At 47.8% G+C, this 71,012-nt stretch overlaps 3 protein-coding genes across 5 annotated transcripts; 1 reads left to right on the plus strand and 2 right to left on the minus strand.

The window, feature by feature from the left end:
- The first annotated feature begins 10,260 nt into the window (after window positions 1-10,260).
- LOC140913786 (macrophage-expressed gene 1 protein) lies at window positions 10,261-13,000 on the plus strand. Its single transcript, XM_073350581.2, has one exon. It carries the CDS (start codon window positions 10,423-10,425, stop codon window positions 12,583-12,585), a length of 2,163 nt encoding a protein of 720 aa, XP_073206682.2. The 5' UTR covers window positions 10,261-10,422; the 3' UTR covers window positions 12,586-13,000.
- Window positions 13,001-18,136: 5,136 nt separating this feature from the next.
- On the minus strand, window positions 18,137-24,906 carry CNTF (ciliary neurotrophic factor). The gene is given in 4 exon segments (XM_073348900.1): window positions 18,137-18,594; window positions 18,596-18,897; window positions 22,578-22,713; window positions 24,893-24,906. Coding segments are annotated over 4 exon segments (618 nt in total). The 3' UTR covers window positions 18,137-18,428.
- Window positions 24,907-25,045: 139 nt separating this feature from the next.
- Window positions 25,046-56,784, minus strand: ZFP91 (ZFP91 zinc finger protein, atypical E3 ubiquitin ligase). 3 transcript variants are annotated; one of them, XM_073346737.2, is made up of 11 exons: window positions 56,257-56,784; window positions 55,404-55,429; window positions 39,373-39,588; window positions 39,042-39,078; window positions 36,690-36,779; window positions 35,653-35,781; window positions 31,189-31,239; window positions 30,638-30,716; window positions 29,631-29,745; window positions 28,960-29,059; window positions 25,046-28,748 (listed from the first exon to the last, which is right to left on the minus strand). In XM_073346737.2, the coding sequence occupies exons 1-11, from the start codon at window positions 56,583-56,585 to the stop codon at window positions 28,238-28,240; spliced, it is 1,683 nt and encodes a 560-aa protein (XP_073202838.1). In that variant the 5' UTR covers window positions 56,586-56,784; the 3' UTR covers window positions 25,046-28,237. The 3 variants fall into 3 exon arrangements, with proteins under 3 accessions (XP_073202838.1, XP_073202837.1, XP_073202840.1); XM_073346736.1 differs by having other exon boundaries at window positions 36,690-36,782; XM_073346739.2 differs by lacking the exons at window positions 55,404-55,429; window positions 56,257-56,784 and adding an exon at window positions 42,238-42,439 and having other exon boundaries at window positions 36,690-36,782.
- Window positions 56,785-71,012: the final 14,228 nt, after the last annotated feature.

Here is a 71,012-nt window from a genome sequence, read left to right on the forward strand (position 1 = left end):
AAGTAGGGGCATTGCCAGCAGATTGAGGGATGTGATCGTTCCCCTCTATTCGACATTGGTGAGGCCTCATTTGGAGTACTGTGTCCAGTTTTGGGCCCCACACTACAAGAAGGATGTGGAAAAATTGGAAAATGTCCAGCGGAGGGCAACAAAAATGATTCGGGGACTGGAACACATGAGTTATGAGGAGAGGCTGAGGGAACTGGGATTGTTTAGTCTGCGGAAGAGAAGAATGAGGGGGGATTTGATAGCTGCTTTCAACTACCTGAAAGGGGGTTCCAAAGAGGATGGATCTAGACTGTTCTCAGTGGTAGCAGATGACAGAACAAGGAGTAATGGTCTCAAGTTTCAGTGGGGGAGGTTTAGGTTGGATATTAGGAAAAACTTTTTCACTAGGAGGGTGGTGAAACACTGGAATGCGTTATCTAGGGAGGTGGTGAAATCTCCTTCCTTAGAAGTTTTTAAGGTCAGGCTTGATAAAGCCCTGGCTGGGATGATTTAGTTGGGGATTGGTCCTGCTTTGTGCAGGGGGTTGGACTAGATGACCTCCTGAGGTCCCTTCCAACCCTGAAATTCTATGATTCTATGATTCTAAGTGGATGGGATCAGGAGCTTCACTGGCAGCAGAAGCCTGAGATATGTCCTATGCCGCAGCCACCACCATAGGACATAGGGTTTGAAGGCGACTCCATGCAATGAAGCTATCAGCTGGGATGTGGAGGGACTTCACTGCACCCAACTACAGCAGCTGCAAGTGCATTCCCTCCTGAGCTCCATGGACAGCAAGATGGCAAAGGGTGCAGGATCATCCCCTGTGCAACTGGCACTAGTGGAAGCATGTGCCAGGCTCCCTGTGACCCCACAACACCTGGCCTGGCTGGGGTCGTGGGGCTGATCTGGCTATGTGGATGCTGAGCCCTCACCACTCTGGAGAGAACAGCCCCAGTGCTGTGCATGATGGAGGGCAATAGGTCAGAATGTAGAAGGGCCAGTGGGGCAGGGGTTCAGATCAGAGAGAAATGAGGGGCAATACAGCAGGAAGGAGAAGGGGGACTGGGAAAATTGCAGACCTGGTGAGATCCAGCTGATAGAGAGAGATGACTACTTGTGAGCAGGCTGCACAGACCCAGAACCAGCCCGTAGAGGTCCCCTCGGGCATAGAGTTAAGGATGGGTGGCTCAGTCTGTGTGGCCTACCCTAGATCCCCAGATCTGCTCACTGGCTGTGATTCCGCCTTTGTGATCTGATCCCTCTTTCAAAACAGATGTTTAAATGCTCTCTGGTATAAAAAAATTGGTTCCAGCAACCCAACCCCACCCCCACACCCAGTGTTTTCAGCCCCAGTGCCAAAGAGAGAGACCCTACAATAACAAATCAGTGTTTACAGCCCCAGTGCTGAACAGACATCCAACAAAAAACAAACCAGCGTTTTCAGCCCCAGCACCAAAGAGAGATCCTACAATAACATACCAGTGTGCAGGGCCCCAGTACTCCTATCTAGATGAACCTGTACTACTAACCAACCAGTGTCTACAGCCCCAGTGCTCATGAAAAACCCTACAATAACATACCAGTTGTGGTAAGATGAGGCCCTGAAACACAAACTCTTGTATCAGAGGCCTGGAATGAGACCTAAGGCCTGAACTAAAATAACGGTCAAGACTTTGCTAACATAAAGCAAAGTTAAGCTGTGAGCCAGAGGCAGAAGCTGGCAAGAAGGCGGCTGATGTTGCAAATATACACATACCTAAAAGGTACTAAGCACTAGTAATATACACATGTGCCAGGATGGTACCAGAACATTCCGGTACTAGCACATTCCACATAGATAGCAAGGAACATGCTGACCCATCCTAAAGACAGGGGCAGGAGGGTAATATGATGGATAGAGTTGTTTCGTTTGAACCAACATGTACAAGGTGAGAGGCGGCACTCCAACATGTAGAGGGGTTGCACCTCTATACGTCGGGAGTGATGTGTAACTTGTTTGTACCTGTGTATAAAAGCGTACCCCTGAAGGGTTGTCTTTGTCTGGCCTAGGGGGCAATGGAGAATTCTGCCCCTGGCTGAGCCGGTCCATTGTCAGGGGGCACATATTCGTAGTATGTCCTGTCATAGGCGCCAACTTCTCCTGGCGCCAGTGGGTGCTCACGCCCCCTGCCCCTGGCCCTGCCCTGACTCCACCCCTTCCCTGCCCCCATTCCAACCCTTTCCCCAAATCTCCACCCCAACTCCGCCCCTTCCCTGCCCCACTGGACTCCTTCCCCAAATCCCCGCCCCGGCCCCGCCTCCTCCCCTGAGCATGCCACGTTCCTGCTCCTCCCACAGCTTGTTACACCGTTTCGCGGCAGCAAGTGCTGGGAGGAGAAGCGGGGAAGGCGCACTCAGAGGAGGAGGCGGAGGTGAGCTGGGGAGGGGTGGGGCGGGGAGCTGCCAGTGGGTGCAGCGCACCCACAGAGTCAGCTCCTATGTGCCCTGTAGAGTCTGCGGGAAACTATTACTGTGCTTTGTTTGACAATACACCTGGCCGGGTGCCTTCATACCTTATCAGAGTCTGTGATAATTGGGGGTTCTCTCGGGGTCTGCTGTGTCAGCTATCTGCAGAGCCGGGGCAGCACACAGAGGGAACACACACATGCAGCTGACTGTTACCATCATTGAACAGATCAGAGCACCACACCGGTGATGTGTGATGACAGACACCAGTGGCCCAAGAACAAGTGAGTGACCTTCACAAGCCACTACGTGCAACCCCAGCACTCACAATTGACAATGTGATAACAAACCAGTATAAATAACTCAGTGAACTGGGGAGCAGGGTGAAACCTGGACAAAGGCTCCCTCTGAAATGGGGAAGCCCTAGAGCAATGGGATTTGTGTGTAGAGACAGTACACCCCTGGAGCTCTGACAAAGATGGGGAGCAGCCTCGGGGGTGAAAAGTGGGGTTAGGATGTTACCCTGGGCTCTGATAGGTATGCGGAGGCCCCCACGCATCCTGGGAAAGGGGAAACTGTCAGATCAGGAAATGGAACTAACTCAACCACCACCGCAAAGGGACTAGGAACCTTGATTAAATAACCTAGCCCTGCCCGCTGCTGGGAGAACCTGAGGGCGGGACCAGGAGCAATGGGTGCTGGGAGACCCTGGGAAGGCTCAGGGGCCAGTTCTGTGGTGTTCAGTGAACACTTAGGTGCAGATCCTCAATGGAATTTAGGCCCCTAACTCCTGCTGAAATCAGTGGGAGTTAAGCACCTAAATACCTTTGAGGATCTGGGCCTCAGTGCTTAAGGGGCTTGCCAGAGCTCTGCTTCCCGCTGTGTCCCGTTCCAGCTGGCTGTGTAAGAAAAGCTTCCCAGCACCCTACCCAGGTTTTCTGTCTGAGAAGCTCAGTCCTTAAAGGCACAGTGCCCAATAACACAGGTTCCAAGTCTGTTTGGTCCACAAGGGATCACGGGGGTCACACCAGGGCCTCCCAAGGAAATTCCACACCCTCCAGCTGTAGTAGAGAGAGAGAGAGACTGGAGCACCGGGCCTAGTGCAAGACCTGAGATCTGAACCAAAGTCAGCAAAAGCCAGGCTATGAGTGTAACCCTTCTGCCCGTCAGAGTTGGCAGCAACAAGGGCCGGGTTCAATATCTAGGGGTTCCATTCCAATAACACAATGCAAACCGGCTCGAGCTCCCACCCAGTGACCTGGGACAAATATATACCACCCCCGCTGGGCGCCTCCAAGAGGCAATACTTCCCCTCTCGCAAGCACATAGTCTGAGTGTAGCAAAAGTCTTTTAATAACAGAGAGAAACAATATGGCATTATGTTAGGGAAACACCACCAACCGGATTCATAACACAACCCATGAGCAAAAAAAACCCACCCCAGGCAAATTGGGGCATGCCCTTTTCCCTTTGGTTCTTGAGTCCAGCAACCCCAAATCACCCAAAGTCCCAAAAGTCCAATGCCCCAAAAGTCTCTGTCCCTGGTCAGGGCAGCCCCAGAGTTCAAAAGTTTATCTGCAGAGCTTTACCTCCCAACCTGGGTGGAAATGGGACAGGGGTAAGAGGCACCTTACGTGATCTGAAGCTGACCGCCCCATAGCGGCGCTCCACTCCGCCAGCCGCCCCACAAACTCCTTCGCTCAGCTGCGCTCCGCTCCGCCAGCCGCCCCACGAACTCCTTCACTCAGCTCCACAGCCCACAAGCAGCTCCTGCCATCCACACACTGCGCCGCATCGAACTGCTCCACAATATATCTTCAGGCTCCCCCACTACTTAACACAACACTCAGTGATTTCAGCTCTTAGGTGAATTCAGCTTATAATAGGGGAGCCCCAGTGCTGGTGCACTGTCAGCCCAAAGTGAGCTCAGCAGCCTATAACTAGACTTCTAACGAAATCAAAATTAGCTCTGATGTTCCACAGTGGAGAGAGGAGGAAGTGCAATTAGCATGTAAGGCCCCCACCAAGGGGCCCATGCCACCAAGTATTAATACTTATCCCCAGCCTCTCTCCATTCACACAGTTTTGGAACCCATGACCCTTGCCTAGCGAGTGCTACTTAGTTGATGGTGAATCCCTCCATCATAACAAAAGGCCACATGCAGTTCCAAGCACAGTTCCCATAATCAGGGTAATAACAATTTATTCTTCCCTCCCCAATAACAGAGACACTGGGGATCCCACAGCAGCCAAAGTGACCATTTGGGCAGCTATGGTCTCATTCTAGGCGTGGTGGGTGTGCCTATGCAAATGAGATCGGCCCCTGAAGTTCTTTTCCACAACTTGCCACACCTCACCACCAGATGTCAGGGTGGAGCTCATCCTGACTCTGCTTACATGAGCAGAAGTCAGGCCCTGTCATCAAGCAGACTCTTGCTTACAAGTTTGCTGTCCATTACATGAACTTGGCAAAGGCATGGTGAGCATTACTAAAATACAGGCACTCCCAAGAAGTACCAGGCACTGGATAGGGTTGGTAACATGCCAGGAGTGTAATACATAATTTGTTTGTCTCAATGTATAAAAGAGAAATCACAGGGGAGCACCTTTGTCTGGCTTAGGGGGCAGCAGACAGTCCCGCTGCTGACTGAGCTGAGTCCATTGTACGGGGCATACATGTAGCACGCTTCATTGGCAATAAACCCAGCCAAGTGCCTTCGCCACCGAACGGAGTCTGTGGTTTTTCTGGGTAGTACTACTGAGGACTGCTAAGCCCGCTCTCTGTGGGGTTGGTACAGCATACGGAGAGAGCACACATGCACACCATCTGACAACAGCAGCCAAAGCAGGGAGCACCTTTCACAGCTGCATAAGTGGCTTTGTGGGGAACTCCTCACCAACCCTCCCCGCTCCATCCTTCCTCACTGAAGGCGAGAGGTCTATGATCTAGACTGTGCAGAAAAGCCATGGCGGGTGGCTGATGTGCTCTCTGCTCTGGGGACCACCCTCTTTGCAGACCAGCAATTCACACACGCACATGTCTCTGAATCAAAGCCAGGGGAGATTGTTTTCATCCAGCTGCATCACAGACAATAGCCTGGTTGTTCAGTGGGCCATGGGAAGCCCTTGAAATGTAGCAAGAAGGTCAGGGGCTGTGCTGGAGAGAATGAGTGAGGCCACCGGACAGGAGGGAGGGTGAGCAATTTCCTGTGGGGTAAGCCTTAGAGCAGATCTGAGTTAACGATGCCACCTTCCCAGCCTGACCGACCCTCGGCCACATTCAGGCTCTGGCTGCACTGGGATGCTTTCACCTGCCACCCTAAAACAAAACTGTTGTTGTTCTGGGGGAGCAATTGCACAGTCATAAAAGAGATCTCCAGCTGGTATCAATCGGCCATAGCTCCATTGGAGTCCATGGGCCAGATCCCAGCTGGAGTCAATCAGTGAAGTCTGTTGGATTCATTGCAGCTGAGCTGCAGTGGAACTATGTTGAATTACACCAGCTGAGGATCTGGTCCCCAGTTTTACTTTTCTGTTGGAAGCTTCATTTTAGATCCCCCCGCTTCACACCTATGCATGCGCACACATAAATCTCCAGATAAACCCCCTTTCACCTTCAAATGTTTTTTAACCAAAGCTGAGCAGGGTCGGGTCCAGTGATGTGGCTCAGACACACCATAGTTGCTCATCAGAGTTTGGACAATTCTTGTACCACAGCTGGGCCACATCTTATCCACAAAGCCACTCAGCCTGCAGAGGATGTTGCTGACACGAGGCTCTCAGAAGGACTTTTCCCTCTCAGGACTCAGTGCTGCACTCACAATCTTTCCTCGACTTTTTTCAGTTCCAGCCAATGAGACTCTATCGGCAGCAGGAGCCAGACCAGTGGTGACAAAGTGTAAGAACAAGGCTACGCTACCATGTTAGGATATAGCTATTCAGGCCTGTCTAGAAAGGCCTATACTTTAAGAATTTAGGTGTATTCTTATCACTTAGCTAGTTATAGAGGTACAAAACAAGAATTAAAATCACTGTCTGCCTGTGTAAGGACCTTTTCTCACTGTGACAGTCTGAGGCTCTGTTCTTAATGTAACCCTTCTGCCAGGCCAAGTTGATAGCAGCAAGGGCCGGGTTCAATACACAGGGGTTCCCTCTCATTAAAGCAAATGCAAAACTGGCTCGAGTCCCCACCCAGTGACCTGGGAAAATCTTACACACCCCCTGGGCGCCTCAAGGAGGCAATACTTCCCCTCTCGCAAGCACAGAGTCTTGGTGTAGTAGAGAATCTTTAATAACATGAGGCAAACAACATCAGCATTAAATTGGGGAAACACCACAACTAGTGTTCATTAACCAAACCATGAACACTGACCCACCCCAGAAAATTTGGGCCACATCCTTTCCCTCAGGCTCTTGAGTCCCAGAACCCAAACGTCTCTTGAGTCCAGCAATCCACTAATCGCCCAAAGTCCAAAAAAAGTCCAGCCCCGGAGTTCAAAAGTTCACCTGCAGAGTGTTACTCCCCAATCTGGCTAAAATGTGCCTGGGTGTGGGGGAAAGAGGTAAGGGGCACCTTACGTGTCCTGAAGCTGACTGCCCCACAGGGCTCTGCTCCGCTCCACCACGACCGGCTCCGCTCTGCACAGCTCACCGTCTCACGACCGGCTCCGCTCAGCTCGCTGTCTCACGAACACACCGCTGTCTCACGACCGGCTCCAGACAGCTCGCCGTCTCACGAACACACCGCTGTCTCACGACCGGCTCCGCTCAGCTCGCCGTCTCACGAACACACCGCTGTCTCACGACCGGCTCCGCTCAGCTCGCCGTCTCACAAACACACTGCTGTCTCACGACCGGCTCCACTGCACACTAGAACTTCCGGCTCCCCCCTACTTGACACAGTGCTCAGTGATTTCAGCTCTCAGTGATTTCAGCTCATAGTAGTGGGAGCCTTAGTGCTGGTGCACTATAAGGCTGAAGTGAATTCAGCACAATACCTGTAACAAAACTCTTAATAGACCCAAAATTAGCTCTGACATTCCACAGTGGAGAGAGACAGAGGTGCAATTGGTGCTTCAGGCCCTCACAAAAGGGGCCTACACCACCAGGCACTAATACCTGTCTCAAGTCTCTCTCAATTCACAGAGTTTTGGAACCCATGTCCCTTGCCTAGTGAGTGCTACTCAGTTGATGGTGAGTCCTCCATCATAACAAAAAGGCCAAGTACAGTTCCAAGCACAGTTCCCATAATCAGGGTACTAACAATTTATTCTTCCCGCCCCAATAACAGAGACACTGGGGATCCCACAGCAGCCAAAGTGACGATTTGGGCAGTTATGGCCTCATTCTAGGCAGGGTGGGTGTGCCTATGCAAATGAGATCAGCCCCTGAAGTTCTTTTCCACAACTTGCCACACCTCACCACCAGATGTCAGGGTGGAGCCCACCCTGTCTCTGCTTACATTAAACTAAGGCCTTTGGCTAAGCAGCAGGGGCAGCCATAAGCTGGGAAATTTATGGTCACATCCTCACATTTCAAACTAGTCACATGGAAATAAGGCAATCTGGGGCTGTTAGAAAGGTGATTCGATTTATCACCTTCAGAGAAAGGGGAGAGCCTAAAAGATTTAAAGAAAACTTAGTTTGATAGCATCCTGCTGGCAAGAACTTACTTATCGATAGCTAAGCTGTGAAATCCTTATTTCTTTGTTGTTCTACCACTGTAGTCCCCACTTCTTTAGCCCACAGAAGCTTATGCTCAAATAAATTTGTTAGTCTTTAAGGTGCCACAAGTTCTCCTCCTTTTCATTTCTCTATTGTTTGTCTGAATAATCTCTGCCTGGTTCTGTGATTGTTTCTGTCTGCTGTATAATTAATTTTGTTGGGTGTAAACCAATTAAGGTGGTGGGATATAATTGGTTAGATAATCATGTTACAATATGTTAGGATTGGTGAGTTAAATTTCAGGAAAATGATTGGTTAAGGTATAGCTAAGCAGAACTCAACGTTTTACTGTATAGTCTGCAGTCAATCAGGAAGTAAGGGGGGGAATTGGAATTACGTTTTGCTAAGGTGGTGGGAATGGGAAGAGGGCCACAGGTAAGGCTCTGTGGTGTCAGAGCTGGGAAGGGGGACACTAAGGAAGGAAACTGGATTCATACTTGCTGGAAGTTCACCCCAATAAACATTGAATTGTTTGCACCTTTGGACTTTGGGTATTGTTGTTCTCTGTTCATGTGAGAAGAACCAGGAAAGTGAGAGGGTGAAGGAATAAGCCCCCTAACATACCACCCTCTGGTGTCTCTGCTAAGCCACCTCCAGCCCCCAGGACTGGAGATGGGGGAGGTTTGCAGGATGTGACCCCATGTCTGTTCCAGTCACAGGTCGCTGTGGAAAATACACTGTGTTTTTAGCTTGAGACTTTACTGAAAACAGCAGGTTGGAAGCCCACACAGGAGTTACCATATTGATTATTTTAGGGCTCTCTCACTGGACTATTGAGGGGCACCAGCAGAGCTGGGGAAGGGAAGCCAAAGGTTGGGCTAGCAGGGAGCTGTGGGTTGGGATTGAGGGGCACCGTTAGAGCTGTGTGTGTGGAGAGGCCAGGGCTGGGATAGCAGGGGGCTGCGGATCAGAATTGAGAGGCACTGTTAGAGCTGTGGAGTAGATCAGCAAGGCCAGGAAATTCCCCGGCAATGGCTGTCCTAGGGTCAGGCTCGTGCACCAGTCTGCCCCTCAGTGCTCACCTCCCCAGCAATTGTTTGCACCGCGTACTCCCTCTCTTGCCCCGGACCCAGGGCCTCTCACCCGCGGCCCCATGCAGCCATGTGCAAGGAAACCCAACTGCTCTTTCACACTAAGGCACAGCCCATGACCTCTGGGCCAGGCCTTGATTGTCTGCCAGAAAGAGGCAGCTGAGGGGAGCAAGGAAAGGGTGTGTGGCCTGGGCCCCACTCTGGACAGCCATGGGAGATATTACTGAGCAGGAGGTCTGCTCCCCAGGACTCCTCTTCTACCATGCTCAGCGCAGGAGAAGGGTAGAATTTTGCTAGCTATCCACGTCCCTTTAGGGCGCAGGCACTCCCCCTTTGGGGCTTAACCCCTCCACAGGCAGAGCCCAGGGCGCACTGTGCTCAAGGTGGGCAGAGATCTGGGGCACTGCCCTAGTGGGTAGGGTCAGAGCAAGGCAGTGGACAACTGAGCCTGCAACATCACACCACTTTCCCATCTTCCTCCTCCCCCCTGCAGCCCTACAGGAGCCCCCCCATCCCCCTCAGCTGACATCAGCAAAGGGCTGCCAGATGCCTCCCCACCCTCTGCTTCCCAGCCCCACAGCTCTAGGTCTTCCTGCTCCAGGCGTGGCTGCTCCACACTGTGCAACTCTTTCAGTTTTGCTCTGGCATGGGGCCTCCTCAGCCTAGGGAAATTCCTCAGCTGGAAAAGCCAAGGCAGGCTGAGTTTGCAGCAGCCAGGGAATCCCCTTTTCTCTGTGTCCCAGCCACAGGCAGGTTCCGACTGGCCTATGATGGGGGCTGGAAATTCCAAGGACTGACACCAGTCTATTTTCATCTGCTCTTCAGGGGATGGTGCTGTGGGGAACTTTCTGAAAGCATCTGTGGCAGGGCTGGTGAGTGTGGATGGGCAGGGGAGTGTGTGGGCTGGGGATGCAGAGATCGTTGTGTTTTCGCTGGGGAACTTTTCAGGGGTAGGTTTCTCTTCCTCTTTTGTGGGGATGGTAAGTCAGATGATGACTCTGGTGACTTAGCTCTGGGCATGCCCAGAGGCCTTGCCTCCACGAAGGCCATTGGACAGTCTAACAGTTCCTTCTTTTTGGTGCACATTTAAAAATCAGAGACTTCCTGGAAAAGGAACCTCACTGGGGAAAGAGTCAAGCCAGCGTTTGGGAGAGAGAGGAGCCAGGAGAGAACACAAGAGGAGCAGGGGCCGCGTCCCACTGAAGGAAGCTCGGCTACAGGACGGCGCAGCCATGGTGCCTTGGCTCTGGGCTCTGCTGGTGGCAGCTGGGGTGGGCGCCTTGGAGGACGGCTTCCAAGCTTGCAAGAGGGCCCTGAACGTAAGTGTGCTGGAGGTGCTGCCAGGCGGGGGCTGGGACAACCTGCGCAACATGGAGGTGGGGCGAGTGATGAGCCTCAACTATTCGCAATGCCGCACCACAGAGGATGGCGAGTACCTGCTGCCGGATGAGGTGGAAGTGGTGCCGCTCCGGGAGAGCAGGGTGGAGGTGAATGCCGAGCTGATCGAGGACTGGCTCTCCTACACCGACGCTTTTGCCCACTCCATCAATGCTGAGGCCTCCTTCCTGGGCATCCTCAATGGAAAGTTCTCTTCTGGGTGCCAGGAGACCAAGACCCACAATGTCTATGACCAGACGGTCACCACCCGGGTGCAAGTGCGGCACCACATCTACTCGGTGAAGGCCCAGCCGGCCTTCACCCTCCACCCCAGCTTCCGGCACCAGCTCCTGGCCATCGGCAACCAGCTGGAGAACAACCACAGCCAGGCGGCCACGTACCTCGCTGAGCTGCTGGTGCTGAACTATGGCACCCATGTCCTGACCAGGCTGGAGGCTGGAGCCAGCCTGATCCAGGAGGACCAGGTCAAACTGACCTTCCTGCAGGACAAGGTAGCCGAGAAGGCGAGCATCACCGCCTCGGCCTCCGCTTCCTTTTTCGGTAAGGTCAACGTGGGGATCGGTGCCGCTGCGCAGGTCCAGGATGAGCTGACCAAGAGCTATCTAGAAAACACGGTGGACTCGCGCATCGAGAGCCGGGGCAGCATGCCCTTCTACCCGGGCATCACGCTCCAGAAGTGGCAGGAGGGGATCCCCAACCACCTAGTGGCCATCGGTAGGGCCGGCCTGCCCCTGCCCTTCTTCATCAGCCCGGAAGCCCTGCCGGAGCTGCCGGCACCCACAGCCAAGAGGGTGACAGCTGTGGTGGACAAGGCCATTCATCTTTATTACGCCATCAACACCCACCCAGGCTGTGTCAAGGCCGACGCCAGCAACTTCAACTTCCAGGCCAACGTGGATGATGGCTCGTGCCTGGGGGCCAGCACCAACTTCACCTTCGGGGGTGTCTTCCAAGAATGCCGCGGGGTGTCGGGCCTGGACGGGGAGGAGATGTGCCAGCCATATAGCACCCAGAACCCACTGACGGGGGGCTTCTCCTGCCCAGAAGGCTTCACACCCATCCCGCTGCACAGCGAGGAGCGCACGGCCAGTAAGCCCCAAGCTGAGTGCCACGAGCAGTGCCACTCCTGCTGGCTCTTCTTCTCCTGCTGCCATAAGGAGTGCGGCGTCCGCTACTACTCCACCACGGTGCGCTTCACAGCCTACTGGTGTGCTGCCACCGGCCCTGTGGCCCAAGACTCTGGCTTCCTCTTCGGGGGGCTGTACAGCGCCGGGGAGGAGAATCCACTCACCGGGGCCCATGCCTGCCCATCCTACTTCTACCCGCTCTCGCTCTTCGGTGGGCTGAAGGTGTGCGTGAGCGACGACTACGAGATGGGCGCCCGCTTCGGCCTGCCCTTCGGTGGCTTCTTCAGCTGCCAGGCCGGCAACCCCTTGGCTGGGCCCCTGAAGGGACAGAGCCCTGGGCTCCTCCAGGATTTCTTCTACCAGGATTCTGACACTGCCTACCCCATGAAGTGCCCCCAGGGGTACAGCCAGCACAAAGCCTATCTGAGTGACGGCTGCCAGATCCTCTACTGCCTTCAGGCTGGGAGCCTCTTTGCCCAGCAGCTGGCTCCCATCAAGCTCCCGCCCTTCCTCCGCCGGCCGTCCCGCAATGTCAGCGTGGCCGAGACCATCCTGGTTCTGGGAGAGGGCAGCCAGGCCTGGGTGAAGCTGCAGGGCAGTGGACGCTGGCGGCCAGCCAATGTCACCGATGAAAGGGAGATGGCCCAGCTCTTCCAGGCTCAGTCCAGCGCGGGGCCCACAGGGGGCGCTGTGGCTGGCATCTCAGTGGCTGTGACGCTTGTCCTGGCAGCGGCTATTGCGGGGGCTGTCTATGGCACCCGGAGGTACAAGAGCAGGGGGTACCAGGAGGTACAGCCCCCCAGCCATCTAGCAGAAGAGCAAGGGACCTACGGATCCACCACAATGTCTCTTGGGACTAGCTCAGCCTGAGACCCTGGGAACTGGGCCAAGGACTCTCCCTGGGGTGAGTTGTGAATGGCTCACACCTCCTGGGTGAGGGGTATGGGGCGTGGCAAGGCTGGGGGAGCAGTAGCTTTTAATCACATGAATGCATTAGTGTTGCAGGCTGCGCTCAGGCAGCTCTCTGATGCACCCAGGGACGGTAGCGGCATCTTTAAGAGAAGCCCCATCTGTCTAGAACAGCCCTAGGAACCCCCTATCAACTGGAAGGAAGTTCCTATGTTTAGCGGAAGGGGGGCACTGTTCCACCCACCAACAGGGACAAAGGAAAGTAAGTGTCTACCAGTGAGAAAATCTCTCTCTTAAAGGGGAAGGGGCCACATATGGATCCCAGGATTGCCAAATCCCCAGGTTCAAAAATCATGAGATTGATTAAAATACTGTTTTGAGGGATTTGTTTTTCTTTTGTCTTCCTGGGGGTTGCCAGCGTTGTGGGGTCACGGTTCTGAGCACTTCCCTGCCACCCTCAGGGCTGGAAACGTTATTAAAAAACGAAAGCTGAGAATCTCAGGGACTCTTGGGCCTCCAGGAGCTGGGCCTTGATAAATGTACTAAATAGCGTAATGAAACCAGTGAGCGTTGGCCATGTGGGGATCCCGCCCGCCCCCACCATCCCAGAACAGCCTCTAGGGGATTCTGAGCCTGGCCAGAGACCTTCACCCCAGCTCAGAACTTCACCCTCTCTCTTGGGGCTGCCATTCTGCACAACAGCTGCCCACAAGCCTCTGCTGTAGGGCAGGGCTGAGCCTGCAGACACTTACAGCAATGCTGAGGTTCCAGATGGAGGAAAACTGGGCGGATTTGGCAGCTGGGGGGAAATTGTGGGATGGTTGGGACGGGGGATCAGGGTTACTTGTCAGCAGTTTACAGGAAGATTGGGACAGTGCTGGGGAGAGGAGGGGGTTAGGGGCTGTGATGGAGGTTGCATTTTGTGGGGGAGGGGGAGGTGGTGGGGAACAGAAGGATTTTCAGTTGCTTGCTGATAACCGGAGGAGGTAATGGCGAGGCAGGGAGGGGGTGGGGGATATGAGCGGCCAGTAACAGAAGAGCCATCAGCTTGAGGTAGGTGGCAACCAGCTATGGGGGCTTGGTAGGGAAACAGGAAGGGGGGAGTTTGCAGCAGGGGATGTTGGGAGACATGGGCCCTGGTGGGATGGGGGTGGGGAGCAAGTTAGCAAGCCTGAGGAGGCCAAACTGCAGCAGTCTAATGGTTAATGTTCCAGGCTCACCCCACCAAGCAGTTTCAGGGCTTTCATTATAGTTCTCTCTCTTCCTTTTATGTTTGGTTGTTTTTTCTTGTGTGTGGGCAGCAGGGACAAATGGATGCTGTGGTGTAATTTGGGGGTGGGGAGGACAGCTCAAACCCAATTACATTGCCATACACCCGCCCTTATACCTCTTCCCCCACAGAGTAGAGTGTGTGTGTCTGTCTGTCTCTCTCTCTCAAACCCGTCCTTGGGTCATGCATGGTTGGTTTTTTGCTAACCAAATAAATGCTGCACACATATGGATGTATCCCTTTACATTACTGCCCCCTGTGCTAAGGGAGGGTCTGACAGAGGCCCCAACCACAAGCAGGCAGCACAGGTCCTGGCCCCCTGCCAAACCCTTTCCAGAAGGCTGCACAGGCTAGTGGTTAGTGCTGAGAGCTGGGAAGCAGAAGTTTCCTTCTGGTCCCAGCTCTGAGTTGCTCAGCAGCCCCTTGACCACTAACCTTTGTGTCTCAGTTTTCCCCATTAACCATGGGGTGATACTTGGGCAGGGCTGTGAGGCAGATTCACTCCTTGTATTTGTAAAGTGTTTTGAGAGGTTGCACTGCAGAAATATTCATCTTTTCCCCAGCACCCACCAGGGCAGTGATCCCTGTGAATATGGCACAGGGTGGAAAATTTTAGGAACCACTGTTCTAGGCTGACTATTCTGCATTCCCATGTGTAGACAGGGGACATGGTGGGCTAAGGCAGGCCCAGCACTGCGGTCCAGGGGAGGTATTAAAACCCCGCCCACCTGTATTTTCCCCACCTTCCTTTCCCCAAGCCACCAAAAGTTTTGTTTGGTACATTCCATGTCTTATTTCCCCAGTATGAAACAGCTGACAGCAATGATCTCCCCAAACTACACTAAACATTTCAACTCCTGCTAAGTCTAAAATATTGTATGTGTTCACAAAAACTAAACAAACCCCCCCAAAAACAAAAAAGTACTCTGTCTCTAACAAAAATTGGTAAAGCAATGTTTTGGGGAGTGAAAAAGCAAAATCATGATATGCCATTTAGGTTCAATTTCTTTCTGCATCTGTTTGTTACATTCAGGAAAATATAAGAAAACATTCTACAGGCCCAAACAAATCACTCCAAGATCCCCTCTACAAGAAGCAGAGATCGTGAAGTGAGATTGTAAAATTACAGAGCGCCAAGTTTCATGGGTCATTATTAAAATATCGCCAGTCACAGATTAAATTATTCCTTCTAATTTTTCGAAAGCAAAAAGCCAAAAACCAGTCAGATCTAGACCATCTCACATGTGTCAAAATATTTCATAGAACAGTTCAACCACATAGTACAAACCCAGCCATGGTAGAAGGATAGTGGTTAAAGGTGAGAGGAGGAGGAGGAGGAGGAGAGTGGGCGAGTGAATGTGTGGCAAGGTGGTATGGTCTCTTTTACTTCTTTGTAGAAAAACACATTGGTAGCACATTGTAAGGGATGAAAACTAGAGAAAACCCTTTGTTAGTTACATAGATTTAAAGGCCTGAAAGGGCTGTTTTTCCATATAAAGAAACAATGCAAACTTTATTTTTCTGCTTGTGTTTTACCTTCCAAATATCAGGATCAAAGTGGTGTATCTGGTTGGGCACGATAGCTGGAAGGAAGGCGCAGATCTGGATTTCCAGCTCTCAGCCCTCAGTTGAATTTATTTTTAACAGAGCTCTTCTCTCCCACCTGTTTGCAAAGCGCTTGAGTTAAATGCATGCTTAAAACAACAACCCACAGTCTGGATAAAAGTCATTTCTTTTCATGCTTAATCTGGATCTTTCATGCCAGATCCTACCACTGTTCACCATCTGTTCAAGGAGGCAGTCAGGAAAACCAGGGCAAACGAAACAGAACATGCTTTTCAAGCCTTCTCTACACATTGGGAGGCTGCTCTTGCCCCGTCTCCAGAGCAGATGCAGGAGGGTGTGTGTGGGGGTGGGGTGGGGGAGGGGTATAGGCTGAGAACAGTCTTCCTGGGAGCCTCAATGGAATTTACTGAGGGCTACACCCACTTTGGGACCCTGAGGGTTGCCCAAAACAAACACAGCAGGGCTCTCCTGGCAGTTGCTCCTCCCTGTTCACAGATCCCACGTGGGAGTGTCTGACCCCAAAGCAGCCAGATCAATCAGTCCAGTTTTGTGGGTCACATGGTTAAGGGGCAGGACAGGTGGGCAGATCTCAGCTCCCCTCCTGTGGCTGATGCAAGCTTCTTGTGTGACCTTGCCCAATGCCATGCCTCAGTTTTCTCACCTGGAAAATGGGGATCAGAGTCTGGAAAGAGCTTAAGGTCCTAGCCAGACAGTTCTCACGGTTCAGCGAGCCAGCTCCTATAGCATCTTCAACCACCTGCCCTACGTCAGGCAGAATGGGTCAGCTGCTCACTTGACTTTCACACCCTTGAAGCATCCACCTCTGGGTTTTATCCTGCTGTCCATCACCATAGCATCTGGGCATCATGTCAAACCAACAGCAACAGCACAGGCCCTAGTGGGTTTCATGGAGTATCTGCTGCAGCCGCACGTGGCCCCCAGCTCAGGAGCGCCACCAGTCTTGGGCCCCCGTCTCCCCGTTAAGCAGGAGCCATTACTTCCTGGTAGCTCTCCAAGTGCCAATACACTGGTTAAATGCAGCCAAGGCTGGGAGGGGCGGGAGAGGAGACCCCAACTTCCATGGTCGGGGGGGGCAGTGAGATGAAGAAGCTTGTCTGGCCTTCTTCCCTTAAGAGCTCAGCCCCCGGTAGCAAGACCATCAAATAGAGCAACTGTAATCTCAGGGCAGGGAACATGTGGTGCTAGGTGGGTACTCGGTGATGGCCTCAGCTGGCCTCAAACCATGTGGGAGGTGGGTAGAACGCCCTGCAACAGCTCCAAGTTCCTCCCCAGCCTTCTACCCTTCTCCCTCTGTCTCAGAGAAGCCCCCCATTTCCCTCTCACTGCCCTGGAAGACATTGCTTCCCCCCCCCCAAGTAGAGATTTCACTCCACTCCCGCCTACATCCGATGTGCTCTGAGCTGTGTCTCCTTCTCATGCCTGCCTCCCCAGTGCCAGGGCTCAGCCTGAGCCCATGGCTGGGATCAGCTGCGGGGCAAGCTGTGTTTTCCCCCAGGAATTGAAATAGGGTGGGGGGGTCAGAGCTGATGAGGGGTGAGACCGTGAGGGTGAAGGGGGGCTGTATGGCACCATAGTAAAAACTGAAAAATGTTTCATGACCATTTTATTAGATTTTAAAATCATCACACAAATTAAAGCTGGCTACTCAAGCCTTCCATGAAGCACGACATCTACATCCTTCTTGGTTTCTTGTTATAATTTTGCACAACTCTTATTGAACTGCTTGAATGCAATGCATTCATCTTTGGTGGCTTCTCCGGTACTTCCATTCCTTCATAGAATCATAGAATATCAGGGTTGGAAGGGACCTCAGGAGATCATCTAGTCCAACCCCCTGCTCAAAGCAGGACAAATCCCCAATTTTTGCCTCAGAACCCTAAATGCAATCTGGTCCTGAAGCCTTTCCCCCCAGCCCCCAGCTCATCACTAGCTGTCAGGGAGAACTCATTTAGACTTTGCTTATAAATCATAATTTGAAATTATTAGGTTGGCCAACATCACTGAAATGAATGCTCTGACATGGTCATAAAAAACAAGAGCTGTATAAAGAAGCTAGTCTATGTTCATACTTTTCAAATCTATTTTACTTTTTCAGATACACATATTTTATGATACACGTTCTATGCTTTTAAAGTGTGTATTAATGTTTCAATTTTAATTCAAATTTCCAAACAATCACTGCATGTAACTAGTTCACAAAACTGTGGGGGGTGTTGGGGAAATTGGGGTGGGGGGGGTAAACACCCCTGTGGGGGGTGTAGGGAAATCCCTGAGAGGGAGGCAGCTCAGTGGGAGAGGGAAGAGGGGGATCCCAGCTGGGACATATGGGGGATCCCTGCAGCAGCCCTGCCTCCTCTTCCCAGCAGGGCAGCCCCTGCCCCCACCCCTGAGGAGCTGCTCCAGGCTCCAGCCACTTCACAGCTCCCTCCCCACTGTGAGCAAATGGGGCCATCGGCTTCTAAGGTGAGAAGTGGGAGTCAGGAGACACCTCCTGTCCCCCTCTCTCCACACACATACCCTTCCCCACCCTGTGCTGAGCCACCCCAGAGCCAGAGCCATCCCACCTTCCCATCTGAAGAGGAGGGGGGAATGGACAGAGCAGGCACATCAGGGATTTGAGCTCCCCCACCCCCACCTGGCCATCCTGCCTCTTGCCACAGCAGCCCATTAGCCCTTTGGCACTGGCCAGTGCCCACTTGGTGCCTGCCCCCCCCCCAACGAAGAGCCAGCTGGCTTGCAGAGCTAGCAGGGATGGTTTGGGAATAGGTTCCGCCTATGGCCCAGCTGGCCACGCTGTCGAGGAGGCTGAGCGGGATGCCAGAGTCTAGACTTGGCCCTTGGGTGGCAGAGCACCCCTCCCCCCCCCCGCCAAACCAGCTCTTGGCTTGCTGAAGGGAGGGGGGATGGGGAGGCCCCATCTACCCCAGTGGCAGGGAGGCAGACAGCCTCATTCCTTCTGGGACTGGTTCCCATGGGCAGTGCCAGAGCCCTGGCTGTGCTTGGCAACCTGGCGCAGGTCTCGCACGGACCGCACAGTCCAGTGAGCCAGCTCCTGCAGCACCTTCAGCCCCCACAGCTTCATCTCAAACAAGCTGCGATGGCCTGGGGCCGGCTGCCTCCCAGGCTGGCCTGCTGTGACTCAGCAGCACCAGCAGCTCCTCCAGCTGGTAGGCCAGGGCCGCCACCTGCAGCAGGATGGACTGGATGGAGGCGTGGAAGTCCATGTCCAGCGGGGTCAGGTGAAACCCCTGCTCTTCCAGGACCTCACCCAGCAATGTCTGGAGTGCCCGGTAGGCCTGCAGGTTGGCGCCCAACCGCACAGCCACCGTCAGCTCGCCCCCTTGCTCCATGGCCGGACCTGGCACACCCTCCACTGAGTCCAGGCTGATGGTCCTGTCTAGCCCCTGCCTCTCCACCTGAGGGGGGAGGTTCAGTAACAGAAAGATCAGCCCTCCACTCTCCCCTATTAGCCCCACCCACTCCCCTCCCTTCTCCACCTCATCAGCTCCCCTTTTCCCCACACCATCACCCCAGAACCACCCACTCCACCTCACCAGCCCCCGCAGCCAAACCCACTCACTTGTCCTCACCACGCCAACCACTCACTCCTTTCCTCATAACCAGAACCCATGCCAGGGAGAAGAGAAATCCCAGTGTCACTGAGACAGACTGTACCCCAAGTTCACCCTTTTCACAAGACCATGATAAATTTTGTACAAAGTATGCCTTGTGAGCTGGTATTTAAAAATCATAATCTGCTGAACATTATTGTCCAGGTAAAATGTGTGGCAACATTGTATGTAAAGTTATAAGATTCTACTGTGTAACATTGCTGTGATATGTTCCAGAGTTAGAAATGCAGGCCCAAACCAGTTCTACAGAGACAAAGACACACTGGCACCCCGGCCACGTGTCAGCATAATCAATTGGACAGTCACCTAGTTAAATGGCCATTCTGTGGCAGGAAGAAGGGTGTAAGCATACTTTACATATTGACAATAGGACAACTGGGAGCTTCCATGTAAACAGACTGCCTGTTGCCTGAACCCCAGTTAGAGGTAATCCTCCAAGAGGGGAGAAGGGTATAAGAATGGAGAGGACACACAACACAAATCACCTCTCTCCCCCACATCTCTACTCAGGACAGCTACAAAGCTTGAAAGACAAAGGAAACATCTTTGAACTGGGGGAAGGGTCCTGGCTGGGAGGCTTTTCAGCCAAACCAGACTGCTGTAAGCATATACTGAGAAAAATCTTTTGTTTTTAAGTTCACTCCATTTGTTAGGTATTAGCTGGTGTTACGTTTTTATTTTCTTTGTAACCAATTCTGAATTCTATGCCTCATTACTTGTAATCACTGAAAATCTCTCTCTTTCTTTAGTTAATAAACTTGTTTTATCTAAACCATTGTTGTTTGGATTGAAGTGTTTGGGAACATCCACTTGAGATAGCAGGGTCTGTGCATATCATTGTCCTTTGATGAAATTACAACCTTTCTATGAGCTTGTATCATCCAGTGGGTGTTGGGCTGTACAAGATGTACATTTTTGGTGAAAGGTCTGCCACTAGGAATTGGCTGGTGTTACCCTGTATGTAATTCATGAGTGGCTGGCCAGAGCAATCATGTAAAACAGCTGGGGGTGATTTTGTATGCTAAAGGCTGTGTGTGAACAGACCAGGAGTGGTGGCTCTCACATCAAAACAGTGTAAAAGGCACCCCAGGCTGGAGTATTGAGGGGAAACAATTGTTTAGCAGTCCAAATTGTACCCTGGGCAATGGCACAGTCACCAATCACTCGTACACCAAGGCAGACCACAGTAGGGCCAGTGAACGAAGAGGAATCTTTATTATGAACCAGCTTGCTACCATCATTGCCCTGGGCCTTGGCTGCTCCACATTGTCTGAATAATGGAGAACTGAGCAAGGAGGAGACAAGAGTTTGCAAAATTGTTGCTAGTAAACCCAGCAGAAGGGACAGAATAGCCTGCCCTTGGCCTAGCTTCTGCTGTTCTGGGTTTGCTTTAGTCAGCCCTTAGATGGGACAGCTAGGAGGTAGCCACTGGCCAGTGTTGTGTGTCCCTCTGTCTCTGATTCACAGAGGAGATGGGTCTGCTACAGTCTCTACCTACCCAGGCTGGTTCTTTAGCTGAAGATGTAGCAGGTCACGGGTTTAGCTCTGGAAGTCTCTGTTTCAAGGCCTATTGTCAGAGAAAACAGTAGCCAGCCCCTAGGTGCTGCCCATGGCGGTACTGGCCATACATACAGGATAGAGGCCTCTGAAAAAAATTTGTGGAGTGGTGCTGGATAATCAACTGAATAGAAGCTCCCAGGGCGACGCTGTGTCCACAAGAGGTAATGCAAGCCTGGGATGTACAAATGGACTCTCGAGGAGAGGGGTTATTTTACCTCTGTATTTGACACTGGTACAATCATTGCTGGAATACCATGTCTGGTTCCAGAGCCCACAATTCAAGAAGGATGTTGATAAATTGGAGAGGGATTAAAGAGGAGCCAAGAGAATGATTAAGGGATTGGAAAACCTGCCTTACAGTGAGCAAGGAGTAAGACTCCAGGAGCAAGATCTATTTAGCTTAACAAAAACAAGATTAAGGGGTGACTTGATCACAGTCTAAGTACCCACATGGAGAACAAATACTAAATAATGGGCTCTTAAATCTAGCAGAGAAAGGTCTAACAACGCCTGCAAGTTGAAGCTAGACAAATTCAGGCTGGAAATAAGGAGTACATTTTTACTGATTAGAGTAATTAACCACTGGAACAATTTACCAAGGGTTGTGGTGGATTCTCCATCACCGACCGTTTTTAAATCAAGACGGGATATTTTTCTCACAGCTCTGCTCCAGGAATGATTTCGGGGCAGTCCTCTGGCCTGTGTTTTGCAGGAGTCCGACTAAATGATCACGATGGTCCCTTCCAGTGTAATCTATGAATTTGGGGGTCACTCCTCTCCTAAGCAAGCACCAAACCAATGGAAAAGCAGAATTGCAGGAGCTCTGCAGGAGTTGCCCTCTAGAACTGGCTAGAAAATCCCTGCTGGAAAGCTCTCTGATGAAAAGTCAGGAGCATTCAAGGAAGGTGTGAGGATTAGGGAAACTTACACCAGGGCTTTTCCAGAGCTTGGCACCCCGTGCTCCTGTGATAGTACCAGCCCAGATCACCAATGTGCTGGTGGAAAGCGGATTCAGGACTGACGCAGATTCCATGAACCATCAGCACTGTTTCTTTCTCTAGCGGCGCCCACAAGGAGGTGCCATGCCTGAGGCACCTTGAATATTAGCATCCACCTTCCCCCCCCCCAAGCTCTACCATCTGTTGAGAAAAACTCAAGGTCCTTCGCCTCCCCCCCCCCAAACCTCCCACTGCATTTTGGGGCGAAGGGCAGGAATTTTAACCCATACCCCACCTGAATTTCCACATTGCCCACAGATGCGCATTCCCTCCCACGGAGACCGCTTCAACTTCTGCGCAAGGGAAACATGCGCCATGTCCTCTCTCCCTGATCCAGAGGGTGGTGATGAGGCCGTAGCAATCTCTATCTCGCTAGTTCAGTCCCCAGAAGGGTGCGCGTGATGCTTGCTTTTAAGCATTAGTCCCATTCTACCTTAGAGGTGGCTGTGTTTCTGCTTCAGGGGTGATAAAAAAAGAACAGAACCTGCACTAGAGGTGCAGTCGGACAAAGGAGAAGAGCCTGGATTCTCTGCAACAGGTGGAAGAGACATTGATTACTCATCTCCCTACCAACACGGAGAGGGGAAAAGCACAGGAGGAATTCAGTCTACACCCTACCTCTATGAGGCTGCACAAGGACTCTTTTGCTCACCTGGCAAATCCCATCCACTGGCTGAGCTGATTGACTGAATACCCCGCGCCCCAGCTCGTTATAAACCTGTACCCAACATGCATCCGTATCCAGTATGGGAAGATGACCTCCCTGTCTGGGGGTTGGGTGTAAACTAGAGCCACTCCCTTTGCTTTTAAAGACCGTGTTGGAGCAAGGTGCCACCGTGCTCAGCTGCCAGGCGAGATGTCGCAGTTTGAGCAGCTGACGGATCGGCCTAAGAGGAAGAGACTCACGTAGGACTCCAAGAGTCTGGCCACGTTGGAGCGGATCTTCCCAGCCAGGAGGATGGCGTGGCTGCAGAGGTTGTGGTGTTGGAGGGTCACAGGGGGTTGCTCGGCCAAAGCCGGCTGTCCCAGATGCAGATGGCAGCTAAGCCACAGAGCTCACACAGGGCTGTTTGTGCCACGGCCAAGCCAGAAAAATCCCTTGCTCAGCTCACACATTCCAGTTCTAGAGAGCATTAGTCACTCACGCGCCTCTCTCCCCCACTCTTCTGTCTCTGAGGCCTGGGGAGAGACTGAACACATCTGCATTGGACAAAGGCAGATTTTTCATCTCTTACCATGTCCCTCCTCCACGCACCTTCAAGTTGTCTGGCCCAGAATCAGTCTCCCACTCACTCCACCCTTCCTCCCCCACAGCCCGTCTCCCTACAGCTCTAGTCCACTCATCTGCAACTACATCCGTCCCTCACAACTTGTATGAGGGGTAGTCTATTTTTTGTCAAGGTCCAAATTTCTTGGTCAAGGTAAAGTCAAGGTCCAAACTCCAGAGAAAAGAATAAAAAAAGTGAATAAAAAGATTCTGGAGTCTGTTCAAAAGCATCTGGCAATTGGGAGTTGGCCCACGGTCCTATTGACTACCCCTGTTGTATACAGTTGCCAAATGGGATTCCTGATAATCCCTCACTGAGATGTGAGACGAAGCCTGATACGATCCGTTATTTCCTGCATCCTCCTGGTTCTGTCTGGGAAGTTCTCACTCTTTTCTATCACGCTGAGCCAGGTCTAGTGCCCATAACCCTCTTCCCAGACCTGTAGTCATTTCACTAGCTAATGTTAAGCAACGACAAATCACAGCCAGATAAATGAATATAAGAGAAAATAAGCATGCATGCTGCATCCACACTTGAATTTTCTTGTTCAGCAAAGGTGGTCTGATCAACAGCCAGAGACCACAACCATTACACAGGGACCAAGATTTGCAAATATAGGTATCTAAATAAGTGACTTGATTTTCCAAAATGCTGAGCACCTGATAACTTCCCATGGCAGTCCACAGGAGCTAGTGGCTGCTCAGCAGTTTGAAAAACCAAGCCATCCCTTTTAGGCTGGTTTTACAATCTTGGCCAGTGCTCCCCACTAGGTTCTTCTCCTGAGCCCGTCATTGCAGAGGCAAGGTATGTTTTCTATCACCATGGGCTGCTTCCCTCTCCTTGAGCTGAGACTGGAGAGCACCACTCACATTGTGGGAGCTCAGGCCCACAGCCCCCAGCTGAGGGCTCGCAAATCCAGGACAGCATGTGCAGCTCTGTTTCTGCACACCTGCAGGAGTTTATTTGCACCCAGATATGCACTTGGAAAGCTTGTCTCTCTCCTGAGATTCAAAGGGCCCCAATGCTTTTAGTGGTGACTGTGTCCTTCCAGGCAGAAGACAGCCCCTGCACACTCATGTCACCAAATAGCAGACAGCTCAACCCGATTTCCAGACTTTTGACCATGATGCAAACCCCTGATGCAAAGGGAGAAAGCCCCATCCAGCAGGCATGGTACTAGTGTCATCCATCCTTACCACCCACATCCCTGCTTATCTGCAGTCCTCTGGGAATTGAATCGGGTATTTACCCTGCTCAAATGTAACTGAAAACTAATGGCTCCCACACTGCTTATACATAACCATGCCCTACCCCTGTGATCCCAGGATAATCCACTACAACCACTGCAGACAAGCTGCATGCACCAAGACAAAACTTTTATTGTGTTTTCCTTTATACATTTATTTTGGTTATGTCTTACCCAGTTTAAGAGAAAACGAGTTGAAAAGCAGAGTATCCCTTTATTATTACATTTTACATTACCCTTTCCCCAAGTTGGGTTCAGGTAGCTACCTGGGCTCCCCCTCTCCCTGTGGAGATTGCTGTGGGACAAGACTTATAGCAATCAAAGGTTTGTCAGCTTATGCATCTCCTCTCCCCAGCTTCCCCCCCCCCCCCCGACTAGAGGGGTGTGCCAATGCAACAGCTGTGTTGCCACCTGGTGGCTACTGCAGGTAGTGCTGCTAAGCAGTATCAAGTTTAACCCCCCTCCCCATTGGCAGGTTTCATGCAAATCAAGGTTGTGTCCCCTGCCTCCCCTCCTGTCCCAGGAGCTGAAGAATGCCCAGCCAGCTTTCAGGAAGCATCAATGCCAGATGGAGTGGCAGCAGAGTGACAGCGGGCAGCTGACGCCCCATGCACAAAGCAAAAGCCCCTCTGCACAATTCCGTGTCCCGCTATCAAGGTTAAGCTTGCGCAGAAGAGGCAACTCCAATTGCGGAGAGTGCAGCTTACATGAGCGCCCACATTGAATACTAAAAGGAAGGGGTGGGGAGTGATGTTAAGTCAGTCACCACAAACCAGTTTACGTGAAAGGGGAAAGAAGCACCCTAAGCCCAGCTCCCCAACGTGCTCCCACCGCCGGAGAAAAAATAAATACATGGGGGAAAAAATACAAAAATGTTTATTGCAAACTACTACAATAATTTATTGAAGCAAACTGCATGCGAGTGGTGGGAGAGACATGGAGGGGGAGAAGCAGCAGGAAGGCATTGAGTGTCAGTTTTCATTTTTTAAACCCGGGGCTGGAAGTTACACAGGTCTCTCCTGCCCTGGAGGTTAGAAGGCTGTGTTTAAGGACAGAAACAATTGGATGAGACCAAAGGGGGAGGGAGGGAGGGAGAAAGGCTAAAACCAGGAGAGTGTGTGGGATGACAGCAAGGAAGTGACAGGGATAGGAAGGACTTCAGAGGTGAATTACCCACTCATTGCTGCCTGCTGGAAATGTGAGAAACTTTCCCTCTACTGGAGAAGTTGAGCAGCCCACATTCTTATTTCCCATGCTAGGTGACTGGGCTGCATCATTCTGTAGGTAAGTCATGGGGCAGTCTCCACAGCACGCTGTCTAGCTATTGCACCACCCCAGAGTGAGATTTCCACCCAACACAGCATTTTAGTGCCATCCTTAGAAATAAAAGGAAATTGATAAGGCTAAGTTCTCCTTTTAGTGTTCCCTGGAAGGCCCGGTCTACACCAGACTTCAAACCAAGTGATGGAGGGTTTCCACAGAGTTCCCGCAGAACTGGTCTGTAGCAGGGTCTGGCTGGCTGACCAGCTAGCCAAAGCTAAACTGCACCACAACAGCTTTTAATCATGCAAAGTCAGGACCTAGACTAGAAGAGTTTTGAACACAGGTGTCAGGAATTGGCCACAGCCATGCTGGCCAGCAAAACCATATCTAGGGCTAGTTGAAAGCTCTCCATCAAAACTGGTTTTGAGCAAATTATTTAGTTCAATTTTCTGCAGAAAATTTCAGCTTCCTGCTCAAAATCCAAAATCATCAATTTGGAAATGTTAAAATTGTTTTGATATTTATAACTGAAATGAGACATTTCAACATTCCAAATGAAAGTTGGTTTGGTCTCATTTCAACATTAAAGCACATCTTCCTGGGCTGCTGCAAGTTGTAGGTCTGATGCCTTAAGCCCTCATTCCATTCTTAACTACTCATGTTCTCAGCTGGACTACATCTCCCATGATGCACCACAATCATGTCACTAGATGACACACAACCAATCAATCAGAAAGAGGGAAGAACATAGTGCATCAAGGGAGATTTAGTCTGACCAGGGAACCGAGCCCATAGGGTGACCTGCAGCAGCTCAGGTAAACAGTTTAATGTTGAACTGACCCAAACTGAAGTGAATTGTTTCACAATATGTTTGACATATGTGGGTCGACCTGACCAGAAACAAGACAGTTTGCTGTGATTTTTCCAAAAGATTTCAGCGGTCAGCCTGTTTCCAGTTTTCAGACAAAATCAAAACGTTCTGTGGTAAATTTCCAATGCAAATGAAATTCTTCTAGTTCGTCAAAATTTTCTGCAGAAAAACTCCATTTTCCAACCAGCTCTACAAACAAGTTTTACTGGCTCGGTGTTTAAACAGGGTATTGTAACTTCCTTCCAAACCACATTGACATGACCAAACAGATTCCTTGCTTTTTCCAAAAAGCAAACAACTGTAAGGTCACTGGGTCACTGCACAAAGTTTGACAACGGACAGAGCAAAGATCTGCGCTCAAAACTTAAGATACATTATGTCCTAAACCTTTCTGAGGGACAACAACTGTCTTAATTACAAGGCTATGCATGCCCATCTCTCGCTCTTCGGCAAAACCACACCACCATGTCTCATAGAAACAAAGAACATTTGTGAAAGCTGGCCTTGTAAGGAGCATGTGTAGAGGGAACACACCTCATGCTCTGTCCCCAGGGGTGTCCATGCAGGGAGACAAGTTGCCATTCCCACAACCAGATGTCAGTCAGTCTGCCTCTATTCAAATCAAGTGCAAGATAACTAAGCCCAGTTTCTTCCCCCTATAGCTGTATCTCTTTCAGGAAAGGAGAGGCAGAATTGGATAGGGAATGTGATATCCTGCACCACTTAGTTACACATCTGTCAAAAGACTGGAACAAGTTCCTTGGCTAACAGCGCTAATTCTTCCCACGGCAGGGAGTGAGGATGAATCAGTGAGAAAAAAGGGTTAATGCAAGGAGCTTGGAATAAACTGGGGAGGGAGACACACCACTATATAAGTTGTTTCTGCAGTTCAGAGCCCTAAACTAAGCTAGTCATTCCTCACCACCTACCCCACCCCAAAGCAAACAACTGCTCCAAAACTCCACAATACAAATGGAGTTCCTCCCATGGGGTCTATCACACTGACCTGTTTACAAACAGCTACTCGGCTTCCCTAGTGCTTTCTTCACCCTGATTATCTTTGTGGTGGGGATCAGCCCTACAGCTGCTGCTCCAGCATGGCTTACCCCTATGAGTTCCACTGATGTAAAGGAGCCCCCTCTGGAATAGCCCAATCCACCCCAAATGTAATTAAAAATACCAGACCCTCTGATCAATAAATAAGGACTTTCGTTACCACCACACAAAAACGAAACATGTTCAAAGTGCAAATGACTGTCACCAATTGGAGACTTCTCACTGCCTCTCCAACACAGGGCTCTCGTACAGAGCCAAGCCCCAGCATTTCAGCAAGCGAGCACCATCTGAGCGCCAGGGCGTGCCCTCTACTTCCCATCAGTGACAGAGAGGAAGGGTGTGAGAGGCGGGGACAGGTGCTGTTTTACAGCTCACCCTGCTGAGGGGCCCTAAAGTGCCAAGCCAAACTCCCAGACCCAGGAGGAAGAAGACAAGACTGCAAGGATCAGAATGCAGCAATGCATAGAAGTTGGGCAGAGGGAGTCCTAGGAACGAGAAGCTGGTCCACAGCCCAAACTCCTTCAAGTTTGCAAACAGGGATTTGTTGAGGAGCAGGGAAGGCGCCTGGGTTTGGGGTGAGTGAGGGCCTCTGGCTGCTTCCCTTCACTCGGAGAATTCCTTTGCTCTGTCTCCCTCCAGTAACTGTGGCATCCCTTTCTGAAAAGGGACAGGAGGACAGAGAAGGGGTCAGGAAGAGGGGGATGCTGTGATCCACACTGGAGAGGAGCAGGCCCTTCTCTTATTTACTAGTATTTTAAATTTGTTTAACTTCTCTCTCTTTTTTTTTTTTTAATAAGTTTCTCCATTTTTTCTTTTAAATACAAAGTCCGAGCTGTCCCAACAACCACGTGCTCCCTGCCTGCTAAGGTCCGGTAGAGTCAGAATCTTCAATCAGAACCTCTGTGGTGGCTCCCAGAATCTCTGTGTTCATGACCAGCCCTTCCGTGCTCCCGCTGCTACCGCCACCAACGAAGAGCTTGCCATCGGCCATCAGGCTCATGCGCTCAGCCCCACTGCAGTACGCCTTTGGCATCCCGTCGGGGTTCAGCAGTAGGCACTCGCCAGGAGCAGTGCTTCCCAGGGGGTCAGGGAGGAGGGGAAGGCCCTGGCCATCGGTGGGTGGGGCAATGGACTCTGGACTAGTGCCTAGGATGTCGGTGCTGGTGATTAGGGCGCCTGCATTGGCGGCTAGTGCTTCAGCAATAAGCACCTCTGGGTGGCTCTTGGCCTTATGTGCCACCACGCTGTCCTTCTTCTCAAACTTCTTGCCACAAATGTTGCAGGAGAACTGGTAGAAAGAGTCTGCATCATGCTTTTTCATGTGCCAGTTCAGAGAGGCCTTCTGCCGGCAGGTGAAGCCGCAGATCTCACACCTGATGAGTGGGAGAGAAAAAAAGAAACGTCAATATGGGAACAGGACACACAAGGAGGTGCAACAGAGAATGCAGGCATATGATTCTATGATATGAAACAGAATCACAGACAGGCACATGAGGCAGAGTCAGCTGTGGCCAGGGAAATGTGGCCAGCTGAAGGAGGAAGAGGCATATTTCAAAAGGCAAGACAATGCAGGACTATACTCACTGTAAAGGCTTCTCGCCTGTGTGGATCATCCGGTGCACAGCCAAGTTGTGGGAACTCTTAAATGCCCGGGCACAGTATTCACAGATATAATCCCTTTGATCTGTAAAGCAGCACACACATCTCATCTTAATACTTGCATCTGGATCAGAACCACATGCTTGGGTTGAAAGTCCACTCATCTGAAAGTTGCCCTATGACCCCACTTTTAATTTTGAAGGTTCTTGGGTGAAGCTACCTGAAAGTGAGGCAGCAATTTGAGTGTTAAGAACTGTCTGATCCCACCAGGACTAATGAAGGAGGAAGCATCTCAGGTAGAGCTGATGGGCTTGAATGGGAGTCCTGACCAATCCCACATGCTTGACAAGGTGAAGCTTGAAAAGAGCATCTTAAATGTGGAGAAAACAGGATGACACTGTTGCAAAAAGGCAACCTATATGCCAATAAAATACTGCTACAGTACAAACGCAGAGGCTTATTTCCACCTACTTGCACTGTCTAATGGGTGTGCACAAGCAATTCGACAGCAGTCCCAGCAGGAAGGGAATAACCACCAGCCACATGCGCTCCCTAGGTTAGACTCTTCCTCACCTCAGGAGAGGTGAGTGTTTTCCCCTCTCCATCCATCCATGGGATGATGGGTTGGATTCAAGTCTCCCCATCTTTCCCAGTACCTGTGTGGTGTTTGGCATGCCGTAGCAGCTGCTTCTGGAGCCGGAAAAGCCGTCCACAAGAGGGATGGGGACACACATATTTCTTCTTCAGCAGATGCTGGTATTTGATGTGATGCTAGGAAAGACGACGAAAAAGTTACAAACCCTCTCCCTGTCTGACTAAAGGAACTGCTGAAAATCAGATCCCAGGTTACAAGGTAAGTTAAGCAATGTGACAGACCGTAAGGGCTACAATCTACCTCCTTGTGCATTGCAGGAGAGCTAACAGGATGCAATTATACCAGGCTCTGAGGTCTGATGAAAAGCAGAAATCATAGAATCATAGAATATCAGGGTTGGAAAGGACCTCAGGAGGTCATCTAGTCCAACCCCCTGCTCAAAGCAGGACCAATCCCCAACTAAATCATCCCAGCCAGGGCTTTGTCAAGCCTGACCTTAAAAACTTCTAAGGAAGGAGATTCTACCACCTCCCTAGGTAACGCATTCTAGTGTTAATACAGGTGAAGAGGCACATACGGTACAGTTACAACTGGGCTGGGCTTAGCTTCATTACTTGTTACTGGCTAGTAATAACACCTAAAAAGAAAAGGAGTACTTGTGGCACCTACAGCTCACGAAAGTTCATGCTCAAATAAATTGGTTAGTCTCTAAGGTGCCACAAGTCCTCCTTTTCTTTTTCGAATACAGAATAACACCTAGCTCTTCTATAGTGCTTTTCATCAGTAGATCTCAAAGCACTTTACAAAAAGAGGTCAGCATATTATCCCCATTTTACAGACAGGGAAACTGAGGCACAGGGAGGGAAAGTGACTTGCCCAAGGTCACCCAATGGGCCTCTGCCAGAGCTAGGAACAGAACCCAAAACTCCTGAGTCCCAGTGCAGTGCACCACCTCCTAAACCAGTGCCTCCCTTAGCAAACTACATTAAAAAGGAACACTGCAGTGAAAGATGAAAGAGTGGCAGCTCCTTGACCCCAGATCCAAACGAGTGGAAGAGCCTGACTGACCTGCAAATAGCGAGGGTGGGCGAGGACTGTGCCGCAGCCTTCCATCTCACACCGTACATACTGTATTGGAGGCTTCTTCCTAAGAAGTACATGGGAGAGTAATGCACAGGGAGGTTAGTTGGAAAATGTGAAGTAGATGCAGTACTAGATTAAACAAGAAAGCCATTGCAGTTCACCAAAAATGTGGAAGTGACATGGTCTCCGGATCAACCATCTTGTGAGTCAGCACATTTCAGCTTGTGCTCTCCCCTGTAGCTCTCCACCCCTAGGACTGCTCATGGGTTTTAGCCACGTGCTCATCACCTAAGAGATGACAGTGACAGAGCACCCGTAGCCTTATCATTGGCTTCTGCCATGCTACCGACCAACTCAAAATGACCTGACTGCAAGAATCCATCATGGTGGTTTTAGAGAGAGCTACAATTATTTCTAAACTATGCTCAATAAAAACATGTATGAAAATAGCTGGTTCTGAGGGGGTTCTCCACACAAGAAATGGAAAGGACTAAAATCTATAGTAAGGAAGGTGGAGAAAAGTAAGTCACACTCACCTTCTTTTAGGCAGCCGTGGGCTCTTGTCATCTTTTCTCCTCCTTCCCCTCCTGTGACAGGATTACAGAGATAGGATTAAAAATTATTCTCCTTTGCAAGGCACACCTGAGATGGAATAGGGAAGCCTTCTCCACATGAGCAATCCAGAGCACGGCTCTGTGTCATGGAAGAAATACACCATTTCAAAGCCCCAGAAAGTCTCAGTCGGGGGGGGAAGGGGGGGGGGGAGAGCAGGGAATAGCTTCCACAGGCCTGATCCAAAGCCCACAGAGGTCAATGAGAGTCTTTGCACTTACCTCCACAGCCTTTGGATCAGGGTCATATAGCGTATATGACCTCAGATAACCAGCATCTATCCAAACTTTAAGACATGTTTCAGCCCCCAGCACGCTACACTAGAGGATCTCCAAGTGATAGGGGTTTTTCTTCCAGTGGGAATGTCCCACTCACACAGGGATGTTCCCTCCATAAGAACTATTAACAAGAACTTTGGTTTTTGTATTCTTATGCCACTAGAGGGTGCCAAACCCACCAATCCAGCTATGTTCAGTCCGCGTAGCTAGCTTCTATACCCACTGCTCTGGATCTCAAGCAGAACGAAGGGTTGAAAGATCAAAAAAGGTCCTCAGGAAATTGTGCTTTTTCCATCTGTTTTTCCCTGCAGCCAAGTATTCATGTCATATAGATCAATTATTTGTTGTGTAGCACTCAGAGGCCATCAAGATGCTAGATACCATATAAACACGTAGAAAAGACTGTGCCTGTACCGAAGAGCTCACAGAGAAACTTTAAAACATATATGAATAGTCACAAAACATTTCTGTGTAGTGAAAAAGAAATAAAAGCTGTTAACACACAGGCACCACAGAGAAGCAACGAAATCGGAGCCTGCACTGACAGTGGTGAAGGGTATGGCTTAGATGACCTAACAGAAGAGGTCGCTCTGATTCAGGATTCTCTGATGTGACAGTACCTGGGACCGTCAAGCTTCTCAATGACACTATCAAGTTTGCTCAGTTTATAGGAGGTGTTTTTAACTGTCCAGAAAACAAATTGGGATCTGAAAGTTAAGTAAGGTCCCTTTTGGCTTGTATATAAGCACAAGAGCTTCTGCTCTCAGTGAATGTTAATAGCCAAGCTAATCTACAGAAGCCAGCTCACTCTTCATTGCTATCTGCTCCGCACAGCTAACAGTCATAAAAAAAATAGCAAAAACCTTGTCTCAGAAAAGCAATCAGGTGTGACTTGGACACAAGAAGATTTGGAGTAAGACAGCTCTTTTGTGAAAGAGATATATTAAAGGATTGATATGATGTATGTCGTAAGAATCTTTTCCACTCTAATGGTGTTTTGTTGCTTTTCTCTCAGCACCCTCTAGTTTACAATAATCGAGCACTCAAGAATTGAACACTGTTGCTCACATGATTGTCCAACTGTGACGAAGTGGGGTTTTATTCACCTTGTTATGTTGTACGTGAGTCTTACTGTCCTATACTAATACTGTGTGTACCTCAGTTTCCCTGTTTACTGCACCGATACTGCCGTGGTGGGAATTGGGTGTGTGATTTTTACTGAGGCCCTCAGGACAGGTGAGGCTGCCCAGCTGTTTGCACCTATGTAATCTGAAACCCAGGAGCGGGGATATAACCAGGTGACAAAGAGAAGGAGGAGGAGCAACAAGGGGGTTGTCGGGAGGTCAGGTCACTGAAAGTCTGCATAGGGGGACTGGAAGAGGGGGAATTTAGGGCATCTGGCCCAGGATTTCCAAGATGGACTTGCCTGAAAGTCACTGATTTCCGTCATAGCAAAATCTATTCTATGCTGTGTTCTTGTTGATTGATAAACCTTCTGTTTACCGGCTGGCTGAGAGTCACATCTGACTGCAGAGTTGAGGTGCAGGGCCCTCTGGCTTCCCCAGGAGCCCTGTCTGTGCGGACTTGCTACGGGAAGCGCACGGCGTGCAAGGGGATGCTGAATGCTCCAAGGTCAGACCTAGGAAGGTCAAAGCTGTGCAAGCTTCTTGCTCTGGAGACAGTATGTTCAGAGAGAGGAGGCATGCTCCCCCAGAGTCCCGACTGGCTACATACAGAGTAGTTCCAGGGGCATTGACCCGGTGACTCCGTGACACCAACACACATCCAGACACAAAAAGCTTTAAGTGTGGTTCTGCTCTGAAGAACAACTGTATAAAAACGGCACCACCTTATGCAACAGACCTGCCTAAAGTAACTTGTTACTTCTGTTAACACTGCAGCACAAGCACATTTATAGCAGCGAGATGGATTCTTTCCTGGCTCACAAAGCAGAATTGTTAATAACATTGTGTTTGCTGAATTTTTATTGTTGGTGGTATGTGAGCTAGTAAGAACCCACAGGGACTGTTAGATCTCAGAATGAGCTCACAGGAATGGCATAATTTTAATTCCTCAAACTGAGCATATTTGATCTGGAGTCACTGAAGATATCAGGGAGCCACACAAAGCCAGGGTTTAGAAGAGTTACTTTTCTGAGGCCTACTGTACTTCAATATTAGAGTTGCAGAAATATAATCAACCACAGCTTAACAGATACCACAGCTGGGGACTAAACTCCACAAACAGCTTATTTTTTGGCAGTGTAGTCCAGCAGAGGGAGACCTGCTCTTCTTCCTCTCCCATCTAGAAGTTCTCTCGAGATTACGTCATGCTAGAGCAGGGGTCGGCATCCTTTCAGAAGTAGTGTGCCGAGTCTTCATTTATTCACTCTAATTTAAAGTTTTGCGTGCCAGTAATACATAGAATCATAGAATCATAGAATATCAGGGTTGGAAGGGACCCCAGAAGGTCATCTAGTCCAACCCCCTGCTCAAAGCAGGACCAATTCCCAGTTAAATCATCCCAGCCAGGGCTTTGTCAAGCCTGACCTTAAAAACCTCTAAGGAAGGAGATTCTACCACCTCCCTAGGTAACGCATTCCAGTGTTTCACCACCCTCTTAGTGAAAAAGTTTTTCCTAATATCCAATCTAAACCTCCCCCACTGCAACTTGAGACCATTACTCCTCGTTCTGTCATCTGCTACCATTGAGAACAGTCTAGAGCCATCCTCTTTGGAACCCCCTTTCAGGTAGTTGAAAGCAGCTATCAAATCCCCCCTCATTCTTCTCTTCTGCAGGCTAAACAATCCCAGCTCCCTCAGCCTCTCCTCATAACTCATGTGTTCCAGTCCCCTAATCATTTTTGTTGCCCTTCGCTGACTCTCTCCAATTTATCCACATCCTTCTTGAAGTGTGGGGCCCAAAACTGGACACAGTACTCCAGATGAGGCCTCACCAATGTCGAATAGAGGGGAACGATCACGTCCCTCGATCTGCTCGCTATGCCCCTACTTATACATCCCAAAATGCCATTGGCCTTCTTGGCAACAAGGGCACACTGCTGACTCATATCCAGCTTCTCGTCCACTGTCACCCCTAGGTCCTTTTCTGCAGAACTGCTGCCTAGCCATTCGGTCCCTAGTCTGTAGCTGTGCATTGGGTTCTTCCGTCCTAAGTGCAGGACCCTGCACTTATCCTTATTGAACCTCATCAGATTCCTTTTGGCCCAATCCTCCAATTTGTCTAGGTCCTTCTGTATCCTATCCCTCCCCTCCAGCGTATCTACCACTCCTCCCAGTTTAGTATCATCCGCAAATTTGCTGAGAGTGCAATCCACACCATCCTCCAGATCATTTATGAAGATATTGAATAAAACCGGCCCCAGGACCGACCCCTGGGGCACTCCACTTGATACCGGAACATTGAAAACATTGAACATTGATACCGGAACATTGAAACATTTTAATGTTTTTAGGTCTCTTTCTAGAAGTCTATAATATACAACTAAACGATTCTTGTATGTAAAGTAAATAAGGTTTTTAAAATGTTTAAGAAGCTTCATTTAAAATTACATTAAAACGCAGAGCCCCCCGGACTGGTGACCAGGACCGGGGCAGTGTGAGTGCCACTGAAAATCAGCTTGTGTGCCGCTTTTGGCACATGTGACATAGGTTGCCTACCCCTGTGCTAAAGTGAGGCCTTGACTTAGACCAGCGGATCCCAAATTTATTGGTTCATGCACCACCTTCTTAAATTGTTGGGAAGTGAACTGATGGAACACTAAGCTCGCGTACCTCCAGTGGCACATACACTCCAGTTTGGAAACCCCTGAACCTAGATCAGTGGTTTTCAACCTGTGGTCTGCGGACCCCTGGGGGTCTGCAGACTATGTCAATTTCTAAAGGGGTCTGGCACTTCCATTCAAAATTTTTTAGGGGTCTGCAAATTCAAGGGAAAAAAAAGGTTGCAAACCACAGCCCTAGATGCATCCCAGCTGATTTCACTCAGTTGCTAAAGAGAAGAGCTTCTTAATGTTTGTAAGACACTGGCCAGAATGCCTAGGCAAAAACATACATGCAGGAATAGCTGTTCCTGGAATCTTTTACTCACTTCCTGGGTGGCTCCTCATCTCCCCGAAACTCACTTTCTTCTTTCACCTCCACCTCCACTTTAATCTCCTTCTGTTTCTCTTTTTCTTCCTTCCCCTTGCCCGCTTTCCTCCTTGGCTTTGGAGCATCCCTGCAAAGATACAAATATGATACACTCTAGTACTCAGCAGAAATCCTCCATCTGTCTTAATGCCCTCTGCATTTACACTGCAACACCACTGCTCTCCCTCTCGCCCCACCTGAGCAATCCCTGGAAACTGCACAACTTTAGTAAAAACAATGAGGAGTCCAGTGGCACCTAAAGACTAAGATTTATTTGGGCATAAGCTTTCGTGGGTAAAAAAAAACTTCTTCAGATGCATGGAATGAAAATTACAGATACAGGCATAAATATATATTGGCACATGAAGAGTTACCTTACAAGTGGAGAACCAATGTTGAAGGCCAATTTATTAGCCAGGGTGGATGTAGTCCACTCCCAATAATTGATGAGGAGGTGTCATTACCAAGAGAGGGAAAATTGCTTTTGCAGTGAGCCAGCCACTTCCAGTCCCTATTCAAGCCCAAATTGATGGTGTTAACTTTTCATATGAATTGTAGTAACCATACCTAGTGCCTCCCCCTGTCATATTCCTTCTGACCTATGCTTTTAATTAAGGATGATGAGGGGAGGGAGTTCAATAGGCAACTTTGGACTCCTATACAAAATGTTACATACACCTCCCTGCAGAGACAGGGATATCTCAAACCAAGGTTCAGGGACAAGCTGGTAGACAGCGGCACTCAAACCCAAGTCACCTGAGCTGTTCAATAAGATAACTGTCCTGTTAGCTCTAAGCAGTGGAGACTCATCAATCTGGACTAAAAGAGAACCATCTTTCTTTCAAAATATATGCTATAGCTCGAATAAAGTTCTAGACTTGATGTAGATACTATGTGGAGAGGTTCTTTGGCCTGTTTTCTGCAGGATGTCAGAGTAGATGATCATAATGGTCCCTTCTGGTCTTGCAAACTATGCATGTATATAATCCAGCATACCTTTCTAAATGGGGTTTGTAGGTTTCGTCTCTTGGGTCATCTTTGAAGGGAATCTCTTCTTCACTGATCAGCATCTCCTCCTCTTCATCACTGCTATGATGGAGAAGGCAAAAGAAGAGGTAGTAGAACGGCTTATATATGAAATAAGTCATTGTATGACACTCCCTGGAATAGGGGAGGATATCCTTCAGCCAAGACTGTTTAGGGAAAATGAACAGACTATACAGAATAAGGAAGGGGACATGTGACACGACAATTTCCTCCTATATCCTGGCCAAAACTTATGGAATTAAGTTGAACCTTACTGAATTAGGTTTAAGTATCTTAGGAGTTCACCGTGTTGAAAATACACCTGTATTATTATGAAACATCTCTGCAGGGGGGGTGGGGAATGGGAGGTGGGATGACTAATTGAAGCTCAGAACCCCTCCCAGAGCTTACAAGGACTATCTGAAATAATGTGAATTTTTTAAAGTGGGTTTCCCAGGAAGTCCCTAGGGGGAGGTGTGTGCAACTGTAAACTCCTCTGGAGATGCACTGAACTCATGCACTGAGGGGAGAAGACCTTTTGTCTGCTGACCACTTATGAGAGGACAGATTAAAAGGCCCAAAGTGGATAAGAGAATGACTCTTAGATTCATGGGAGTCCTTGTTCTGAGTCAATGTGGTTATGAATTTGTAACCACTGGGGAAAAAAAAATAATCCTGGTGTGGTCTGAAGAACTGCCAGAGCCCTTGTTAGGGTTGGGGAATCTCTGGTAAGCTTGTTAGCATGCATGTAAGTTCTCCTATTGTTTTCATGTTCTAGGGAATGCTTTTAACTGAAGAATATATGTGGCTGCTTAGAAAGAGCAATGTGGTAACTTAATTGTGGCAGTGACATTGCTTACAACCTCTGAAGAGAAAGCCAAAGCGGCCTGCTAAGGCAGTCTGCCTTTGGGGGAAATTCAGCGTAGTCAGGGAGCTGTGCAGCCTGGGAATACCCCAGAGTTGGGAGGGAAAGCAATATGGGTCTCCTGCAGGAGAGATGACAGATAGGGAGCCAAAAGCCTGAGAGTGCGTTCCCTTTGTGGACCATGGAGGGGGACTAGAGATGCAGTTGCCCTGCACTGTGACAGTATGCAGAGACAGCTTCAAAATAGACCCTCTAGGTACAGCACATCAGACTCTGACTAAACAGCCTGATGGGAACACGAGCCTGCTTTACCTTTTCAAGATTTACTAGGCTCTAGCAACAATGGGCCACCAAGCAACCTGATTATAGGATCTATTGAAGAAGGAGCCCCATTGCTATGTAGTAAGCCTGGATAAAATCCACGCTGTATTATTTACATCCCCACACCATCACCTCGTCCTCTACGTCAGTGGTTTTAAAACTGCGGGTTGCAACCCAGTACTGGATCATGGAATGTAAGGCACTGGGTCACGGCGGCTCTGGTCAGCACCACCGACCGGGCCGTTAACAGTCCTGTGGGTGGTGCTGACAGGCAAAGGCAGGCTAGTCCCTACCTGTTTTCACAATGTGCTGTGCCCCGGAAGTATCCAGCAGCAGGTCTGGCTCCTAGGTGGGGGGACCACGGGGCTCTGCATGCTGCCCCCGCCCCGACTCAGAGTTTGGGAGTGGGCAGGGGAGAGTGTGTCTGCGGGTGAGAGCTGAGCAGAGCTGCTTGCGCACCTCCACATAGGAGCCAGACCTGCTGCTGGCCACTTCCAGGACACAGTGTGGTCTGCAGAGCCAGGATAGGCAGAAAGCCTGCCTTAGCACCCCCACTATGCCACTGACTGGGAGCCGCCCAAGGTAACCCCGCACTCCAACCCCGTGCCCCAGCCCTGAACCCCCAACCCAGAGCCCCTTCCTGCACACCAAACTCCTCATCCCTGGCCCCACTCCAGAGCCTGCACCCCCAGCCCAGACCCCACCCCCTGCCCCAGCCCTGAGCCTCCCCAAACCGAGCCCCCTCCTGCAACCCAAACGCCTCATCCCTGGCCCCAACCCAGAGTCCTGACCTCCTCCTGCAACCCAACCCCCCCTGCCCTAGCCCTGAGCACCTCCCACACCCCAAACCCCTCATCCCAGCTCTGTTGGGTCACAGGGATCAATAATTTTCTTCAACCTTGTTGCCAGAAAAAAGCTTGAAAACCACTGCTCCACTTTATAAAGATGTCACCACCAATCCAGGGAAATGAGGAAAGATGCAAAATTGAATGAAAATGGAAACTGAACAGGTCCTTCCACAGAAAGCTCAGGATCCTTTAGATTGAAGAGTTATCACTTTGAATGGTTCCAAAGTTACCACATCTTTTCCCATAGCCTTAACCAAAAAGAAAAAGGCCCAAACCAGAGTATCCTACCTGATTCCAGTTGGAGACTGATGCTCTTCCGTGATCTCTGAAAAGAAAAGCCATTAGGTTTTTAATCACTGTTCACAAGGGACACAGACCAGACTGCAATGTGCATATACATTTGGAAGTATTTCTGCCAATCTTCAGCACTAGGATGTGCTGCAGTTTATGAGAATATGCTCAGGATAGCAAGGCACCATGCTTTTTGCCAGTGGTCTCTAATACATTGCTTGTGTTTTGGCACCAGTCTCCCACACTTAACTTATCAGCCTCAAACTGTCCTGCTGGCATTGTTCACACTTTAATCCCAATATTTCCCACTCCCCTAATTGCTACATACCATACTCAAGCTGATCAGTGTTTGGTTCTGACTTGCAGATGAGCTGCAGGGATCCAGTCTTGGACCTGGAGCTGCGTGAATTTTCTGTGTCACGTTGGCGAGCAGCAGCAGCTGTCCTGCTGCTGCGCCAGCCTCGGCCGGGCCTGGCTGTACTGACGGGAGACCCGTGGGTGAGGATGGTGGAAACCTCTTCCTCCTCCCTCTCTTCTTTGGGATCTATGCGGGAAACACACAAAACAATTCCTAGGTTAACAATGAACACAAACCCATCTCTACACTTTGCTGGCCATATCTCCACCAGTTTGTTGCTTATTCTATAATGGAGATGTCCCTCTATGTTCAGTAAGTGGGTGGAAGGCTGAGGATCTGGACTGTAACACTGCAAAGTGATACAGATAGGCTACAGGCCATATCCTTCACCTCACAGAGAAGAACTCTTTGCACAGCATATAAACAGAGTCTTATCACACTTTTCTACCCATAAAAAGAAAAGGAGTACTTGTGGCACCTTAGAGACTACCAAATTTAGTTGAGCATAAGCTTTTGTTTTTTGTTTGTTTGCTTTTTCCACTATATGCATCCGATGAAGTGAGTTGTAGCTCACGAAAGCTTATGCTGAAATAAATGTGTTAGTCTCTAAGGTGCCACAAGTGCTCCTTTTCTTTTTGTGGATACAGACTAACATGGCTGCTACTCAAATTTTTCTACCCATGTATTTTCTCTGGAAGCCATCCTGATCTCTAACTCAGACTAAAGAAAACAAAATAATCTGATGTTTTTAAAAATTAAGTTTCTCAAGCTAAGGCTCACATGAAAAAGACTTAACACAAAACCTGCCACACTGGGTCAGAAAAATCATCCATCTAGCCCAGTATCCTGTCTCTGACAGTACCAGAGCTTCAAGGTGAGTGTACAGAACAGGGAAATTTTGGAGAGATCCACCGATCTTCCACTCCCAGCTTCTGACAGTCAGAGGTTTAGGGTCACACAAAGCATAAGGTTGGGGTACCTGACCACCTTGGCTAATACCCATTGATGGGCCTATCCTCCATGAACTTATCTAGTTCTTTTTTTAACCCAGTTATACTTTTTGGCCACTACAGCATCCCCTGGTAATGAGTTCTGTAACTGTGCATTGTATGAAAAGTACCTCCTCCTGTTTGTATTAAAATCGCTGCCTATTAATTTCACTGGGTGGCCTGTGGTTTTTGTATTGAGGGAAAGGGTAAACAAAACCCCTCTATTTACTTTTTCAAAACCATTCATGATGTTAGAAACTGCTATCATATGCCTCCTTAGTTGTGTCTTTTCTAAGCCAAACAGCCTTAGTCTTTTTAGTTTCTCCTCGTATGGAAGCCATTCCATGCCCATGATCATCTTTGTTGCCCTTTGTCCTCAACCATCACTCTATAATTTATTATAAAGCACTAAAATAACAGATTTCAGTAAGCAAGTTTTATGAAAGACCTGCAAAAGTTTGGCCCACATTGAAAATCTTATTCATAGAATCCCCAAACACTGCTGTTTAAACTGAAATTTACACATTGCAAACATCGAAGAATCTGAGCTGAGTGAGACTTGCTGGTTTCTATGCAAAAACAAGCAACAACAAAATCACCTGTAACAATTTTAACAAGCCCTCACATTCTTAACCTGCATTTTCACTCCTTTATAACTACTACAAGTTGTTCCTTTTGGGCTGATGCATTTCAGATTGATCCCCATATGTAAATGTTTGGGAAGTCAATAAAACTGGTAGAACAGTTGTGGGAGCAACTTTCAGAAAAACCTTTTGTGCCCCAGTAACTCAAAGATTTTTTTTTTTCATTTCCCACTTGCCATCAGATTAGCCCCATTGAAGCCATGTGCTTCTTCACAATTAGTGAATCCTGATGTGCAGAAGAAACGAATTGCTGGCTATGCTCAGGTATTGTATTACTATTTTAGAACAAAGTGCAGCTCTCCGAGAGACCTGCAATCCAAATTGAGCATCCATCCTTTCCTTTTTACTTGTCCATTTTAGCTGATTTGTACGTACTGTCTTTTCTAGGAAAGTCTGGCAAAGCAAGTAAATAACCTAGCTAAGTATGTAATTTAGTTGCCCAACTATAAATACATAAAAGTGTTTTCCATTTGGACCTGCAGAAGAGGCAGTCCTAATTTTGTAACGATAGGCCGAGACAGGATACCTGATCGAATTGGCCCTGTCAACACTGGTTCTCCACTTGTGAGGTAACTCCTTTCTCTTCATGTGTCAGTATAATAATGCCTGCATCTGTAATTTTCACTCCATGCACCTGAAGTGGGTTTTTTACCCACGAAAGCTTATACCCAAATAAAACTGTTAGTCTTTAAAATGCCACTGAACTCCTTGTTGTTTCTGTGGATACAGACTAACATGGCTACCCCCCAATACTTGACAGTTATTAAGTGCATCTCTCCCTGACAGTCAGCCTCTCTTGATATGAGGGCTGAATTCTAATAGGAAAACAGCAGCCCATATGCATGTGGGCGTGAAAACCATCAAAAGCACCATTCTGATATCTTAATTCAGAGTCCCAGAATTAATGAAGTCTGATGGGCAAAGTGAACCAACTATTATATCATTGTCCCCCCACCCAACCATCATGGATCTTCAATATATTCGTGTTCTTCTGCACTGCAACAGATTTGTCCAATAATTCAAGAGAGTCAGGTCTCCTGTGAGAAACCTGTGTTCCATAAGCACCAGCTGGGATTTCTACCAGGATGCTGTCTCTGGAGTCCCTATGTGAGGTATTATCTGTTATATCAGCCTCTGGCTAAGAGTGGTCTGATAAAACTTGAAGCTCTACTTCTCTCCAGATATTCGAAAAAGGCACTTACTGATTTCTCCTATTCCAGGGCCTCCTTCTTGTTGTAGAGGAGGTTTGTAGGAGTACTTCTCTACTGTATTCATTTTGCAGTCTCTTTTTTGGAGTCCTCCACAGATAATAGCTCAAATGCTTGTCTCTACTGCTACTCAGAAAGCTTTCTTGACAACAGCAGTACTGTTAAACTGACCTGATTCTTGACAGTTTCACTGCTGTCCAGAAGTAGGGAATAGCAACTGTGAAACAGACAAGTGTTGGTAACTTCACTCTGCTGCTGGTTAAAGTTTAAGCAGCAACACAATAGTTCCCTCTGCATCCTTAGGATACAGCCCCACAGAGAGTCATATTCAAAAGTCCCCACCTAGCCACCCAGACATAAGGTTGAGAAATACTTTTTTTCCTAAAAGGATGAAGACTTGGATTCTGCAGAAATTGTGGCTTAACACTTCCACCCCGACCAGGCAAAATTTCCCTTGATCTCCGGCAAGCGGATTTTTCAAGCCCCGCCGCCAATGGTTAGAATAAGTAATCAATGACTGGGGCTTAGACTGTATGAAGTATTGCAAGTTTACTGTGAAACAGTGAAAAAGATTTATCTGCTGCTCAGTTTATGTTAAGATCTCTAGCCCTATTCTGCTTTACTTCTGTCTCAATTCAAAACGCTCTCATTTTGGTGCAGTTACCAAACAGTCCCTTCATTTAAATACTTTAGGGGAATCTCAAATTATTCCATATCAAGTGCCACTTCTATATAAATGTTAACCCTTGTTCTGCTGCTTGAAAAATGTTTAACCACATTGTAGATTGGACGTATGTCCTACACATTTATTTGGCTGGCAGGCTAGCAAAAGCTAGTATTTTAAACTTTAATCCAGTGAATCAAGTTGAAACAGGCCTCAGAGTTACCATGTATAAAGTACACTCAAAACAACACATGTGGCAATTTCATGGCACTTGTTCAAAATAAAAAATGTTTAATAAGCCATTTCCTGATTTCTCATTTCCATACGGTCCTCTGCTTTGGTATCACTGTCTAGCAAATTCATTGCTCTTTGCATGTTAAGCTGGCTTCTGTACAGCCAAAACACAAATATTTGATGAATACTGGGAAATTATGATAAGTCAAATATTCTGTTTTATATTAAAAGCTGTTGTGAACTAATGTACATCTATTAGTTTAAAATCATTATAAACCCCAGAATTCACTATCCTGGATACATACAGAGCCATGTGTGTAAAAGTCACAGTTGTGTCATGCAAGGTGCAGCTGCAACAAACATTCAGCCTTACTAATAGATGAACTCAGAACAGATGTTCACTGCAATTCATCAGTCCTAAAGAAGAGATCCCAATGAACCACAGTAGGAGTAAGCGTTTTCTCCTCACAGTGCTTAGCCATTTCTGTAGAGGAAAAGAGTGGTTCTTTTGAAGAAGCCAGCCTTTCAATTCAGTATTCATGTGCCCCTAACAATTACAACTCTGCAATCAGTGTCTATAGATCTGAGAATCCTTTAAAGGAAAAAGCAGCACCTTCTTCCACTGTCATATTCTTGTCTAGCTCACATAACCCAATGTGTTAGAGGAAGCTATTACCTTTTCTCTGGAGGTGCTGCAGATATATTACAACTCCACCTGGTACTCCTTCTCTGCTTTGAGATTCACCTACCCCTGGACTGGGCCCTGGGCTACAGCATCCTGTGTATCAACCATGCTTACCAGGAAGGTCTGAGTGAGTTTGGCACCCATGGTTCTTCCCTTCCGGAGTCTATGACCATTTGTGTATAGTGACCAAACAGCCTTTTTAAACTAAAGGATTGTTTATTTTAACAGTAGGAACAAAGCATTTAGAGAAATTTTTTTTAAAACAAACAGTCTATACTCATGTTTAGTCTTACCCAAAGGCTTCCCATCTCCTGATGCTGACCTGGGCATTTGGTGACCTTCTTCAGACACCTCCACAGGTGCCTTACTTTGGTTCTCCTGGACAACTACCCCAAACACCTATCCTTGTCTCCTGACAGAGTCCCTTGTTTAAATTCTGTCTCAGTTTTTTTGGTTTCCAGGTCTTTCCCTATCCTGGCATTATCTCTTAAGTGTTTGCTGAGAAGCAGCTTTCATCTTGAGCCATTCCTCCCTTTCCACTTGTTTACCCTTACAGTCCCCTATTACAAATACATTCACATAGTAAACATCCCAATAATCAGGTCAACATACTGCATTTGTAATTTACTGAGTAGCTCCACTTCCATCACAATAACCATTAAACTGTTTTAAATATTACTACAAGCAAAGAAAATGCCATCCACTGAAAATAAGGGAGTTAGCTGCAAAGATTTGTTATGAAATTTTTATTGTTCCATGCCACGCTAACAAAGCGGACAGAGCTCTGGACATTCAGTGTTTCACTTCTCTCAACTGAATGCGCTCAAATAACCCTCCATACTCAATACAACATCTGCTGGGCATCATGAGTCCCAACTCTAGATGCACAAGGTAAACAGTTTTCTTCACTGTGCAAGTTCTGATTTTGGGGCATTTTTCACAGAGATCAGGAAGTCCTCTCCTTCAAACCCCAAATCATAGAGTTATTCAGTTTATTTTAAATGTATGTAAGGGTAGCTGAAGCAGCCAGATATCAAAAGGGTTAAATGCTAAAGTACTTCTGGCAGCCCTCCACTCTGCTATTGCTTGAGACAACTTTTTCCTTCTGAACTTCAGCTTTCTGCAGCATGGCAAAAAAAAAAAAAAAATCTAATTCCCACAGCTCTCATGACAATTCACTGGAAGGCAACAGTGAAATTTCCACAAGTTTAGTACACTCTCTTATCCATCAGTAGCGTACCATTGTCCGATACCAGCTTTTTCCTTAAGAGGAGTTTTCCAGGAGCTTGGTCTATCTACATTCTTGATCTCTTCAACCATGTCTAGTTGGCAGCCAGTGTCAAGTGGAGTGCCCCAGGGGTCGGTCCTGGGGCCGGTTTTGTTCAATATCTTCATAAATGATCTGGAGGATGGTGTGGACTGCACTCTCAGCAAAATTGCGGATGATACTAAACTGGGAGGCGTGGTAGATACGCTGGAGGGCAGGGATAGGATACAGAGGGACCTAGAGAAATTGGAGGATTGGGCCAAAAGAAATTTGATGAGGTTCAATAAGGATAAGTGCAGGGTCCTGCACTTAGGACGGAAGAACCCAATGCACAGCTACAGACTAGGGACCGAATGGCTAGGCAGCAGTTCTGCGGAAAAGGACCTAGGGGTGACAGTGGACGAGAAGCTGGATATGAGTCAGCAGTGTGCCCTTGTTGCCAAGAAGGCCAATAGTATTTTGGGATGTATAAGTAGGGGCATAGCGAGCAGATCGAGGGACGTGATTGTCCCCCTCTATTCGACATTGGTGAGGCCTCATCTGGAGTACTGTGTCCAGTTTTGGGCCCCACACTACAAGAAGGATGTGGATAAATTGGAGAGAGTCCAGCTAAGGGCAACAAAAATGATTAGGGGTCTGGAACACATGACTTATGAGGAGAGGCTGAGGGAACTGGGATTGTTTAGTCTGCGGAAGAGAAGAATGAGGGCGGATTTGATAGCTGCTTTCAACTACCTGAGAGGTGGTTCCAGAGAGGATGGTTCTAGACTATTCTCAGTGGTGGAAGAGGACAGGACAAGGAGTAATGGTCTCAAGTTGCAGTGGGGGAGGTTTAGGTTGGATATTAGGAAAAACTTTTTCACTAGGAGGGTGGTGAAACACTGGAATGCATTGCCTAGGGAGGTGGTGGAATCTCCTTCCTTAGAAGTTTTTAAGGTCAGGCTTGACAAAGCCCTGGCTGGGATGATTTAATTGGGGATGGGTCCTGCTTTTGAGCAGGGGGTTGGACTAGATGACCTCCTGAGGTCCCTTCCAACCCTGATATTCTATGAGTTATGTAAGAGTACCATAGTGCATCTGTATTTTAGCATGCTGGCTGACCAAAGAGTCCCAGCAGAAGAGAAAGACACTCCACAGACAAGTGCTCCTTGAAGTGAATGCACCAGAACATTGGAGGAAAAGGAAAGTGAAATTCTGGAGAGGTATCAGATACTGGACAGGAAAAAGACATAATTCATCATAAAGACCAAAAATGGGTCAAAACCTTTATTACATTTGTCTTCTGAAAAGCCAATGTAACTTGCTCCATTGTTAAGAGTCACAGTCTCCTGTGGAATCTGCAACTGAAGCTTTAGCTTGACTTCCAAAGTGCACCAGAAATGTATCATTGCTAAAACTTTTCAGCTGCTGTTAGCCAGTGACAATAAGCAGGTTCAATGAATCATGTGATGAGGGAAGAGTCTAAAACAGTATTTTAGAAGTGACTGATTCAAGGGATATTTGCACATTAGAACTGGCTGAGGACAAACATGCCAAGTCACATTCTGCTTAGCTTGGTGGGCTATTTTGATGGTGTCATCCCCATGCACCAGCTCCCAAGAGTGCACAGTTGAGATTCCATCAATTAAAAACAAAAATTCCAATCCTCCCTTAAACAGAAGGATGACAAGAGTCAGTGGAAGGGGGAGGGGTTAAAGAAACAGGCAGACAGGGAAGAAAAAGGAACGAAGAAAGTGAGTTTTAAGTTGCTCCTTTCCCTCAGTGTGGCATGGTACCTTTTCAGCAGCAGTTTGGGGACCCTTTCAACCACTATCACTGTAAGAACTAAAATGGCAATTGTTTAATTTGCTATATTTACTTTTTACAACAGTGTTGTTTTTTAATCTTGAATTGCTGATTTCACTGCCAGTGGAAGCTATATAAAGTTTGCAGACCTTCCCATTATAGACCCATTTTCAGATGTTCATGAACTTTTATTTATGACTCCTATTTAGGATAGGAGCATTTTATGCTCCACCTCAGCCCAAAGGTAATTTTGTTGCAAAAATCCATTTTTCTTTCTCTCTCTTTTTTTTTTTTCAAAGTTGCAACAGTATAACAAATATGCCATTTATCTATTTGTTTCCCACCTCCCCAGGTACAAAAAACCCGAACCATCTAAACTTGGTTTTTAAGTGAGGGGCAGAACCTTTGTTAAATTTTGAAAATTTCATCTTTATATTATGAGTGTTTGAAAGTGACATTCTATGCATACACCGTAGACAATCAGAAATTAACCTGTGTAAATTAATTAAGTGTAAATGAAAAAAGACTCACTTGTGCTTTAGAGTTTCAAGTGAGATATTAATCTGAAGACAAAACTGTATTAACATAAGTTAGCTTTCTGGGATGTATGTTTAGACTTTTAATTAGTACAATCACCTGACTATGAAGTTGCATTAAATACGATTTCACTCTACTGCTGTGGCACAGCTAGGAAATGAGGCTGAAAATGAGGCTAGGGTAAGCCCCTATTTCCTCTGGTTTGCACTTTAGAAACTTTTTGGATGCAACATATAGTGTATTTTAGGGAAGTTCAAGAATGAGTCTGGCTACTAGAGTTATTCAAGTCCAATACACTTTTTCAGGCTTAACTCATAGTTTAAATTTCAGTTTTCAAATCTGTGATGACTAACTCCTAATGAGACCAGTCATCATTCATAAGTAAGTTATAAGCATCTGAATATTCCAGTGGTCCTTAAGCTTCATTGCAACCGCAACCCCCTTCTGAGAACAAAAATTACTACACCCCACCTCTAACAGGTCAAATCCTCATACAATGTCCATACACGTACTTCACGTGTCCTTTTTCATTTTTGACTGAAAAATCCAAGGAAATCCCATCAATGCAGTGGTTCTCAGCCTGTGGGCCCCTTGCAGCCCAATCTGCACATAGCTACAGCCCATGTGACATCCTCAGGGCCATAAAGGTAGTATATATATTGTGTGGATGGAACCCACATAAAACATAGTGAGCTGCATATGTGAACCAGAATGATAAATAGATTGAGAACCACTGCATTAATGCAATGTGAAGGCTGCAGAGTTAAACACAAAGATATAGAAAATACAGAGTTAAACTACACACTCAACCATAAAGGTGACCTGCAAAGGAAATAAAGTGGCCTGAAGCCCCTTTTTTCTTCTTTTTGTAATGTACAAAGACTCAAAAGGTTTCCCAAGACGACTTTGGCTTGTTTTTTCAGTTAGAAATTTAGATCTTGTCCACACTGACAGACCATAGTAACTAGAGAACTATGACATCACAGGAGAACTGAGATAGGAAGGGATTTTTAGTCAGGTTGTTTTAAAATTTATCATCCCTTTAACTCCAATATGTAATGAACACTTGGGAGAAAAGATACATTTGTAATAAGAAAAGGAGGACTTGTGGCACCTTAGAGACTAACCAATTTATTAGAGCATGAGCTTTCGTGAGCTACAGCTCACTTCATCGGATGCATACCGTGGAAACTGCAGCAGACATTATATACACACAGAGACCATGAAACAATACCTCCTCCCGCCCCACTGTCCTGCTGGTAATAGCTTATCTAAAGTGATCATCAAGTTGGGCCATTTCCAGCACAAATCCAGGTTTTCTCACCTTCCACCCCCCACACACAAACTCACTTTCCTGCTGGTTTCAGAGTAACAGCCGTGTTAGTCTGTATTCCCAAAAAGAAAAGGAGTAGGGAGAGTGGTCACTTTGGATGAGCTATTACCAGCAGGATAGTGAGTCCGTGTGTGTGGTTTTTGGAGGGGGGTGAAGGGGTGAGAGAACCTGGATCCGTGCAGGAAACGGCCCACCTTGACTATCATGCACACCGTGAAGAGAGCTGTCACCCCGGACGGGCCACCACCAGCAGGAGAGTGAGTCCGTGTGTGGGAGGGGTGGAGGGTGAGAGAACCTGGATTTGTGCTGGAAGGTGAGAGAACCTGGATTTGTGCTGGAAATGGCCCAACTTGATGATCACTTTAGATAAGCTATTACCAGCAGGACAGTGGGGCGGGAGGAGGTATTGTTTCATGGTCTCTGTGTGTATATAATGTCTGCTGCAGTTTCCACGGTATGCATCCGATGAAGTGAGCTGTAGCTCACGAAAGCTCATGCTCTAATAAATTGGTTAGTCTCTAAGGTGCCACAAGTCCTCCTTTTCTTTTTGCGAATACAGACTAACACGGCTGTTACTCTGAAATTTGTAATAAGATTTGCCATTCTTCAGTGGTAGTAAACAAGAATCTCATTAACACCTTAATTCTAGGCCTACGTCCCCACCCCTCTAGCAGTATACTCACCACTTCACCTAAGACATAAGCATATAATATATATCTGAGAGCCTCCAGCAAAACACAGAGACCAGACTTGATATTTCTGATCGTTCTAAGGTTAAAAAAATCAGACTGCACCCTTCTTTCAGGCCTTCATTATACATCATAAGCAAGGCTATGTTTTAGTCATGGGTATTTTTAGTAAAAGTCATGGACAGGTAACGGGGCAGTAAAGAAAAATTCACGGCCTGTGACACATCCATGACTTTTACTATATACCCCTAAGTAAAACTTGGGCCGGTGCAGTCCAGAGGCACCACAGGTGGTGGCCCAGGCCCGGCTCCCCAACCACTGCTGGCACGGGGAGGGAGGGGGGGGGAGGAGAGGGGAAGGGAGGCATGCGACCTGGGACCCCCTGCTAGTACTGGGGGGAGGGGTGGGTGCCAAGCAGCAGTGTGTGGCCTGGGACCCCCGCTGACGCTAGGGTTGGGGGGGGTTGGTGGGGCTGGCAGGCTCCCTACCCAGCTCCAACCAGCATGTCCCTGCAGCTCCTAGGCAGAGGGACCAGAGAGCGCAGCGCGCTGCTCCCGCCACATGCACTGGCTCTGCAGCTCCCATTGGTCAGGAACCGCATCCAATGGGAGTGGCACCTGTGGGCGCAGTTAGCGTGCTAAGCCCCCAGTCCCTAAAACATAAGAACGGCCATACTGGGTCAGACCAAAGGTCCATCTATCCCAGTATCCTGTCTTCCGACAGGGGTCAATGCTAGGAGCCCCAGAGGGAATGAACAGAACAGGTAATCATCAAGTGATCCATCCCCTGTGGTCCATTCCCGGCTTCTGGCAAACAGACGCTAAGGACACCATCCCTGTCCATCCTGGCTAATAGCCATTGATGAACCTATCCTCCATGAACTTATCTTGTTCTTTTTTGAACACTGTTATAGCCTTGACCTTCACAACATCCTCTGGCAAGGAGTTCCACAGGTTGACTGTGCAATGTGTGAAAAAATACTTCCTTTTGTTTGTTTTAAACCTGCTGCCTATTAATTTCATTAATAGGAGCTGCAGGGACATGCTGGTGGGAGCCCAGGAAGCCCGCCCCTGCCCGAGGTAAATGTCGCCCCACACACCAACACCCTGCAGAAGTCACTGAATCTGTGACAGACACACAGCCTTGATCATAAGTAAAAAAGGACAAACCCAGTTTTTAAAAATATCCTACAGGTCACCTTTAACTATTCCCTCTTGTTTCTAGCATTATAATACTGTCTTTTGTAGCCCCACTCTATTTCTCAAACAGAATAAGTCTTCTCTGTGCAACTTTAGAAACACAGATGTAGCAAGCTGTAGTACTGTGTACTGTAGTAATACAATTAGGAAGTATCTGTACACAAAGTAATTTCTGTATTAAATGCAAAAAAGTAACAATGCGAAATTAAAGTTGCAATATCAGGGCACTCAAGTCACACTCTGGAAAAGTTAACTGTCATATTAAACATCTTGTATGTTTCATGGAATACCTTAAGAATGCTATCTTTGGGGGGAGGAGGGTGCAATGAAAACGGGAAAGAATAGAAAACTGTACAAACATTGAATGTGGTTGTGATAACACTGGCAGAGCAACATTAACTTTGGGGATTTTGTGACTCAAGTGTCTGATCTTCCAAACTTAATATTGCATGAATGCTAGTTTCTTTTTCCAAAGGCAAAAAGAAAAGTAGGCTTCTTGTACAGTTTACAAGCACTAATGACTGAAGGCAAAGCATATGTATTTTGTGAACCAGTAACTGAGACCTTAGGCTACATACAACTGCAGAGAATCAATCATTAAATGCGAAGTTACCATCTTCACACATTTCCACTACAAGCACTTTGTCTTGAAGTTTCAGATATTCATGTCTTTTCCCCCCAAACTTAGCAAAGCACTTCCTGCTCATTTAAGGCCTTATTTACACATGTAAAGTTTTAAAGTTCAGCTGCTATTCCCTCCTCCCCCCCCCCCCCCCACCCAAATTAGCCCACACAGAAGAATCTTTCTTTTAGGATAAGAAAAGGACTTAAAAACAAAACGAACACTTTTCAGAACTTCTTACTGGTGAAAGGCTTTTACTCAAACTTTCCAAAACATTCAGCTTCTGGCAGAAACTAGAGGTAAAATTTTAGCTGAAAATATATCAATGACTAATGCCAGATCAATGGCGGGACAGGGTTTAGAAAGAAAGCTACTTTGTAACTTTAAAGGGGTCTTAAATAATAATAATAATAAACCCTGCATGACTGACGGGTTCAATGTATGAGGTCAATTTTCAATTCATAGATGATGGAAAAGCAAGAATCAAAATTTAATCATTAAATCTACAACCCAGTAGCATTTTAGTTAGAACTGCAGTTTTAACATTTTTTCATGAGAAGAATATCTAAACCCATGTGAAACTGCACATGAACTATAGTACACAGTTTGTCTAGAACTTTATGGATATTAGGTTTATGAAAACTGACAGAATTTAACAGCTATATAAAAAGGACTTACTAATTATACTGAAAAAAACAGTTAATAAAACTAGAGTAGTACTTGTACAAGAACATCTGAAAATACAATCATCCCATAAAATATATTAGGATTCTATTACAGTTGCATGATAAAGCACACAAGCCAGGAAATACAACAATTAAGGCTGACTTTGTAACTTTAACTGCCTTCTTATGTGCTAGTTTTGTATGTGTGATTGATATCAATCATGAAATACAATACACACCTTCTTCAACCTTAACCTTCACAATCTTGCTATCAGGAGCACATAGGCAGACCTTTGTGCCTAAGCACTGAAGTAAATGAGCTCATAGATACACATTACACTAACGTTTTTTATTCTTTTACCCAATACTAGTTTTACTGGCATAGCAATTCCTTATGTTTTTTATTGATAGTGTAAGTTCACTTGTTTTATTTTAATAATTCTGCCATCCCATGGTTCACCCTGCTGGTGTGCAATATCCCTTCTCCCACCCTTTGTAAACTCTGCAGGGTAGCAGTCAACTACTCCTCTACATTTGTGCAATGCCTAGCACAAATGAGGCCCTTATCTTGGTTGGTCTGGAGGCACTATTGATAGAAACATATTAAATAATTATAATAATTCTGTCTGTCCCATTAACTATACATTTTCTTGGCAAGCTGCAGCACAGATGCTTGCACCTCTAAGTACAATTCCAAGTATAAAGAGCTTTTTGAGCTAAACATTTTGATGACCTATACACTGCAGAAAATTTACACTTCTGCTCAGTTGAATACCTAAGATGCTTGTTGTATACATATGGTTTACTGTGTACTTTTCAACTAAGTGATTTTCATGAACTGTTTGTCTGTGTATGGCAGACAAGCAGTCATTACAAGATGCTGTACACATTTATCTAAATCAGTAGTTTTCAACCTGTGGCCCGCAGACCCCTGGGGATAAAGACTATGTCTAAGATTTCCAAAGGGGTCTGCACCACTATTTGAAATTTTTTAGGGGTCCACAAATGAAAAATGGTAGAAAACAACTGATCTAAATAAAAAAACCTATGTACAGTATTGTATTTAATAGTATGTGATAATTAAATACCACCATAATGCAAGTACATAAGGACGCACAGTTAAATTCCACATATAAACTTAATGTTAGCATTTATTGACTTAAATCTTTAAACATGCAACAGCTTCACTCTCCAGGACTTCAGAGGTCTGCTGGCTAGCAAAAACTGCCACTATACCATGTAAGTTACACAATCTGATACTGTTTGAATAGATGTCACCAAAATATTCTAGTCAACACATCTTAGGTGGGAGCCTCTCTCCTGCACACTCTGTGTGGCTGAGAAGGATGCTGGCATCTTCCTATACTATAAAGCTAAGGTGAAATAGACTATGGTAATTTCCCCAGCCCCAAGCATCCCTGTCAATGCACAGTAATATAGCTGACTGGACATTTCCATGTACTCCCAGGTTCACTCAGTAGAAACATGCAAGTGTATAGTATTTGTACTATCATAGGGTCTGGGGTCCCAGCCCTGCAGTAGAAACCCATTATGCTAGGTGCTGTTCAATCACTGAACATAGTTACTTTCATGCATGCTTTGAGCTACAAAAGGATTTTAAGAGGCAAAAAACTCAAAGCAAGTTTTCCTATCAAACAAGGCTAGGCACAGCTCTTCAGTTAGCTCTATTTCCATGCCAAATTTCAAGCTATCCATTTTGGCTTTAGGGCTGGTTCATAAAGAAAACACACAAGAATTTCAATATGGAGAATTTTCCCACTGTTTTCACATTCCAGGGCAGCTAAAGCATTCATCACACAAAGTTTAAAAACAAACTTTAGAAAGAGACTAAACTTGGGAAATTTCTATCGGAAACATGGAAAAGTTTCAGAAAGTTTTAAGTAACTGAAAAAAGTGACAGGCTTCAGAGTAACAGCCGTGTTAGTCTGTATTTGCAAAAAGAAAAGGAGTACTTGTGGCACCTTAGAGACTAACCGATTTATTTGAGCATAAGCTCTCGTGAGCTACAGCTCACTTCAGAAGTGAGCTGTAGCTCACGAGAGCTTATGCTCAAATAAATCGGTTAGTCTCTAAGGTGCCACAAGTACTCCTTTTCTTTTTGAAGGAAAGTGGAATCTTTAGGCCAACTTAGCATGATCACTTAAAAAAGCCTAAACATTTAATAGATTGGGAGTGACTAGATAAAATAATTTACATAAATGTTCAATTATGCTTCATACATTCAGAAAACAGCAATGATATTCCCATTACACATTCCAGCAACCTTAACTCTGACCTAGAAGGCACTAACTCAACGCACATCACTAGTTATGTTCTTTACATAGTAAAATGTGAACATGTATTAGTGGTATATACGCTAAATGAATTCATAAGAACACACTGCAAACCAGCACAGAATTAATTTACCGCTTGGTAGGTAGAAGAGTGACTTATTTTAACACCCAGCTGGACTGAACTCTGAAGAGGCCCCTGGTTTCTCCCTTCTTAAGGTCTCACTATACGCCTGGGATCTAAGGCTCATATTGCTTGTTAACATTGCATCTTACAATCCTTCCTTTTCCTCCTTGGCTATTTATTTGTCTGTCTACAAATGGCAACACAGACTACTGCCAATAGAAAGTTGCAGCACATCATTTGACTAGAGATGCCCCAAGGTTCTTTGGGCACAAATGCCGACAAATCGAAATTAAACTGAACGCTGCAGCAGAGAAAACTGAGCTGTTTGTGCATGTATACAGTCTCTGCAGTCTGAGTTTGCTGGGAGATTTTCCATTCTGTGAGGCTCTGTCCATTTCAGCCTGCCAAACACTACACAATACTTTGTTTTATAAACTGCTTCAAGAGGAAGAAGGAGTAAGCCTCTATCATACCCCTGCTCCACCATTGTCAGCCCTGTGTATCCATTTGTCAGCTTTTTGCACATAATGTTTCTACTCCTCCCATGCTGCCCCTTACACACTGAATGCTCTCCATGATTTGATCCACAAGGCCACTACATTCTCCTCCAAATCTCTCCTCAGTCATTACTGCTGCAGAACCTAGAAGAAACCTACTGTCATCCATGGAGAAGCAGATGGGGCTAGATGACAACATTTACAATAGAAGGCAAATACATATGCATATACAAATATATATATATTGGAATGCACCCATCTCCCTTTCAAGTGTCACACTAGGGCCTGATCCTGTATTATGATGTTCACAGAGACTGTTGAGAACCAGGGCCTTGTAGCTCTTCAGGTCCAGGACTATGTTTATATGGAGCCTACCAAAATGGTACCCCAATCTTGAATGGAACTCAATTAATTGCAATATTAAACACCAAACAAACAAGAAATGTTATCTTAAAATGGAAGATGCATCAGATGGAAGGCTGCCTTAGGAAAAGTCTCCCTTTCTCTGACACCACATGTTAATCATAAGGAACAAATCAGAATGAAGGAGGCATTCAGATCTTACCTTTACCAGCTACTTTATGCTCACATCTGAAAGAAATTAAAAGTAAATATAAGTGACAGATTTCTCCTGCCATATTACACAAACTAACGTTTAACCCCATTAAATTGGAAGGTGAGCTCAATTTCCAAACTGTGTGGGCAGTTCCTAGAAAAAAAATTAAATAAAGGTTCCCTTATCTTGAAATGCTGGTTTTTAACCACTTTCAAATAAAACTCCATGGCATCCCTCCCTCACTGAATAACATCTATGGCTTTCTTAGGGTGATACAAAAATGCTTTTCGAAAACCATCCTAACAAGAGAACTCTTACAGCTATAAAGGCTTGTCCACATGAAAAAGTCATACACGTCTATCCAAGGCATGAACTGAAGCCTCAACCAGTGCAATCTTCTCACACAGACAAGGCCTAAGAGTCTTCATGCATCTTTCAAGCCAGTGTACCCCTCCTCCCCAGCACTACGCAAGTATCTGCCAAATTATCACCATCTTCATTCAATGCCTTTGACTAGCAATGCAGTTTTTGAAGAATGGCAAAGGCTGCACTCTTCCAAGGAGAAGACCCTCTTGTATTGTGAGTGCACATGAACACAGAAAAGTGAAGTACAAGTAAATTATGATAAGGCTGAAGAACAGTCTCCCCGTCTCCCCCAGTGTGTGCGCGAGAGCGAAGGGGAGACCCAGAGCCGCCCCCCCCCCCGCCAGTATGTGTGTGAGAGAGAAGGGGAGATCCAGAGCCCCGTGTCTCCCCCCCGCCCGAGTGTGTCTGTGAAGGTCCAAAGTCTCCCCACCCCCACACCCGCGTCAGTGTGAGAGGGAGGCGATGTCCCGGTTTCTCCTCCGGGCCCGGTACTCACACGGGGCGCGAGGTCCCCTTCTTGCCCCCGGCTCCCTGCGGGGCGGCAGCTGCCGGCGGCAGCTCGGGCGGGCGGGCGCCGGGGCTGCTTCTCCGGCGGCGGGGGTACTCAGCCTTCCTGCGGCGGGACGCGGCGGCGGCGGCTCCCCCCACAGCCTCCCCGGCGGCGGCCCGGCTCCGCTCTCGGCCTCCCCTCAGCACTCGGCTGCCCCCAGACTCCTCCCCCTGCTCGGGGGCGGGGGCGCGTCGGCGGCCGACCGCAGCGGAGGGTGGCCCCTGGGTCTCCACCTGCTCCGCTGCGCCCCCCGGCAGCTCAGTCCCCCCCGGCATCGGGGCGGCGAGCGGAGGGGGCCGCGGCGGTTGCTCCTCCTTGCTCCTCCCCGACGGCGCACCGCCCCCCCCACCCTACGCAGCCGCGCCCGCTCAACTGCAGCCAATTAGGAGGCGCCGTCGGCTTCAGGCTGGAAGCAAGACTCCACCCTTTCCCCGCCACCCACCAATCAAGCAGCAAGGGCTGGGGCACGCCACACCCCTCTCCAGAGCCGGCCAATCAGCAGCCTCACCTAGCTCAGTCCGCGCGCAGCTCCCTTTACCAATCGGCGAGCGCAGCTCCCCGGGAACGCGCGCGCTGTCGGTGTGCCCAACCGTGGCGCGCGCCCCTCCCCCCAGCCGATTAACAGTCGCGTCTCGCGCCCAACTCGGTGACCTTTTCACCCACTCTGCCCGGGAGCCCTTGTCGCACGCGGCTCGGGGGAGGGTGGGCGCGCACCGCGCAGGCGTAATCGCTTCGCCCAGTCTCTGCTGTTACGATCGTGGTTCCTACCGCCCCCGCCGCAGCCTGGGCCCCTCTGGTCCCCCCGAGTCCCTGGTCCGTGGGAGAGGCCGCGAGGGAGCCGGTTGCCCCCGAGACCCTCCCTCTCTGGCTCCCACACCGTCCCCGCCACTCGCGGTGCCGGAGCGGGGGAGGAGTTTTTTTGGCTGTCGCTTCTCCTTTAAGAAAAAAAAAAAAAGCCCTGTCGGGCGGCGGGTGAAAGTCGGTTACAAAATGGCGGCCAGCGCAGGGGGGCGCGGCTTGCTGAACGTTTGTCCACTTCCGCTCCCGCTCGCGCATGCACCCTGGCTCCAAGGTAGGGCATTGTGGGAGTTGTAGTCTAAGAATTCAAAGGCTGGGAGTCGGCTCGTAGGAGAAATTAACCGGGAAGCTGCCCCGAAGGCTGCTGGGAAATGCTCCTCCTGAGGTCATCCTTGCGCAAGGTCTGCCCACTGGGGGCAGTGGTAGCTCCCAGAGCGTGTCTAACCTCCTTTGGCTGCAGTCCCCGGGGCCTCCCACCTGGTATCGTCCTGGGCACAGGGTTCATGTGGGCGGGGGAGGCAGCTTCCCCTGGCAGTGCCTGTGCGACGGGAATATCTTGGTGACAAATGAGCACGACTGCTGCGGCCTGGCCCAGGGCATGGGGCTCAACACTTGCACAATGGTGCCCTCGGGCAGCCAGCTCCACAGAGAGCACCTTCAAGCCCTCCAACAGCTGCTCTCAGAGAGAGACTCTCCTCAGAAGCTGGCCAATGGGGCCATGAAGGGGAAATCCACCAAGCACAGGCTTGAGCTGGCCTCTGCCACTGAGCACTAGCACTGTGTGTCAGCAATACTACCCATGCTGGTGTAGCACCGACAGACCCCCGTTGTTGGTGGGCGGGATCGAACCTGGGACCTCTGGAGCTAAATGCCAACTGACTGTTATCTAAGGCTGTAGAGCAAACTCATTAATCTCTCTCTCTAAGTGGTCTCAGTGCCATTAGGTGGGACAGAACACCACTCCCAGGAGGTGTGTGGGTTACACTGGCACAGGCTTGGCTTCCAGCTAGGCCCAGTAGGGCAGCTCCATGGAAGTGCCCCTTGGCAATATCTTTCAAGGCTCAGACCTCAGCACAACCTCAACGCTTTCCAGGTCTCAGCTCTTGCAGTAAATGGAACCAAGCTCTGGGTTGTGTGACAAGGCATCACTTCCCTTGAAGCGGTGTTAGGTGAGCACAAGAGTCAGTTAGCAGCCTTCAGACCTATTTCTGCTGAAGACCCAACTCCAGGCAGCTTTGTGCCAAAGTCTCCACTGTCTTCCTTCCGTGTAGGTTCAGGACAGGAAGACCAATCCAAAGAGACTCAATGGCAGCGTATGCTCTTGGACCTTCGGTTAATTGCTAAGGCTGCATTGAGAACCATCCTTTGTCCTCAGTTCAGACCCTTTGTTGAACTCCAGTGTGCTTGGGACACTTTTTGGACCAAATTTGACTTCTGCACCCCAAAAGCCAGCTCACTCATCACATGAAGCATTGGGTTAGATGCTAGTGCCTCCTGTGCAATCGTTATCAACATCCTTTAAGGCAGTGTCAACTATCCCAACTTCCTCATCAGTGTAGCATGCTCAGTCAACTGACTGGAAGCCAGGTGACATTCTGGGGCTGTTGCTGTGACACATCTGCAATAGATGATTCATCTGATATTGAGTACTTCTCTAGTGCAGAGAAACAGCAGGACAATTATTTTGCATTAGAAAAATCTGACTTTCCCCCAGTTTTTGAAAAATCTGGCTAAACTAGCTGATTTTGATTTGATTCTGCTGCAGGAATCTCCAAGGAGCATCACTGATAGGTACCTGGATCACAAGCCTCCCTCCAACGTTGTTGCCATGCCCTTGCCTGCTATCTTGGACAAGCTGGTGAAGAGAGTATGACAGACACCTCACACTGCAGCCCCTGTCTCAGACCGTGAGAGAAAATACTTACTCTTTGAGGACACTGTTGGTTACAACTCTCAGCTCCCACATGAGCATATGGTAGTTGGGGCAGTGATGGTTAGAGAGACAATTGATCAAATGAATGGTGCCATGACCCAGAACCCTGCACTTTGATGCTTGGAACCATTTGGATAAAGCATGTAGCATTCTGCAGCCACAACTCTTTGTATTATGAATTACCAGATAAACATGGCCAAAGAGCAAGTTGAGCTTTGGAAAAAGGCTTCTACCCTGGCTAAGTCCCTTCTCCAGGATCAACACCAGAAGTTTCAAAATGAGGGCATGGACCTGACTTGGCATCAGGTCTGAGCAACATTTGATACAGGCAATACAATAGCAAGAGCTGCTGCCTCTGGAGTGGCCACTCATCAATCCGCTTGGCTCCAGGCCTCTGGCTTCCACCACGAGATCCAGAAAAATCATGAGAACCTACCCTACACAGGAGAGAACATTTTTGGGGAACAGGTGGAGGTCACTTTACAAAAGTCAAAGGAGAGGCAGGCCGCCCTGCAGCTTCTTAGGTTTGTGTACTGCTCCTGAGGGCCCCCACCCTCTGCTCCATGGGGGTCAGAAAGGGGAGGCTCCTCTTTGTAAGCCAGTTTTTACTGCCACATTTGGTTTCAAGGGTGTGCAGTACCCCTCTATGCAGGGTGCCGAACCTCAGAAGCAGAATTTGTAAGGTACAGCATCCCCTTTCTACAGACATCAAAAACCAAAGGGAATTTGAAGAATTCCAGAGCATTTAGCCAGCTAACCACTTTCAATAGCCTGGCAGGATCTTTGTTTGGTGGTAGCAGAGTTGATAGCCTTTTATTCCCAAAGGTCTCTGGTCACTTTGGATGCATAGATCCTGTTCTGTTCATTCTCCCTGAAGCACCTGACATGATACTGGGCTAGCTGGACCACTGGTCTGACCCAGTATGGTCGTTCTTATGTCCTGAGCATTGTTTGGTGAAGCTACTTTGTCAGGTTTTCAAAAACCCTCCAGCTTTCTTCCCTTGAGAATGCTCTGGGGTACCGTCTTATTATGAAGAGCTACTGCATAAAATCCAGTCCCTCCTGGAAAAGAGAGCGCTCGAGGCCATGCCATTGTATGAAAGAGGGAAGGGGCTTTATTTCTTGTGATCCCTAAATATCAAAAAGTACATCTGAGGACCCAAATCTGTATCGGGCCAAAAGACTTTAAGATAGTCATCCTGGAAACCATCCCACTACTTACAAGCAGTTACCTTCTGTTAGATGATCAGGACCTTGCAGAAGCTCTGGCTCTGTCTGTGCCAGGGCAGTTTTCTGGCTCCACTTGTGTCAGCAATGTTGGGAGCCCTTATACAGAGGATGGATCACTGGCATTTTTATAAGTAATCTGCAAAGTTTTTTCTTAGTTTGTTTATGTTTTCAGTTTGAGACTCATGGTCCATAAAGATCCACTTCTGTCCTCATTTTTTTAACAAAATCCTTCCTGTCACACATTTTGAAATTCAAAAATTTTCTCCCTCTCAAGGAAAATCTTAAGTGAGAAGCACTTAAGTTACAGTTATCTCTGGCATCACTGCTGTTTTCCAAGCAGATACAAATAACATGTCTTTCTCTAAAGGTTTGTGGGGGAAATTGACCAGTACAGCTATTTTAAAATAATATTCTGCTATAGCTGTTCTGGAATAACTCCCCCATGCGAATACTCTCTATACCGAAATAAGTGACTTCTAGAATAATTACTCTGTTCTGGTTGCAGAGTAATTATTCCAGAATAAAATCACTCATTTGAGAATAGAATGTCTACAAAGGGATGTTATTCCAGAATAGCTAAACTATACTGGACTAGCTCTGCCGATCAATTTCCCCTACCTAGATAAGATCTAGGAAAACACTTTCTACTTAACACACAGCTACATTGTCCCGCTTAAAGCTGTTACAATGCTGCCTCTCAGCAGATTGGGGGTGGAAAAAAGATTCAAATTGCAGCTCAGTAATTCACATGTCCATAGGATCTGTGATGTCTTTATTTTGCAGTAAACCAAGTTGCTTGAGCTGCTGAGGGCAAAAGGGGGTATCAAAAGGCAAACTTCAAGGAGGAATAAAAGACAGACTAAACTTCTTTTTGCCTTGTTTTTAATGTATTAGGACTTTAACACAGGCTAATGTATGAGAGTTAGAAACATTCCAAAGAGCTTTGTGTGTCACCTTTTACACTGTTTTGAATGTCAATTAAACCTACCTATAGTTTCATAACATGGTGTTATAAATGCCTACAGCATCTGATCTACACTACAGCTCCCAAAATTTCTAACATCAGTTAGACACAATAGGGATGTTTTTAGAAAATATCCCTAGTATAAACAGGGCCTTACTTACACACATACTTCTCAGCCAATGGATACTTCTCAGCCAATGGATGTCTCTCCAGATTCATGGTAGGAAAACAACACAACCAATTTCATGTCTGGTGTTTGTTAGCACCTAATGTGTTGACATGAATGCTTGAGTAGTTGTAGCCTGTCTGCGCAGAGGGGGAATGCATGTGTTCTTCTGTTTAGACAATTGGCTGGTCAAGGTCACCATTCTGGAAAGAATCAAAAGATAAAACCACTGTTAGAGACACTAGATAGTTTAACACAAACCCCGGGGTACCAACTCATCCCCAACAGGAACCTACCCAAAACCTTCCCATCCCAGGATAGAATCGAAGGCAGTAGCAGCCTAGGAGAGAGGATATCATAGAATATCAGGGTTGGAAGGGACCTCAGGAGGTCATCTAGTCCAACCCCCTGCTCAAAAGCAGGACCCATCCCCAATTAAATCATCCCAGCCAGGGCTTTGTCAAGCCTGACCTTAAAAACCTCAAAGGAAGGAGATTCCACCATCTCCCTAGGTAACGCATTCCAGTGCTTCACCACCCTCCTTGTGAAAATGTTTTTCCTAATTTCCAACCTAAACCTCCCCCCACTGAAACTTGAGACCATTACTCCTAGTACTGTCATCTGCCACCACTGAGAACAGTCTAGATCCATCCTCTTTGGAACCCCCTTTCAGGTAGTTGAAAGCAGCTATCAAATCCCCCCTCATTCTTCTCTGCTGCAGATTAAACAATCCCAGTTCCCTCAGCCTCTCCTCATAAGTCATGTGTTCCAGTCCCCTAATCATTTTTCTTGCCCTCCCGCTGGACGCGTCCCAATTTTTCCACATCCTTCGTATAGTGTAGGGCCCAAACCTCGACACATTACTCCATATGAGGCCTCACCAATGTTGAATAGAGGGGAATGATCATGTTCCTCGATCTGCTGGCAATGCCCCTACTTATGCATCCCAAAATGCCATTAGCCTTCTTGGCAACAAGGGCACACTGTTGACTCATATCCAGCTTCTCGTCCACTAGGTCCTTTTCTGCAGAACTGCTGCCTAGCCATTCGGTCCCTAGTCTGTAGTGGTGCATGGGATTCTTCCATCCTAAGTGCAGGACTCTGCATTTGTCCTTGTTGAACCTCATCAGATTTCTTTTGGCCCAATCCTCTAATTTGTCTAGGTCCCTCTGTATCCTATCCCTACCCTCCAGTGTACACTACCAGTTTAGTGTCATCTGCAAACTTGCTGAGGGTGCAGTCCACGCCATCCTCCAGAACATTAATGAAGATATTGAACAAAACAACTCCTTTAGGACTCTTGGATGCAGCGCATCCAGCCCCATGGACTTGTGCTCATCCAGCTTTTCTAAATAGTCCTGAACCACTTCTTTCTCCACAGAGGGCTGGTCACCTCCCCATGCTGTGCTGCCCAGTACAGTAGTCTGGGAGCTGACCTTGTTCGTGAAGACAGAGGCAAAAAAAGCATTAAGTACATTAGCTTTTTGCACCTCGTCTGTCACTAGGTTGCCTCCCTCATTCAGTAAGGGACCCACACTTTCCTTGACTTTCTTCTTGTTGCTAACATACCTGAAGAAACCCTTCTTGTTACTCTTAACATCTCTTGGTAGCTGCAACTCGAAGTGTGATTTGGCCTTCCTGATTTCACTCCTGCATGCCTGAGCAATATTTTTATACTCCTCCCTGGTCATTTGTCCAATCTTCCACTTCTTGTAAGCTTTTTTGTGTTTAAGGTCAGCAAGGATTTCACTGTTAAGCCAAGCTGGTCACCTGCCATATTTACTAGTCTTTCTACACATCGAGATGGTTTGTCCCTGTAACCTCAATAAGGATTCTTTAAAATACAGCCAGCTCCCCTGGACTCCTTTCCTTCCCCTTCATGTTATTCTCCCAGGGGAGTCTGCCCATCAGTTCCCTGAGGGAGTTAGTCTGCTTTTCTGAAGTCCAGGGTCCGTATTCTGCTGCTCTCCTTTCTTCCTTGTGTCAGGATCCTGAACTCGACCATCTCATGGTCACTGCCTCCCAGGTTTCCATCCACTTTTGTTTCCCCTACTAATTCTTCCCTGTTTGTGAGCAGCAGTTCAAGTAGAGCTCTGCCCCTAGTTGGTTCCTCCAGCACTTGCACCAGGAAATTGTCCCCTCACATTCCAAAAACTTCTTGGATTGTCTGTGCACCGCTGTATTGCTCTCCCAGCAGATATCGGGGTGATTGAAGTCCCCCATGAGAACTAGGGCCTGCGATCTAGTAACTTCCTTTAGTTGCCGGAAGAAAGCCTCGTCCACCTCATCCCCCTGGTCTGGTGGTCTATAGCAGACTCCTACCATGACATCACCCTTGTTGCTCACACTTCTAAACTTAATCCAGAGACTCTCAGGTTTTTCTTCAGTTTCCTACCGGAGCTCTGAGCAGTCATACTGCTCTCTTACATACAATGCAATTTCCCCACCTTTTCTGCCCTGCCTGTCCTTCCTAAACAGTTTCTATCCATCCATGACAGTACTCCAGTCATGTGAGTTATCCCACCAAGTCTCTGTTATTCCAATCACATGCAAGGGCTGGTGTCAGCTTGAACCATGCAACAAATATTGAGTCTTGTGGCTGCAACAATATTGTAGTGCCCATGGTACATGTCCATGTAAGAACACTTCAGCGGACCCTGAGATCCCAGTAGAATGTGAACTTTCATATCACATCCAGGTGATGGACTGTCTCCGGGCCTCTCTGGCCTGGTGGGGGTCTAGGCCCATTACTTAATCAGGAAGATCTTTCAAACTCCTGACTTTCAAACTGTAGTGACCATGTATTCATCAAAGCTGAGAGGCGGAGCCTATGCCTGCCAAGAAAACTCAATCTCTGTAGGAAGAAAGTCTACATGATAGTGTTTTGGAGACAGGCATTAAGGGCTTTCAGAGATGCCAAAAGGTGATCCCACTTCATATGGACAATAGATGGCTAAACTGTGCCTTAATGAGACAGTCATCATCCTGCCATTCTCTCCATGCCTTTAAAACCAATGAGGGTCGTCTTCTCCTACCTGCTGTTTAAAAGGGCCTTCTGTGGCAGATTCCATTAGGACTCTTCTAAAGGCCATAGCCCAGCCTTTTGCTTATTTTCACATCATTTCCCTTGGCATCCTTCTCACTAAGAAGACAATGACTAAATGGCTGATTACATTTGGCACTGCTGTGACCTGGCTTGAAGTTAAAGGGTCATATCAAGACTCAAAGATGATTCAGAAATAGATGTATTCGAAGTAGCCCCACAGGCCTTTTTTCATATTCGTACAAAGCACTGTTGCTTGGATTTGTCCTCTAGTAGGAATTGCACATGGTCCTCTACTCCCTTCAGAACTGGGTTGCAAAATAGGGCAGCCCCAACTATCCTGCCGTCTAGCGTCTTTGGGTCTTTCAGCACATCTGATGATCCCGTGCTGTATGCAACTTCCTGAAACTGAGGTTGTATCTGATGACGTGGGTTTTAGCCCACAAAAGGTTATGTCCAAATAAATTTGTTCGTCTCTAAGGTGCCACAATGACTCCTCGATAGTCTTGTCAGTGTTAGTTTCTTCTTTGTTGCCACTGAAAGTCTGGCTGTGGGCATTTCCCACTTACCACGTATTTCAGTAACAAACATATAGCAATACTTCAAAGCTTCACATACAATGATAGAACAGACAATCCAACAGGACAGTAATGTTCAACAGATCAAGACTTTTTAAATGATACCTCTCATGGCATACTTTTTACAAAACATATGAATATGGGCTTGCCAGGGTGCTATTCTGAGGTACAGAGTGTCACATCTGGGCCTTACATTTACACCTCCCGCCACCTTCAAGGGGTGCCCTCTGCCAGCCTGGGTTTGTTCAGATGGGCTGCGTAGAAACCTGCCATGAAGTTAGGGGAATGGACTTGAGACACTGGTTCACAGAATCGCTCCTCTGAGCCATAGCCCTCCTAATCTACAAGGTACCCCAGTGGTACCTGTGTTTGATTTTTCGAGTCCAACATCTTGTGGCTCTCATACTCCTTGGATCCACGCTGGAGGGGGTGGTGTTGGGCCTGGTGTGTGAAGGGGTTGTCCATGTAGGGTTTTAGCAAGGGTTCATGGAACATTGAGTGTATTTTGAGGGATCTTCGTAATTGAAGCCGCAGGATCACTGGTTTGATTATCTATGGCTCAAGGTATCAGTAATCCAGTTTATGACATGGCCTGTGTTTGTGGAGGTGTTGGGCTGGGAGCCACGCTTTTTCCCTGCTGGGGAATGCCAGGCCTTCCCGGTGTATCAGTGTATCGCTTGTAATCTTCCTTGGTCCTGTTCAGATATGCCTTCAGTTCTTCTTGGACCTGGTTGATCTGGCATACCCAGTCGGCAGCCACAGGATTGGTGAAGGTGACATGTATGGCAGGGGGACATGGGGGTGGAAGCCACAGTTTGCATAGAACACACACTGCCTAGATTTCAGAGCAGCAGCCATGTTAGTCTGTATTCGCAAAAAGAAAAGGAGTACTAGTGGCACCTTAGAGACTAACCAATTTATTTGAGCATAAGCTTTCGTGAGCGAGGTAGCTCACGAAAGCTTATGCTCAAATAAATTGGTTAGTCTCTAAGGTGCCACTAGTACTCCTTTTCTTTTTGCCTAGATTTCTTGGCTTGGACTGACCATCAGTTTATGGGTGATAGGCGATGGATATATAAGCATGAACCCGGAGCTAACATAGGGTTTTGCGCCAAAATCATGACAAAAACTGTGAACCCCAATCAGCTGTGACTGCTCCATGAGTCCATGAAGATGGATGACCTGAGTCACCAGGAGCTGGGCCGTTTCTTCTACAGGTGTGCAATAGGAATGAAGTGGCCATTTTTGGCAATTGGTCAATCATGGTAAGGACTACAATATGTCCATTAGATACAGGGAGCTCGACTTTAAAGGCTTCCCAGGATCTGTATGACACTGTGGAAAAAGAAAGATGACCATGCTGCTGCGTGGGCCGAGGGATGTGCTGGCCGCTGCTTCCTGCAGCCCTCATTGGCCTGGAATGGCGAACCGTGGCTACTGGGAGCTGCGATCGGCTGAACCTGCGGACGCTGCAGGTAAACAAACCATCCTGGCCTGCCAGCGGATTTCCCTGATGGGCCGCGTGCCAAATGTTGCCAATCCCTGCACTAAGGTATCACCACTGATGTATCAACACTGTTGCAAACATGATGTATCAACACTGTTGCACATTGTGATAAATCTCATAGGAAGTATGCCTTGTAAGGTAACATTGGAAAAGTTGTAATCTGTTGAACAATGTTATTCTGTTTATATGTATGTATTATCATTGTACATGAAGTTATAAATCTTTGCCGTGTGTTTGTACCTCAAACGTGTTCATGGGTAACACCCACAAGACAGATTTACATCAAGACCAGCCAGCCATGGCTGATGGGCCATTAAGGAGAATCAACTCTTCCAATGGACGCCTCCTTAGAACACACCGAAGAGTATATGGACAATGGAGGCTCAGTGACTCAGCAGGGCACATTGATGATGGGATCCTTGACTCCATGTTTGAGACAGTAACTTTTCATGGACATGGGCTGAGGATATAAATGGTGAGATCATCCCCTAACCTCTTTATTGCTCCACAACTCTGGACTATGATTTCTAACAAAGGGAAGATTTGAACAGTGAACTGAGGACCCCCAGTCTTTTGGGTGATCAAGAGAAACTTACTGCAAGCTAGCAGATTTAACAGCACTGCTATTATCCTGATCCACAAATTCTGAGATCACCTGTAATGTGAGATCACCTGATATGATTCATTTAATAACTTTCTTCTCTCTTATAATAATAAAACTTTAGTTTACTAAAGGATTAGTGACTAGCATGGTTTTGGGGTGAGATCCAGAAGTACATATTGATCTGGGGTGAATGTCTGGTTCTTTGGAACTGGAAGAACCTAATATATGTAATTTCTTGTTTTAATAATAATTTATCACAGAAATCTGGTTTGTCTGGGTGGTGCATGAAGGGCTAAAGGGCCTGAAGGGGACTGTCTATGACTGCATAACTAGTACAGTATTTTGGAAGCACACATTTGTTACTGGCTTGGTGAAATCTTATGGTAGAATATACCACCAGTTTTGGGTACATGCCCTGTTTTCTGGCAGTCTGACCTGAGATTGGTGCTCTTAGATGTGTCCCATATCAGGCAGCATGACAGTCTGGATGAGGTTTCAGAAGGCATTAGGGCACTGAGCAGTTTTGAGTGTGGCATCTCTGATAAGAATCAACATATGAGTGGATCATGCGCATTTGAGGCCACCAGAAGGAGTAGTTGGCCAAATGGAAGGTCTTGAGATGACCCAGATGATGGCTAACAGTGAATCATGTGACAACCATAGGGCCTCTAACTGAGTGGGTCCCAGCAGAACATACAAGTGGCCCTTGACATCCTGGACCTGGTGTTGCCCATGGTTTGCTGCCTCTAGTTCCTTGGGAGGGAGCTTCTTCCCTGCAGCTGAGTGGATCAGTGACATGAGATCTTGGGGAATCACAGCATCCAGGAAGTTCTAGGGTTTAAGAATGTGTGGGGCTCAGCTTGGGGGAGGGGAGAGGGGTGCCTTGGCTGGTGAGATATTCCTCTTCTTGGGACAAGGCATTAGTGATTTTGTTCTGGGCCCCCAATTGTTACATGATGGTGCAACTGAAGTATGTAAAGAGTAAGGCCCAGCGTAGCTTCCTCTGGATCAGCACCTTGGCTTGGAAGAGGTACTTTAAGTTCCTATGGTCTGTGTAAATCTCACCTGTACTGGGTACAGAGCACCCTCCAGACAGTAGCATGACTCTTTGAAGTTTGCTTTGATGGCTAGAAGCTCCTTATCTATAATTTTATAATTCTGTTGGGCTGGAATGAGCTGCTGTGAATAGTAGGTGCAAGGGAGGAGGTGCTGATGGGGACCACGTCTCTGGGAGACTATGGCCCCAATTGTTACATTGGAGGTGTTGCTCTTGATGACAGAGTCATGCCAGGTCAGGATGGGCCAGGAATGAGGTACTGGTAAAGAGAAAAGGAGGACTTGTGGCACCTTAGAGACTAACCAATTTATTTGAGCATAAGCTTTCGTGAGCTACAGCTCATGTCATCGGATGCATCCGATGAAGTGAGCTGTAGCTCACGAAAGCTTATGCTCAAATAAATTGGTTAGTCTCTAAGGTGCCACAAGTCCTCCTTTTCTTTTTGTGGATACAGACTAACACGGCTACAACTCTGAAACCTGTACTGGTAAAGATCATCTTGAGTTGTTCAAATGCTCATTGTACCTCCCGAGACCAGGTGAAGGTGGTGTTTTTGCAAAGAAGTGCTGTCAGTGGGACAGTTTGGCCTGAAAACCTACAGATGAATTGCCTATAAAAGTTAGCAAACCCAAGAAAGCATTGTAGCTGCTTGATGTTTGGGGGTGGGTGGGGTGCCCAGGTCTGTTCCGCCTCCACCTTCTAGGTGTTCATTTGGAGTCCCTCAGAGGACAGAATGTAGCCCAGGAACTTCATGGAAAACTGGTTGAAGCTGCACTTTTCTCAGCTTTGCATATAGGCTATGTTGGCTGAACTATTCCAAGACCAACCAGATGTGCTAGGTGTGTTGCTTGAGATCCTCGGAAAAGATGAGGATATCATCTGGATAGACTACAATGTATTGGTCTAGGACAGGGATCGGCAACCTTTGGCACATGACCTGTCAGAGAAATCTGCTGGTGGGCTGGGCCAGTTTGTTTACCTGCAGCATCCGCAGGTTCAGCCGATTGCAGCTCCCACTGGCCGCAGTTCACCATTCCAAAATAATGGGGGCTGCAGGAAGCAGCGGCCAGCACATCCCTCGGCCCACACCGCTTCCCGCAGCCCCCATTGGCCTGAAATGGTGAACCACGGCCATTGGGAGCTGCGATCGGCCAAACCTGCGGACGCTGCAGGTAAACAAACCATCCCGGCCCACCAGCGGATTTCCCTGATGGGCCACGTGCCAAAGGTTGCCGATCCCTGGTCTAGGATGCCAGGGAAAACCTCATTCACAAAGTGCTAGAACATTGCAGGGACGTTTGTGAGGACAAAAGGCATTGCCAGGTAATTGTAGTGGCTATACCGGGTTCAAAAAGCTGTCTTCCACTCATCCCCAGTTAGAATCCAAACCAGGTTGTAAGCTCCCCACAGGTCAAGTTTTGTGAACCTTGTCCATTCGTACACAATCCAGTAGTTCCAGGATAAGTGGAAGGGGGTACAGATTCCTGATTGTTGCCTGATTGAGGGCCCAGTAATCCACATATAGGCGCAAGGTTCCAGCCTTTTTGACAAAAAGAATCAGAGCCCTACCCAGAGAGGAAGATGGCTGGATGAAACCCTTGGCCAGGTTCTCCTGGAGATAGGAACACAGGGCTGTCAGCTCAGGTTCCATCATTGTGTAAATACAACCGAATGGCACCTTGGCAGTCATAATGTCAGTGTGATGGTAGGGTGTCAGCATTCTTCTTCTCGAAGATGTCGGACTCACTGTACTAGGGGACAGTGTCAAAGTCTACTCTGGTCTCATCTTTCCCATGTCCAGGGCCTGGTGTGTAGTGTCTTGGTTCTGGGGTTTGTTAGGTGGTGCACGTAGGCAGACTTGCTGGCAGAACTTGGAGCAGAAGCTAACCTGGCGTTCACACTGAAGGATGTGCAGATCATGAGTGCCCGCCACAAAATGCCAAGGATTATGGGAAAGTGTGGCAAGTGAATCATCCCAAACTGAAGCGTTTCCCAATGGTCCCAAATGGCAACTTCCAGAGGAACTGTCTTCTGTGTCACTGGCCTCATTGACAGGAGTGAACCATCTATAGTTTCTACTAGGTTGGGGACCATTTTTTGTTGTACCAGACTATCCAAGGCTTGGACTGTATTGGCATCTGTGAAGTTGTCTGCTGCACCAGAATCCATCAGTGCCCACCATGGGGGAATTCAGTAATGCTCCCGTGGAACATGGAGGCAGACCTGGACTTTGAGGTGCGGGAAATGTTCACTGTGTCTGGAGTGTGCCTTGGTGAGGAGTAGGAGGGCTTATCTCAGGGCTTGCCCAGGTCAACCCCTTCTACTGGGCCTGAGCATGGTCATTTCCCAAACTAAGTCTTGCTAGAGCTTGTGATGGGCTGTTGACAAGAGTGTGGCCAGATCCTCCACAGTAGAAACACAGCCTGTGTTGGTGACAGCACTCTTTTCCTCAGAGGTCACATGGCAGCAGGTGTTATCCAGTTGGATGGGTTTGGGGTCTAGGTCAGAGACAAGTAAAAGGGATGCCGGGGGGATGACAGCCCAGCTCCTTTCATTTCCTCATAAGGCATCTAGGTTGATTGAAACCTCCACATGAGCTAGCTCATCCTTAATCTCCTTGCATAGTCCCCACCAGAACTGGTAGAGCTGGGCTGCTTCGGTCCACTCAGTGTTGAAGACTAGTTGCCAAAAGAGACCTGTATAGGAGAAGACCAATCCCTGCCCCTCCTGGGGTTTGCACAGGGCTGGCTCCACCAAGTGAGCATGATGGGGATCATCAAATATGGCAGAAAATGCTTGAGGAACGCATCCCCATCAAGCAG

Source organism: Lepidochelys kempii, chromosome 6 (genome assembly GCF_965140285.1).
Source record: "Lepidochelys kempii isolate rLepKem1 chromosome 6, rLepKem1.hap1, whole genome shotgun sequence".
NCBI lineage: Eukaryota > Metazoa > Chordata > Testudines > Cheloniidae > Lepidochelys > Lepidochelys kempii.

Excerpts from the sequence above, each read along its gene's own strand:
- LOC140913786 (XM_073350581.2), top strand. The coding sequence starts at position 10,423 with ATGGTGCCTTGGCTCTGGGCTCTGCTGGTGGCAGCTGGGGTGGGCGCC.
- ZFP91 (XM_073346736.1), bottom strand. The coding sequence starts at position 56,585 with ATGCCGGGGGGGACTGAGCTGCCGGGGGGCGCAGCGGAGCAGGTGGAG. Across the intron at positions 39,589-55,403 it reads GCATAAAGTAGCTGGTAAAG|ATCCCAAAGAAGAGAGGGAG; the intron begins GTAAGATCTGAA and ends TTTCCCGCATAG. Across the intron at positions 35,782-36,689 it reads TACAAACCCCATTTAGAAAG|GGATGCTCCAAAGCCAAGGA; the intron begins GTATGCTGGATT and ends GTATCTTTGCAG.